This window comes from Vicia villosa, linkage group LG6 (assembly GCF_029867415.1).
Source record: "Vicia villosa cultivar HV-30 ecotype Madison, WI linkage group LG6, Vvil1.0, whole genome shotgun sequence".
Classification (NCBI taxonomy): domain Eukaryota; kingdom Viridiplantae; phylum Streptophyta; class Magnoliopsida; order Fabales; family Fabaceae; genus Vicia; species Vicia villosa.
Window position 1 is genome coordinate 91966915 of NC_081185.1, and position 72089 is coordinate 92039003.

General features: G+C 34.5%; 3 protein-coding genes, 1 long non-coding RNA gene and 1 pseudogene across 4 annotated transcripts; 2 read left to right on the forward strand and 3 right to left on the reverse strand.

The window, feature by feature from the left end:
- Positions 1-17361: 17361 nt before the first annotated feature.
- LOC131609321 (probable glutathione S-transferase) lies at positions 17362-18421 on the reverse strand. The gene is made up of 2 exons (XM_058881003.1): positions 17950-18421; positions 17362-17853 (listed from the first exon to the last, which is right to left on the reverse strand). Exons 1-2 carry the CDS (start codon positions 18268-18270, stop codon positions 17497-17499), a joined length of 678 nt encoding a protein of 225 aa, XP_058736986.1. The 5' UTR covers positions 18271-18421; the 3' UTR covers positions 17362-17496.
- A 7179-nt stretch (positions 18422-25600) lies between these two features.
- LOC131609325 (probable glutathione S-transferase) lies at positions 25601-28577 on the forward strand. Its single transcript, XM_058881005.1, has 2 exons — positions 25601-26104; positions 27946-28577. Exons 1-2 carry the CDS (start codon positions 25787-25789, stop codon positions 28291-28293), a joined length of 666 nt encoding a protein of 221 aa, XP_058736988.1. The 5' UTR covers positions 25601-25786; the 3' UTR covers positions 28294-28577.
- A 796-nt stretch (positions 28578-29373) lies between these two features.
- On the reverse strand, positions 29374-30397 carry LOC131609322 (probable glutathione S-transferase; annotated as a pseudogene).
- A 4364-nt stretch (positions 30398-34761) lies between these two features.
- On the reverse strand, positions 34762-35246 carry LOC131609327 (uncharacterized). The gene is made up of 3 exons (XR_009286087.1): positions 35136-35246; positions 34951-35032; positions 34762-34857 (listed from the first exon to the last, which is right to left on the reverse strand). It is a non-coding gene; the product is annotated as an uncharacterized LOC131609327 (long non-coding RNA).
- A 25854-nt stretch (positions 35247-61100) lies between these two features.
- Positions 61101-62043, forward strand: LOC131609324 (probable glutathione S-transferase). Its single transcript, XM_058881004.1, has 2 exons — positions 61101-61449; positions 61521-62043. The coding sequence occupies exons 1-2, from the start codon at positions 61138-61140 to the stop codon at positions 61875-61877; spliced, it is 669 nt and encodes a 222-aa protein (XP_058736987.1). The 5' UTR covers positions 61101-61137; the 3' UTR covers positions 61878-62043.
- The last annotated feature ends 10046 nt before the right edge of the window (positions 62044-72089 follow it).

Sequence of the window (72089 nt, forward strand, 5' to 3'; positions counted from 1 at the left end):
CCTACTGTTCGTATTCTTTATGAAAAAAAGGTAAAAATAAAATAAATAAAACAAAATAATTGTTAGAACAAAATTTAAAAAAAAAAAATCAAGTTCATTAAACTAATTCTAGAAATTAAAAGACACATGAACCACACAGCCACTCTCATCTCTCTTAACATCTTCAAATCTTTATAAATAAACCACTTAAAGAGGACATGCGGCAAACACAAAACAAAACCAATATAAAAATCAGTAGCAATAATACAACACAGGAACATAACATCTCTTTCTCTCTTAAACATTCTATCACACAACATTAATGAATCAAGAACAACACAAATAAATGTGAATCAAAGGGAAATGTTACTGAATAACACGCAGATCAGGCAGTAGTTACAACCGTCGACAGCGAGATTTCCGGCGGTTTGTGGTGCGTGCTGGCTTTGTTCCGTCGGAGTGATTCGCCCCTTGTGGCGGTGCTGGGTGCTGCGTGAATCGGAGAGAGCGGTGCTGATCGCGATTCTGATGTGATGTCTGTTGACGGAAGCGGTTGTGCGATGGATGGGCGAAGGCTGTCCGTCGATTCGTTTGCAGCAGGGGCTTCGTTTGGTTTCTCAGAACTTTGTGAAACTTCTCCTTTTTTTTATTTTCGATTTTCCACCGTGACTTGTAAAAAGTTTTGTGTGAGAGGAATAGGTTAGGATTCTTGTCCCCCGAGGTTAGAGAATAAGATGGGTATTTATAAGACAAAATTAGGTTAAACTTAAAATAAGATAAAAATCAATAATAAGTAAAATTTGAAATCAAATTTGATTTGATCTTCGAATTATAATTATTTTGATAAAAACTGTCCTAAAATAAAATCAATCAAATATTTTTGTATTTTGGATTTTTTTTGACTAAAAAGTGCATAAAATGGCAAAAAGTAAAAAATAAATATTTTTTAAATTGCTTAATTAATAAATACGAAAATTAAAATTAAATTATTAAAAAAACTTATTTTTTTGATTTTTGAATATAAATGAAAAAAAATTAAAATTAAAACTAGATTTAGCAACCAAATAAAAGAGAAAAAATGTTAGTAAATGGGATTCGAACTCGGGAGCTCGCACTCGCAAACCTTACACTCTTACCAAACGCCCCATCACTTTTATTCGTAATAAAGTGGCCATCGTAAATATATGTGGGCAAATTTTGGGGTATGACAGCTGCCCCTGTTCAATTATCTTAAACCTGAAGATGTAGAGTGGTTTGTGCACCAGTCGGAGTCTGAAGGTAGAAGAGGATTGAACACTAAAATACCCAGAAATTTGCCCTTGCTGAAGTAGGGACCTTTGTCGGAGATGGGCTTTAAGGATGTCATCCAGTATTTGTTGGAGTGTTGATTGTTGCGAGGTTTCTGTTTTTTAGTCTTTGAATGTTGAGGAACCGTCTGAGGTATCGACTCAAGTCTGAATTGGATTATTTAAGGAACCGTCAAAGGTATCGACTTAATATTCGAAGCATATCATTAAGGCACCGTCAAAGGTATCGACTTAGATATGAAGGTGGATTGTATAAGGAACCGTCAAAGGTGTCGACTTATATCTGAAGTAGGTCGTTAAGGAACCGTCAAAAGGTGTCGACTTAACTCTGAAGCATATCATTAAGGCACCGTCAAAGGTATCGACTTAGATATGAAGGTGGATCATTAAGGAACCGTCAAAGGTATCGACTTAACTCCGAAGGTAGATCATTAAGGAATCGTCAAATGTATCGACTTAAATCTGAAGCATATCATTAAGGCACCGTCAAAGGTATCGACTTAGATATGAAGGTGGATCATTAAGGAACCGTCAAAGGTATCGACTTAATTCTTGAAAAATAGAGACAATAATATCCTGAAAAGTAGAGGTTAGTTTTCTTATGTCATGATGCATGTGTTATGTAATGAGTCTCTCAAAATAAATGAGAAACTTTGCATGTCATGTATGAATTTATTGTGAGATTATGTAAGCAATGCATGAATGTGTTTGGGTCATATGGCATGTGATTATGATTCATGTTGTCTTAGTCGAGAAAATAAATCTCCATGTCTTCGTGATTTTGATGTCTGATTTCGTCTTGAAGATGCTCAGCTGGGGGTTTATTATTTCTGCTTGGGGATGATCAGTAACTTGATGTACCCTGATTGGGGATAAAGAGAAAATAGAGATGTGAACTATGTTGGGGAGCCATGTCTTCGTTGGGATAAGAGTGTTGGAAGACATCTTCTTAGTGATTACTCTGTGGGGATATGATCTCGTGAAGTCGACTTTGTGGAGAAGCATAGATGCCTTGAACATTGCCCCTAGTGATTATAGCAACTTACTACTTGATTCAGGACACGCCACTGAGTATTGATCAAGATGTTAAACTGGACTTGCATAGATTTGCCTCAGTTAGCAGGAACTTTGGAAAGATTCGCCTCGCGAAGACTTTGGGCGACATGCCTCTAGTAATCATAGGCCCGTCACGATGCCCCATGTTGAGTGGAACTAGTTTCAGATTTACTTGGGTGTATGCCCCTGATTGTTTTTGGCATCTTTGAGAGGTTCTCAGAATCTTGACTTGGTTGCCCCAGATTGATCGGGCAAAGCATGCCATGCCCCTTGTATACGTAGGAGACGTTGCTTCTCGGAGTAATCTTGTCTATCGGGATAACTTTCCGTCATTAGTTGTACCTTATGCAAGTTCTTTCTGTTGCTAACGTTTGAAATTATGTAGCAGAATTTGTTTAATAATGAATTCATGAGATGCAATGCATACGTTTGTCTTGAGTTTTTTTTTTTTGAAAAACATTACACAGGAGATGTAAAAGCGCGATATTTGTAAAAACATGATATTTGTAACAGCGTGACATTTGTAAAAAAAATGAAATATCAACTCAGCATTTTTGGTAAACCTTAAGGAGTCAGGATACCTTTTTGGTGACAGTATGCTTTCGAACTAACCATGCTTCAGTTAGGACTTTCAAGGGTTGTAACGTGGCTTGGTTCACGGTTTAAGAAACAAAGGATAATGGCTCAAAATTTTATTATACCCACCCCCTTCTTCGTGATGTTCTTCGGTCCTAAGCTCAGTTGATTCAACTTATGCATTCCAGTTCCAAGAGACCTTTTGGATTTGCACCTTTGATAATGATGATGGTTCACAAGCAGAGAGAACTTTTGAGATGGCAGTCACTTCTTCCTTTTGGTAGTCACAACATTGTGTTATTCAGGAATTTATTGACTTCTCTTTTTTCATCTTTTTCTGATATCCCTAACTTTTGCCTGAACTGTCTATATTTGAGCTTACAGTCAGTGGGATGCCTTGATTTTGCCTAAGTCTTCTTTTTGATTTTTTTTGACTTAGCAGGCTTTTCTTTGTATGTTTTTCATCATTTTTTTTTAAAGATATTGACTGCCTTACTTAATGATGAACCATCATTGGCTTTTGATTGGCATCTCCAACACTTCTTTGATGTGTGCGGATGAACGCTTGTGGTTGAAACCTTTGTTGAAAGGTGTACTGAATAATTCTCTTAAAATAGAATGCATAACCAAATTAACTGAGAACTACCCTTCCCCAGGTTATGATCAAGGGTTTTAATTATTACAAGAAAGAAACTTCTACTTCTTAGGCTCAAAGGGGTTGACGAGGGATTATCATCCTTATATCTCCACTGTTTAGGAATTGAAACAATGCCTGTACATCGTCAGCATAGTCTGTTCAAAAAGCATACTGTATGAGGTTGCGGTATCGTTTTCGTCATCCTCCCTCGAAAGGCATACAACTTTAACAGGAGTTGAATATACCCAAAACACATGCAAAGTAAAGACATAACTAAAAAATGAGTGATAGCGAAATAATTAATTCAAGACAAGCATATGCAATGCACTGATGATGATTATTAAAGCAAATAATGTCTATCATAATTTGAATGTTTAAACAAACAGGAAAGAAATTGCAAATGAAAGTAAATCTAATGATCCAAAAGTTCGTCCGTCGAGACGTCAATCAATCTTGTCATTACTAGGCATAGGAGCGGTGATCACCACAGGGGTTTCAGGATGGTTGGATTTGATTTCTCCGTCATTGATCAGATCTTGAATCTTATTCTTTAATGTCCAGCAATTGTTTGTGTAATGTCCAAGAATGTTGGAATGGTACGCGCACCTCGCATTGGGTTTATAGTCAGGGATGTAGGTGTTAGAATTCGTTGGCTCGATTGCCCTGAGCGCCTGGATCATATGAGTGAATTGATTGTTGTGACTCAGTTGTCGTGATTCCATTATCGTGACTCAGTTGTCATGATTCCATTATCTTGACTCAGTTGTCGTGATTCCATTATCGTGACTCAGTTGTCGTGACTTTGTTGTCGTGACTCAGTTGTCGTGACTTCATTATCGTGACTCAGTTGTCATGATTCCATTATCGTGACTCAGTTGTCATGATTCCATTATCGTGACTCAGTTGTCGTGACTTTGTTGTCATGATTCCATTATCGTGACTCAGTTATCGTGACTTTGTTGTCGTGGTCTTTTCTGATTTGAATGTCATGATTAAATATTTAATCGCACGCTTCAACGGTCTACCATCCTTTACACCATAACCAGGATTGTTTGAATAATAAGCGCATCTCGCATTGTAATTGTACCCCAAGAATAGGAGTTCCTTCAATTCTTCTTGCCCCTTGGGTGAGTTCAGAATCAAAGTCTGGGATCGGGTATTCTGAGTCTGGAGGTGTTTGACTAATTACTCGAAATCCACTTATGCTGAAGTAAACAACAAGAGAGGATGAGATACCTGTTGTGAGAAACCTGTTATGCGATGTTATGAATGCAAATGCGATATTTTCAAGGATCTTTAGGCATTTAGTTAGCAACATTTGGTCGCGTCTTTGTCTGAAGAAATCTGAACTTTGTCTTTGAACATCTTTCTTTGAGAATCAAGCTCACCATATCGAGTGGGTCATCGCCTCTGATTCGGGGTACTTGTACTTTTGAATATACATGGCTAGAGGAAAATAAATCCTCTTGCCCCTTGATAGGTACTGAGTCTCTGAGTTGGAAGGCATGTGGCTAGAGGAAAATAAATCCTCTTGCCCCTTGATAGGGATTCAGTCTTTGATAAGAGTACCTGAAATTGTGCGTCCTAAATCTCTAAGATCCTTGAAAGGGTTAGTTAAATCATGTTATGCTTATGATGTCATGATGTCATGATGTTATGATGTTATGCGAATGCAGTCCGTTAGACTTAGTGCGAGATGGCAAGGACAAACAAGTCCTTTCAACAAAACCTGCGAGGAAATGAAGGTTAGTAGCAAACACAAACAAGTCACACAAGTCACACAGTTTTTGGCTTAAGGCTTGCATGGAGTCTGATCAGGTGTCCTTCCCAAGGGTATTTCTATGGATAAGGAGATTTCAGCAACGGGTTCTACCAAGTGACCCAGAATTGTCAGCCCTCCTAAAGCACCCTCGAACATGATACATACATACCATGCAATGATACTTTGAGAAAGAACCTATCTGAGTTGTAGTATCGGGTAGCGACTATGCTCTCAACATACATCAAGAGTAGTCCCCCCACTACGTTCCTAAAGGTCAAGATGGGTTAAGGGTAACTAAAGGTCCTTAAGCTCCGACTCACCCACGGACATCCGCACGAACCTCCCTCATACAAGAGAAGCATGCGAACACCCATAGAGGCCTAACTTAAGCGTGAACTCTCATATTGACCAATCCTCCACATACATGAAGGAGGTCGCCATGACTATGCCACTTCCTATCTTAGATGTACTTGAATCCGGGTGTAGGATTCGTCCTTCAGTTAATTCCCAAAACAACCCTGAAAAATAAAGCAAGCAAAGCAAACAATAGAAAACAGTTAAGTGATTCCTAAACTTTTAAGGTAACCCCTCTTTTAATCGAAAATCCCCAGCAGAGTCGCCAGTTCTGTAATACGGTGAACTGACTTTTATAATTGAAAATGTACGGTTAAGCATGAGTCGCCACCGACTTTTATTTTATCCAAATTAATTAGAAAGGCTAAAAGAACAGAAAAAAAACCCTTAAAAGAAATTTTGAGTTCGGGGGGTAATTATGCAAAGGGAAGGTGTAAGGCACCCTTTGCATCCATGGTTTTCCATGGGCTCTTAATTGCTTTGCTCGTTTTGAAACCAAAAGTTTAGAAATGTATAGAAGATGAAGAAACAAGGACTTTAGCTCGTAAATGAGCGTAGCCTTGAAAGTGTTTAGAAAAGAAAAAGTTGGTAAAAGACATTTTAGCCAGAGCAAGGCAATTAGAGGCAATTACCTTATATTTTGAAAAAAAGAGTTCTTTTAGCCTTTCAGGGTGAAAGAGTCTATCCATGCCATAGAGGGCAGGAAGCCTTTCATTTGGAGGTAAACGGGTCATCGAAATATCGTTCGCCCAAAGACTAACCCATGCCATAGAGAGGCAGGTAGTCTAAGGGGAAGGATCAGAATAGCCTTTTTTCGTAGGCAACCAGAGGATACCTCAGCCTTTTTCGTAGGCAACTTCCGAGGGTCGAGGTCATGTTTGTGTATCGAAGGCAGCATCATTTAGGGTCGTATGACCTTTATTTATCGAGGCATCATGGTTGAGGTATCCTCGTATTCGAGGGACTGGCTATTCTGCAAAAAACACAAAGGCAACAGACAGCAGGCAACAGGCAACAAGGCAACAGAGAGGTTACCCCAAAAGGGTGCGTGTGTGCAACAATCACGTGGTTCAATTTAGTTATTTATCTTATAATTAATAACTCTAATCCAGTTTAAATTTGCACTCCCTAAATTACTAACCACGCAGTATATAAAGCAATAAAGGGGAAGGGAAATTGAAACCAGCGGATCCCCAAAAGGGTTTGGCACAAGTAATAATAAAAGAAAACAGGAAAGATTTAGGGTTTAGGGCTACCCATGGCGTAGCTTTGGCATTCGACAAACCCTGAAAAGGTGGGAAAAATGGCAAACAAAAAAGGGTGAGTGCATTATCAGGTTCGGAGGCAAACGGGATTAACCCTAAAGTAAAGAATAAATAGATTTTAAAATAATAAAAATAGACAAAGATACTTAGCTTGTTTTGATCTGATAGGGTTGGCAGTCGGAGGTTTTCCGAAGCATTGACTCTGACCCTCGGAGGATTGACAAAAAAAGTAATGGGAAGAAGTGAGTGTAGGAGGAATTCATTGATGGGAATGATCAAACCCTAATTAAATAAAAGGCAAGAAAGTATTTAAATAATTAAAGACTAAGACTTAGCTTTTGAATTTGACCTGGCGCGTCGTCGGAGTGAACCCTATTGATAACCCTGAAAAGGCAAGGCACAAAAGACAATATTCAGTGTATTGGAATGTTCATTGGCATTTAAAAATAAACCCTAATTTTACAAGAAAAACAAAATTAAATAGAATGATTATTTAAAATAAATATGAAATAGGACTTAGCTTCACATTTGATCTGACTAGCTTCACATTTGATCTGACATGGCGCGTAGTCGGACGAACCATGATGATAACTCTGAAAATTTGCGCAAAGGAGAGAAGAGAATCGCAATGAAGAAATTCAATGTTTGATTACAAAACCGCATTTCTGAATCCTTAGATTTGGAATTAGCGAGACTAGTAGAGGAGATTGAGGATGAATTTGCAAATATCCACGAGAATATATGAACAGCTCGAAGGTACCTCGCAAAAACAAGAAAGTGTTAGTAATGACACATAAAAAAAATACTAATAATTATTAATTAAGATCAACTAAAAAAATATAACACTAAACATCTAATGCATGTTTTTTATACTTTTATTTATAAATGATGATCCTAATAAACTATATTAAACATTTAAATTAGTTAAATAAAATAAGGTTGGTATACTTAAGTCTCACAGCTAATCCTAATGGCATTAAGTATGAATAAAACAATTGAATCTAAATTAAATTAGTGGTCTAAAAAAAAGTATATAAAATTATAAAGATAAAATAACAAAACCAAAAAAATTATAACGAATTTTATAAACTAAAAGGGAAATCGTCCCCTACTGTTCGTATTCTTTATGAAAAAAAGGTAAAAATAAAATAAATAAAACAAAATAATTGTTAGAACAAAATTTAAAAAAAAAAAATCAAGTTCATTAAACTAATTCTAGAAATTAAAAGACACATGAACCACACAGCCACTCTCATCTCTCTTAACATCTTCAAATCTTTATAAATAAACCACTTAAAGAGGACATGCGGCAAACACAAAACAAAACCAATATAAAAATCAGTAGCAATAATACAACACAGGAACATAACATCTCTTTCTCTCTTAAACATTCTATCACACAACATTAATGAATCAAGAACAACACAAATAAATGTGAATCAAAGGGAAATGTTACTGAATAACACGCAGATCAGGCAGTAGTTACAACCGTCGACAGCGAGATTTCCGGCGGTTTGTGGTGCGTGCTGGCTTTGTTCCGTCGGAGTGATTCGCCCCTTGTGGCGGTGCTGGGTGCTGCGTGAATCGGAGAGAGCGGTGCTGATCGCGATTCTGATGTGATGTCTGTTGACGGAAGCGGTTGTGCGATGGATGGGCGAAGGCTGTCCGTCGATTCGTTTGCAGCAGGGGCTTCGTTTGGTTTCTCAGAACTTTGTGAAACTTCTCCTTTTTTTTATTTTCGATTTTCCACCGTGACTTGTAAAAAGTTTTGTGTGAGAGGAATAGGTTAGGATTCTTGTCCCCCGAGGTTAGAGAATAAGATGGGTATTTATAAGACAAAATTAGGTTAAACTTAAAATAAGATAAAAATCAATAATAAGTAAAATTTGAAATCAAATTTGATTTGATCTTCGAATTATAATTATTTTGATAAAAACTGTCCTAAAATAAAATCAATCAAATATTTTTGTATTTTGGATTTTTTTTGACTAAAAAGTGCATAAAATGGCAAAAAGTAAAAAATAAATATTTTTTAAATTGCTTAATTAATAAATACGAAAATTAAAATTAAATTATTAAAAAAACTTATTTTTTTGATTTTTGAATATAAATGAAAAAAAATTAAAATTAAAACTAGATTTAGCAACCAAATAAAAGAGAAAAAATGTTAGTAAATGGGATTCGAACTCGGGAGCTCGCACTCGCAAACCTTACACTCTTACCAAACGCCCCATCACTTTTATTCGTAATAAAGTGGCCATCGTAAATATATGTGGGCAAATTTTGGGGTATGACAGCTGCCCCTGTTCAATTATCTTAAACCTGAAGATGTAGAGTGGTTTGTGCACCAGTCGGAGTCTGAAGGTAGAAGAGGATTGAACACTAAAATACCCAGAAATTTGCCCTTGCTGAAGTAGGGACCTTTGTCGGAGATGGGCTTTAAGGATGTCATCCAGTATTTGTTGGAGTGTTGATTGTTGCGAGGTTTCTGTTTTTTAGTCTTTGAATGTTGAGGAACCGTCTGAGGTATCGACTCAAGTCTGAATTGGATTATTTAAGGAACCGTCAAAGGTATCGACTTAATATTCGAAGCATATCATTAAGGCACCGTCAAAGGTATCGACTTAGATATGAAGGTGGATTGTATAAGGAACCGTCAAAGGTGTCGACTTATATCTGAAGTAGGTCGTTAAGGAACCGTCAAAAGGTGTCGACTTAACTCTGAAGCATATCATTAAGGCACCGTCAAAGGTATCGACTTAGATATGAAGGTGGATCATTAAGGAACCGTCAAAGGTATCGACTTAACTCCGAAGGTAGATCATTAAGGAATCGTCAAATGTATCGACTTAAATCTGAAGCATATCATTAAGGCACCGTCAAAGGTATCGACTTAGATATGAAGGTGGATCATTAAGGAACCGTCAAAGGTATCGACTTAATTCTTGAAAAATAGAGACAATAATATCCTGAAAAGTAGAGGTTAGTTTTCTTATGTCATGATGCATGTGTTATGTAATGAGTCTCTCAAAATAAATGAGAAACTTTGCATGTCATGTATGAATTTATTGTGAGATTATGTAAGCAATGCATGAATGTGTTTGGGTCATATGGCATGTGATTATGATTCATGTTGTCTTAGTCGAGAAAATAAATCTCCATGTCTTCGTGATTTTGATGTCTGATTTCGTCTTGAAGATGCTCAGCTGGGGGTTTATAATTTCTGCTTGGGGATGATCAGTAACTTGATGTACCCTGATTGGGGATAAAGAGAAAATAGAGATGTGAACTATGTTGGGGAGCCATGTCTTCGTTGGGATAAGAGTGTTGGAAGACATCTTCTTAGTGATTACTCTGTGGGGATATGATCTCGTGAAGTCGACTTTGTGGAGAAGCATAGATGCCTTGAACATTGCCCCTAGTGATTATAGCAACTTACTACTTGATTCAGGACACGCCACTGAGTATTGATCAAGATGTTAAACTGGACTTGCATAGATTTGCCTCAGTTAGCAGGAACTTTGGAAAGATTCGCCTCGCGAAGACTTTGGGCGACATGCCTCTAGTAATCATAGGCCCGTCACGATGCCCCATGTTGAGTGGAACTAGTTTCAGATTTACTTGGGTGTATGCCCCTGATTGTTTTTGGCATCTTTAAGAGGTTCTCAGAATCTTGACTTGGTTGCCCCAGATTGATCGGGCAAAGCATGCCATGCCCCTTGTATACGTAGGAGACGTTGCTTCTCGGAGACGTTGCTACAACGGGCATCAACAATATATTCATGTCTCATCACAATATAGCATTCACATTTAAACATAATGTAGCAATTAAGTGCAATGAGATTAATTCATTTTAATCATGCATAATTCACATATTAAAATTACCACATCCATGATCATATATGACATTAGCATGTTTAAATACCAATTAAACAAGTCTCACATGACTAAGGAGACATCCGGTTCCCTTTTACGGAACGAAACTGTTCTCGGGGGAAATAGCAACATTCAATTTCACTCGACAAGGCACACTAAGTGGGGTTAAAATATAATTAAATCAAGCATTCTGGTTTGGGGACCAATTTTATTAGAAAGTACACGTCGCTAGCTTTCCAACGATATAAAGTTTGCGCGAAACGAACTTACGACGCAAAAGTTACGAATTTCCGAAGTTTGCTGATTTTTCCCACTGCGCCCAGGGTATCCGATTACCCAAAGACAGTAACCGATTACTGGCCCTAAAAACAGTCCAGAATTGCATTTTTAACAGCGTAATCGGTTACCCACATACCCGTAACCGGTTACTCTGCATCAGATTGTGTTTTTCTGCATTTTTAAGGGTTCTAAACCAGTCCCAAACCTATCTAATTAATTCCAAGTATCACAATTGATCCCAAACGAATTTATAACATGCATATATATAGAATCATCAGCATGCAAAGGATTAAAGCAATACAAACATCCCATAACATTATCAACTAACAATTTATCATATAAGCATGTTAATCATCATGAATTTTCACTCAAACCCCAAACCCCAACATGCAATTTCCCATGATTCCCCCAAAATCTCTAACTAATTAGGACTCACCATGGATCAAATGGAGATTATGAGGATGCTCTTGCTGCCATTGAACTCCTTTCTTGACACAAACTTCACCTTCAAGCTCACCAAACCAGTAACCCATTCTTCTTCACATTCAGCATTCATGTCCCAACTTCAATCTTGATTTTCTCCTTCAAAACAGAAGCTATGAACGCAAAACATATATGCAAATCGAAGAGAATTTTGTTAGCTTTCCAATGAGACCAGAATCGTTACGATTGGAGTTACGAGCAGAGAGTTATAACTGATTTAGTGAGTGCTGCCCATGGTGTACGAAAATGGAAATATGAACTTCTTTCTCCTTTTGCTCATAAGCTCTTCCTCTCTCTTCCTTCATAAATTTTGGCTTGTATGACTCTACCACCAAACATGCCCTTATGTTCCCATACAACTAGAAACAAATGTCCATTATGCCCTCTAACTATGCTATAACTACCAAGATGCCACTTAATTGGATTCTAACTAATCCACTTACTTTCTTAATAGTCCCTCTTAGATTAATATAGAACAATTCTATTTATGCATTCCAATGACCAATCAGCCGATTTAGGATAATTACCGATGTCGGAGGGTCGGGGTATTACATTTGGGTAAGGGGGTTTGTTATACAAGGGGAAGGTTTTAAGCACCACTTTTATCCATGGTACTCCATGGGAACCTCTTTGAAAATGTTATTGTTTTTGTGTACATGTATTTTGAAAATCATATGTGAACTTGTTTAAAATAGAGGGTGGGGATGGGAAAAGAAGTTTTTGAAAGTGAGCTCGATAAGACATCGCATCTCAGGCCTACATACCCCTTTTAAAGAAAAGCGAAGTCAGAGCTTTTGTAGTTCCCCTAGGGGACCAAAGTGGCCAAAATCTTTTTGGCGTTAAGCTTTAACAATACTTAACAAAATATTTTGAAAAAGGATTAGGCTTTAAAATACCTAACAAGTTGTAAAAGGTTAAACTTTAAAATACTTAACAATTTTTAAAAACAAAAAAAAGGGACCAAGCTTTAAAATACAAGGTCAATGGATTAAGAATAGTTTCACTGGGAATAATTTTACTCTTAATACCAAGGTTTCAAAACAAGAGGACCAAGCTTTAAAATACAAGGTAAATGGACTAAGAATAGTTTCACCGGGAATAATTCTATTCTTAGTACCAAGGTTTCAAAAACAAAAGGATTTGGTTAAGCGTTAACAATACAAAACCATTTAAAAGACAAGGTAAAAAGCTTTAACAATACTTTAAACACAAGATAAAATAAATTGGAAAGGGAGTTTGAGTACCTTGACAATTTTAGTCAATACCATTCCCATCCTTTTGGACAAAAACAACAAACTTAAGCATTCAACAATGAATACCTCAAGTGTGTGTGTGATATCATGTGACACAAGAACAATCAAGTGAATATGATAATAAACAAAATAAAAGGGATGGCTATATCTAAACCCTTGGATTCAAACTCATCTATGAATGATGAATGATGGATATGATGAAATAACATGGGGTTAAATAAACAACATATATATATATATATATATATATATATATATATATATATATATATATATATATATATATATATATATATATATATATATATATATATATATATATATATATATATATATATATATATATATATATATATAACAAGTGATAAGAAATTAACAAGATAATGATTAAAATAAACAATTAAGTAAAAGACAAGGATTAAACTCACCAAGTATGTACAAGTTCAAGTAGACATGGATAAACAAAGATCAACATGTTTTTCTTTCTTTTTGGGTTAGGGTTTTAAACCTAGGGTTTTTGGATTAGGGTTTTCAAATTAGGGTTTAAAGATAAACACCTAAACCTAATTGATTTTAATTGTTAAATACCAATTTCTTTAAAAGAAATGGTCTAAGGATACATGAAGAAGTCAAAGACATCCTACTCTAACCCTAGACAAATATTCACAAGGCATACACAAAGTTCTGTTAAAGAAATAATCAAAACAAACTGACTTTTAATTGATTTTTCAATATAAAAGACATGTTTTTGATTTAATTTTTAAATGATAAAATATTAAATATTTTTGGGATTTTTTAACATAGCATGAAAATAGAGAAGATAAATAAATCACACAAAAAGGATGGAGTGAAAAAGATTAATCTTCCTATTTTTTATGATTTTTTGAAGTTTAATAAAAAAGGAGAAATAAACTAGTGATAAAAAAAACTATAAATGGTCCTATCAAGACTTGAACTCATGACCTTCTATTTACCAACTCAAAATAAGACCATTGGGCCAAGCGCTAGTTCTTGTCATTAAGCCCATCCCAGTTCAATACATGTTAAAACAAGTTGGGGAACATTGAAAAATAAAAGAAATAAAAAGGTCTGGGGCGAGGGGGATTTGAACCCCAGACCTGAGACACGCGCTAAGTACACACACCATGACCAATTGAGCTAAACGATGAATTCGTTTATAAGACAACTTGTAATAAATATAATATAAACAAAGTTTCAAAAAAAACAATTTCCCTCTTCTTCTTCTTCCTCACTCGGCAACGATAACAACATCAATGGCATCAATCATCACTTTCTCAAATTTCAACTAATTTTAATAAAACAAAATTCTAACATGCTCAGCTCATCACCACGAACCTAACCATGTAATTAACACATACTAATTCATCTTAAAACACATGAATTTTTGGGTTTTCCTCAAGAACCCTAAAATTTCAAATTTAAATTAAATGATCATTTCAAACAATCAGGCCCTAAGATTTTAGGGCTTTTGTTCCATACATCATTCTGAACACAATGGTATCAAGAAATGCAAGAAACAAAGCTCAAACAAGTATGCTCGAATTCCAGAAATATACCTCTGAAAGTGAGGATCAAAATCTGGCTTGGAGATGTTTTAGGGCTGCCAATTCAATCTGGAATCCTTTAGTGATGTCCAAGGAAGCTTTCTGGGCGCTTAGAACTCCTTGAGGACCCCTGCAACTTCAAACACGATTTCACCTACAAAGCGAAAAAGTTATGGCTGGAAGTGTGTGTTCCGGGTGTTACAGATCCAAAACAGGTATTTGGATAGCTTTTATGTGATATAAAAGGTATCCAACCCAAAAAATCCAAGAACGCATGAGCCAAATCAAAAATCAGAACTTTGGTTCAAAGAGGTTTTTTAATGGAAATTTGAGAAGTGATTTCTGGTTCAAGGCCTTTGGTAAGTGTTTAGAGGTTATGGATAGCTTATATATGACTAATAGAAGCTATTTGAAGTGTTGGTTTAGTTGGTTAGTGTTTGGTTTGGATTTTGGTAGGTTAACACCTTGAATGAACCTTTAATGGATGTTGAAAAGTGATTTTTGGTTAGGGGTGTTTATGAAGTGTTTGAGGTGATCAATAACTTCCAAATAATGTATGGAAGTTGTTGGAAGGGTTGGTTTACTTCCAGAAACTCTCTAACTGAAAATGGCTATAAAAATGAAAATGACACAAAAATGAGGATTTAGAATCAAGGGTGACTTTGAGATTTTTTGTGTGTTTGGTCAAGGGAGTGAGACCCTCTATTTATAGGCATAATTTAGGGTTTTTGGAGGAAAAAAAATCAGAAGTTTGAGTTCACATTTGATACTTGTACCACATTGCTTGTTTAAGAAGAAATGAGAAAGTTGTTGTTTCAATGGTGAAGTACAATGCTTGAAGCATGCTTGGAAGGCTTTGATATGATTTTAGAGACGTTGCTTGTTGGTTTTAACTTGCTTTTTCTGCAGAAGAGACATGGGGGAGGTTCAAGAAGAGTGGACTTTGCAAAAGCAATGCTTTTCTAAAATGGAAGTGGTGACTTTTGTACACAAATGGCATGAAATTTGGATAATGCTTAGAACACATGGATCATAGCTCAAAAGAGTGTGTAATCTTCTGAGTTTGGCCTCTTAAAAAAGTTAGAGGGGCTGTACTTTGAGGATTCTTGCAAATTTGAACAAAATTCAAACTTGTTCTTCATGTTCATCTTCATTCTTCAAGTGTTCATGGAGCCTTGTTTGCAAAATCATATCTCCTAGCTCAAGCCATGGATTTTCATGCTATTGATCTCTTTGGAAAACCCTTGCTACATACTTCAAGTCCCTTATTAAAAGTTTCCTCAAACTGCTTTCGGATCATGGAGAAAAATGGCCATAAAGTTAGGAAAAATCTAAGTGAAAACACTTAAAAAATTTCTAAGTTTTTTGAACATAATCTTCAAAATTCTATATCTCTCAAAATAATCATTTTTTTGAAGAAATGTTCATTGTGATGAGTTTTTTGTTTGATCAAGATCTACAACTTTCATGTTTGGAGATTTTTGAGTTTGTAGGCAAAATTAGTAGTTCCCAAAATTAGGTCAAATTCACTTAGAACCCTAATTTTGACTTTTGTTGACTTTTTGATTCTTGATGAATTTTCTTGATTTTCTTTGGTCAAATGTCTTCAATAATCATATGATGGTGATTTGAATCCTTAAAAGTTCATGGTTGACCAATTTTCTCAAAAGTCAATGGTTGACCCACATAGTTGACTTTTTTCAAATGAATTGCAGTTTTGTGATTTCCAAATGAATCAAGGTCTCCTCTTCAAATGAATGATATGAATGGACTATAATGTTGATTTGGATTCCCTTGAATCATGGTTTGAGTCTTGGAGCCATGTCCTGACTAAAAGTAAACTTTCTAGTGTAATTAGGTCAAAACCCTAATTTGGGGCCTCAAGTGATTTTGAGAGTTGTTGATCTTGAACTAGGCTATCCTTGGACTTAGATAATGATGAGAGAATCCTTTGAATCATAGGAGAATGTTGAACTTCCTCGTGGGCCTCAAAAACCTAATTTGCCCAGCCTCCTCTTGATCAGTCTCCTGTCTTAGGAAACAAGTAACAAACAACAATTTTTCTTATTTTGGATTAACAAATGATATATGCATGATGATAATGATAATAATGATGATCTACTATTTGGAATATGGTGGGATCTCAGTGATCAAAAATTGGGGTACAATATATATATATATATATATATATATATATATATATATATATATATATATATATATATATATATATATATATCAACTGTTAAAAGAATTGATCAAACGGTGATGTTAAATGAAATAAAATACTAAAAAATAATATATAGCTTATTTTTCTCCTAAAAATTAGGTTATTTATATGACTGTTTGATCTAGTACTATTAAGTGTTGAAATTTGGTGTCTATATATATATATATATATATATATATATATATATATATATATATATATATATAATTTAAAAAAAAAATTATAATGATTTAGTCATAAAAAAATGTATAATATACTAATACCAAGAAAAGTAGCGAAAATAAATAAATAAACAAATAAGTACTTCTCTAAAAAAGGAACAGGTACCATTTTTTTTTTTTTTGACAATACTTGTTAAACTAAAACAATAGGCAATAAAATAGTATGTAGTTGTTTTGTTTGCCATTTTAGTAATTTAGATAATCAGTAGCCAATTAATATAGATTTTGCTGTTAATAAAATTCGTAGCAAAAATTTGGCAGCCAACTTGATATATTCTCGTAGTGATAACCTGTTTAAGATTAGTCCGTTTGCTATAGAGTCAAATTATTCTAGCATAATATATGGAGGTTAATACCTGCAACCAAGGTAAAATAATTTGGGCATATACTGATTTAAAACTTGGTTCCATGACATGAGTTACAACAGCAATTTGCTCTCAGTATATGCTTCCTTGTAACAAGGTAAAATAAAATAAAATTCAATTATCGTAAGGTTATAGCTACTTCTTCAAAATAAGTATGAAAAAATCACAACAATATCCTTAGATTTCACAGCAAGAAATCTCACATTACAAAACACATTATTATGAAATGAAATCCTAACAATAAAAACTCAATAACAGATAATAGTAATTCATAAACTATAACATGATTTACTTTGAAGCATTAAAAAGGCTCTCATAACGACCTTTGAATAAGGCAAAAAGAGGTTCTCTAGGAGGCAGACTTTTCTTCACAACTGGATGGTTGAGAAATTCTTGACTCCATTTATAAAGCTTTGGAAACTTTTCAGCAGTGAACAATTGCAACCCTGATACATCTTGAACCAAAGGGATCCAAAAAGCTATGAACACAGCTGCAATATCCACAAAACCAATCTCTTCTCCTCCAAAGAACTTGTCCTTCAACTCATTCTCAAGAATCAGAAGAGCCTCAGATGCTTCTGCAATATTCTTCTCACGCTCTTTCTCATCAACTGTGAACGCAGATTTGAACGAAGCAGCCACAATCTGAAAATTTCACAATTTAAAGAATATAAAATATCAGTACTTTATGAATTGAACTATTAAAAAAACTAAAAAATATCAAAGAGGAAGTTAAGTTACCTTGTCATCTATGAACTTTGTCCAGAAACGAGCCAAGGCTCTTTTGTAAGGATCAGAAGGCAAGATTGGATTTTGTTTCCAAGTCTCATCAATGTACTCAAGAATAACAAGGGATTCTGATATGGGCTTATCATTATGAACAAAAACTGGAACCTGTTTATAAACTGGATTATATTTGAGAAGAAGCTCACTCTTGTTCTGCAAGTCTTCTTTAACAAATTCATATTCAATTCCCTTCAGTTTTAGAGCAAGAGTAACTCTGCCCACAAATGGGCTTGCAAGAGCTCCCAAAAGTTTCACCTCTTCCTGATTTGTAGCCATTGCAGTGAAGAACTTCAATTTTTCTCTATGAATATAGTAACTATCAAGTGTGTTTGTTTTTGTGATTTTGTCCTAAGGTTTTGAGGTCTTTTATAGAGTTTGGAAGACAAATTTTGTTATTTTTAATCTGTCACTTGTTGACTAGGTGTCTTGAAGGAAAAGAAAAAGTGGGAGTACTAAATAATGGGAAAAGAATTGATGCATTCATTATCAAGACAGTGGACAAGAAGTGTGATGTCATGGGTTACACCACCAATTTATTTATACACAAAATTATTGAATTATGTGTGATTAAATGTACTATGACCAACCTGACATTATTAATTGTATTCGCCTTCATTAGTGGGAACACTTTAGACTAATTGGTTCTGAGAGTCTCTTTTCTTATGGCATCTATCTTTAGCAAATCAAGGAATATTTGGTTTTGATTTTTGGCTTGTTGCATACTCAATTGGAGTTAGTGAAGATGGTGCTTGAGTTTTTGTTTTACTGTGATATCTATATAAAAAAACAAAAAAGCTCACCGTCCTTTGCATTTTTATTAATGTATGGGTGTTTTCTTGGGATTCGCCAAAGTAAATATATGATTAAACAATAGGTGGAAGATATATAAAATGTATCGTTAGGGCCTGTTTGGTGCGCAGGATAAAAGACATGATAGGATATCTGATCATATCCTATCTCAATCCAGTGTTTGCTGACACAACAGGATAGAATAAGTTAATCCTGAAACCTGCCTCACTACTTCAAATTGTTATCCTGAATATGAACTGGGTTAGAATCTGACAGAATAGGATAAGAAAATGATTTACTAATTTATCCCCTATAAAGTATAATTTAAAATAAAAAATAAAATATAAATAAAAATTAATTTGATATTTAATTAAAAATATTAATAATTAATTTAATAAAATAAAAAAATAAAAAATTTAAAAATAAAATAATTATAAAAATTTTAAAAATATAAATACTAATTTTATTTTCTATCAAATAAAATATATATTCTTGCAAGGGTAATTTTGTCATTTACATACTTTATATATATATATATATATATATATATATATATATATATATATATATATATATATATATATATATATATATATATATATATATATATATATATATATATATACACACACACGCTAGAATTCATGATCATTTTCAAGAAAAATTGAAATTATTTACTCAATAATGTCAATGAATTTTTTTAATTATAAATAAATATTTTTTTCCAATTTATAAATTTTAAAATATTTCACAAAATAATTTTAAAAATATATAATTGTTTTACAAAGGTATATATATATAATTTGAAATTATTTACTGAAAATAGTATCAATGAGATTTTCTTAATTATTGAAAAATATTTTTTTCCCAATTTATAAATTTTAAAATACTTTACAAAATAATTTAGAAAAAATATAATTATATATATATACTATCTAGTAACCTGTGTGAACCAAACACATGATAGGATAAGTCTTATCATGTCTGTATCATATCATATCCTTATCCTGTTTGATATCCTATCATGTCTCAATCATATCCTGCCCACCAAACGAGCCCTTAGTGTCTGAAATTTGGTTTGTTCAAATAACATATCTTTTAAATTTTTTAACTTATGAACAATTAAGTGGGCATCACTTACTTATAACTTATGAGCAATTAAGTTTGGATTTTGAGAGTGTGTTTCTTTTAAAATTTTGAGTTCAAATTTAACTAGGTGTTAACAACTCTTGTATTGAGTCATATAGAACTTTGTTCTGCCTTTAAAGAGGGCTAAAAGAAAATGGGCATCACTTATTTATATTTTTAATACAATGCATGATATTATAATTCAAACACTAACTTGTGTTGGTTTTTATTTTTATTAATATATAATATTGTGTTTTAGGATGGCCAAATGTCCAAAGTGTCATACAAGCGTTTTTAATTGGTTTATCAAAAATAATTTCTTTTACATAAGAATTATTTACACAAGAGAAAATACACTATTCGTAAATTTTAAATTACAAAGACTTAATTTAGAGCACCATTAAGTAGGACAAATGATTAAGTGGAACCTCGTTAGAAAGCATGTTGTTAGATTTGATCGAACGACTTCCTGCATCACACGTCAGCTAGGCGGAAGCGGTTTCAACCATCAATCATATAATAATCCTACCACACGCTAATTGTAACTATTATTTCACTCTCACTGTCAAACTACATCTCTCTAACTTTATGATTTGACATTGGAATGCTAACCTTGTAAGTCTTCCTCGATCTGATGTACTTGAAACTCTCGTTGCTTCATTACAAGAGCTTATTCCTAACACCTCATTTTTCTCTTTCCACCGTGAAACTGTGGTCTCATCTTTGGAAATCGACTTTTGATTTCATGCATTTCCTAATAGAACTCATCTACTTCTAAAAGTCACATCTCATGAACAATTATCTCGCACGATTAGCAGTGACAATGTTAGATCCAACTACCAGAGTAACCTCCCATGTTTTAACTTTAAGATCGTTGTAGCAACCGACCTAAAATTCGAGAGAGAGAGAGAGAGAGTCACCACCACTAATTTTTAGCCCAAGGGAAGGGAAGATAATGGATAACCCTAATCATTTAGAGATTCTAAGTTCGTAAGTCGATTAAATACATGGACGGTGTTAGGTACCCTTTATCCCTTGTACTCAAATGGATCCCCTTTAGGTTTAGGTTTTAATTTCAATAATTAATCGATAGACGTTAAGTTGACCAATCAATTATTCAAGGATATGGAGGATGTGAAATCCACCTATCTTAATATTTGGAAAAAAAGGTGTTAAGTTTTAAATGTTCTGAACTTTATTACGTTAATTCCTTCTATATGTAAATAGGTGTTAGTTTTCTGTTTATGGGACTCGCCTTGGTTTTGCAACCGTGTACCTACGTATCTCCTTATGAAGAATCATAGTCCATTTCGTAGTTCGTATTTGCTTGGTTAGTTTTTTATAGGATTGTGCAAGTACTTTCGAATGATTTGTGTTTGAAAAAACGCGTAGTCGTAGACGTAGTTTAAAATTTAATTTGAAAGTAGATCCACAATCCTCTTTTTGAAAATAATATTAGCTTTAGAATTATGTTAGTGAAAAATGAAGTTTGATTGGTTAGCTATTTTAAATTAAAATGAAATTGATATTAAAGATAAATTGAAATTAGTTTAAAATAAAAGTTGAAATTAGTAAAAAGAAGTTAGTATTTAGAATGTAAAATAAAAAAATTAGTAAACAAAGAGAATTATAAATTTTGAACTAAAAAAATAGGGATTAATATTTATAACAAATAAATATACAAAAATTAATATTTACAACTAATATATAATTTATATAAAAAATGTTGATTATAATTATATAAGAAAAATAATAATTAGATTTTTTATATGAATTTTATGAAAATAAATGAATGATTAAAAACATAAACGAAGTTATAAAATAAATAACCATTAAAATAAACAAGCGCACCGGGTGTAAATATTAATCAGGAGGGTGTGAATATAAAGGGCTTAAGCCAAAAACCAAATCCGAGTCTAATAAGGCGATGGGGGGTATTTTATGTTCAGGCTAGTAAAATGGGGTTGGTATTAGCGTTGGGCTTGGCTCAGAATCCTTTTGGGGTTCTTTTGGTTCGTATGTGGGACGAACTATGAAATTAACACGCACCAACGCAACTACCATCGTCTGATGGTGATCCTGTGTGCCCCTAAAGTCAATCCAGGGGCATCTGATCAAAGCTGGTAAATGGACGGTCGTGGATTGAGGGTCTACTAAGGAGGCATGGTATGGGACACAGGGGATCACTAGATAGCAATCCAATCACGTGGCCGGTGAATAGCCACATGTTGCAACAGATGAGAAGGACGAAGGGAGTATATTCATTAGCCCAATTTTTTCATTTCCTTATCTTCTTTCTCTCTCTAACCTCCCACACTCTCTCGCCTCTATCTAAAACGATCTCTCCTCTCTCTCTCTCTCTATAACTTCCGCCACCAGAAATCATCATCACCGGCCATTCCACCCCTCAACCGCCATCCTACCCAAATTTCTGGTTGAACATCAACCGGAATCTTCAAACCTTCAAAACCCAAAAGCCCAGAAACCTAACAACATTCATCCAATCTTCAAACCCTTAACCCAGATTTGCATGAAACCTAACCCTAGGATTCTTCTTATGAACCCTAACCCTATATCAAACCCAGAAACATAAATAATGAAGAACCTTCCTTTATCTTCATTAAACCTATATGAAAATCATCTGGAAACGCAACCCAACAAAGACCCTAACCCTAAATATATGAACCCTAACCCCAAATTTCTAGAAATTCAAGAACATTAATGAGCCATTTGATCACATGAAGCAATGGGCCTCTCTTCAAAAATAAAATACACTCCCCTTCCAAAATTGATTTTCTTTTTCTATAGATAAATGTTAGTGCTCATGATTTAAGTAAATACAATGATAAAAGAACATTAGTAGAAGAATGACTAAATAAATTAAAATGACTATTAACACCAATGCGAGCAAATTTGGGGTATGACAATCGTCAACAAACCTTATCTTTTTCCCCATTGACGAAGGATCAATCAGCAAGATGGAGTTGAACAAGAAACCTTTGACTATGAATTCCTCAAGATCATAGATAGTAGAAGGGAAACCAAAGAAAGAAAGACCCATCCTAGGGTTCCGAGACAATGAAAAGATTAAAGAAACGCATAACGCGACACTTCAATTAGTACTGACTGCCTCTATGGATAACCATGCAATCTATAGAATCCTTATGAACAATGTAAGTTTGTGCGACACCATGTATAACACGTATAACACATGTTCACAAAATCACATAATTAATTAATTACTATATCATATAATATTTAATAAAATAAATAACTAATAAAAAAACTAGTAAATAAAAATCAGGGTGTTACACTTGAAGCTGTCAACATAAATGTCAAGCAAAAAATCCCCATTCTTATATCGGTACCAATATTGGAATACCTTTATATATGCCCTGCTCACTAGGTGTGATTACGACGAAGGAATCTTGAGGTGATTTAAAACCCTAATTTTGAACTCGTTGAAGGGAATTCTAAACCTCATCTCGGAGAACAAACAATCATTAAGAGGCAGCCATCATTCGTCAAAATAGCTTCCTCCTACTAGATTTAATGTGAAAGACCAACTAGTGAAGATATGGGTTAACATCCCGATGAGCATTCAGACCTAAGTGCCTATTTTAGAATGAAGGTCGTCCCTATTATCTTCCATTCCACCTATGGATACTAATCAGCGTTAGAGGGAACTTGAGATGTTGTTGTCCTATCCAAAACATCTCATCCTTAGTATCAACAAAAATATAATGATCGTGAGTTCTTTAGTGTGCCTGATATTCAAGATATGTATGACCTTGTCATCTGCAGGTTATCATCCTTTTAGAGTCCTAAAATATTTAATATAGACACAATTCCTCAAATTTACCCTGTAATATTCAAACCTTTATAAGTTCACCATGAGTACCTCAGAGAAAGAAAAACAACAAGCTACCTCCATAATATTAATCCTAAATTAATTAACCCTCATTCTTACCACCATCGTAATAACTCCTCCTAAAATAAGATATATCATAAACTCTATAACATTCACATGGAGATATCGTCGCTAGAGGAACCACATCCTACACCTCTGAGTCAATTACTTAAGTGTGTGAGGAAACATAGACAAGTCCACATAATATATGTTTATGTTTCCTAAGTTGGCTATGGTAAGGAAAAGAATATGAACAACAATAATGGAATAAAGAAAAAAAACTCTACCTCAAAAAAGTGATTGATGAACTTGAGGGCGCCATTATAAATTTCAAAGAATTATATAATATAATATTTTTCTTTGAAAATATAAAATAAAATTAATAAATTAAGGTTTTTGTAAAGGTATAAAATCATAAAGTAAAAAATGTCCCAAGGAAGGGTCAAACTGGTAACATTAGGCTCAAACGTGCAAGCCTACACTGGGTTATAACATCTATTTACGAATTATTTAACAAACATTTTATATTAATAATTAACTATTATAATATTTTAACGACTTTGAGACTAGGGGTGGGAATAGGCCAGGCCGGCCTACAGGGGCCTACGGCCCAGCCTACATAGGCCTAGGCCAGGCCAGGCCTATTTAATAAAGAGACCAGGCTTAGGCTTTTTTAAAAGCCTATTTTATTAAATAGGCCAGGCTTAGGCTATTAAAAAAGCCTATGAAGCCTTACAGGCCGGCCTATATTTTCATATATATTAGAGATATGCTAAATAAATTGGTTCATGTATGCATATATATTAGAAAAAAACTGAATAGGCTATATATATATATATATATATATATATATATATATATATATATATATATATATATATATATATATATATATATATATATATATAATAAATGCTGAATAGGTTCACTTATATATGTATATATAGGTCGACCTACAAGACTTCTTAAGTTATATAGATTAATTGAAAACTTTAATGAGATACAGGCTTTTTAAATAGGCTTTCAGGCCAGGCCATGCTTTTAAAAAGGCCAGGCCAGGCCAAAATACTGAGCCTATGATAGGCCTTAGGCCTTTAAAGTTTATCGTAGGCCAGGCCCAGGCCTTCTAAAGCCTAGCTTATTTCCACCCTTATTTGAGACCCACGGTTTATTAAGCTATGTGTAACGGGGGAGGTTGCACGAACACACATAATATATAAATCAACATTTTTTATTTGATTTGTATACAATGTAACAATTTTTTGTTGTCCTTTCATGGCATAAAATAGAGTAATTGAGGTTTTGTATAAATTAAGCTATATTAGCAATCAAATTTAAAACTATTATTTTTCTGCACAATAAAATAATTATTAAGAAGAAGAATAATTGTTAACTTATTTTATTTTATTTGAATACCCTAACAATTATTTGTTATCCTTTTCTTCTATAAAATAGAGTAATTGAGGTTGTTTTAACAACTAAGCCATATTAGTATTTCTAAAATAAGGTTAATTATTTATAAAACTACTAATTTGGTGCATAATAAAGAATTACTAAGAAGAACAAAATTGTTACCTGTTTTGATTTAATTTGAATACAAACAATTATTTGTTATTCTTTTGTGGTAGAAAACAGAGTAGTTGAGGTTTTTCTAGAAATTAAGCTATATTAGTAATTCTATAAAAGGTTAATTAATTTAAAAAATATTATTTTTAGTGTACTATAAAACAATTACTAATGAATTCCTCAATAATGTGATCTCTTACATCACTTTGCAATTATTTTCCACTTTTATTTGACAGAATCTTTTCCTTTTTCTTAATAGTTGTATGTATCTGATACCTTTATTATCTATCTGTATCAGATAATTTTGAAATCAAATCAAATCAATTCATTAATCTTCCTATAAAAAGCAACACAAATTGCTTGAAAGAATCAACCATAGTTGAGAATTGAAGATTAGCAATGGCTGCAAATGAAGAAGTGGAGCTTTTGGGTTCTGTAGGAAGCCCATTTGTGATTAAGGTTCAAATTGCTCTGAAATTGAAGGGAGTTGAATACAAAAATGTGGAAGAAAAATTGGGTAATTTGAGTGAGAGACTGCTCAATTATAACCCAGTTTATAGGATGGTTCCTGTTTTGATACATAATGGAAAACCCATCTCAGAGTCTCGTGTGATTCTTGAATATATTGATGAGACTTGGAAACAAAATCCAATCTTGCCTTCTGATCCTTACAAAAGAGCATTGGATCGTTTCTGGGCAAAGTTCATAGATGACAAGGTAATCCATTTAATAGATTGTTTTCCTCCATGCACACATAAATTATAAATGTGTAGAATTGATTCTGAAATGTTTTCTAACATGTTTCTGATTTCTAACATGTTTCTGACATGTTTGGTTGTTCTTGACGTGTGTCAGACATGTTTGGTTGCACTTGAATATAATTGATTGTATTTTATAGAATTTAGCGGAATATGTAATTTTTGAGTCTAAATATGATTTTTACTTGAAATCACTTTTCAAAAATTTATCCAAATATAATTACTTTACCTTTGAATCACTATTAGTCATAATCAATTTTACATAATCAATTTCCTTAAAACCAATTTTTTTCTCCGCAGAACATACGTACTTTTAATAGTAGTGCTTTAAATTGCTGTTGCGACTACTTTCATTAATGAAGAAATTGAAAATATATTGTTATTGCTATGATGTGTACATTTTATGGAATCTTGGAAGGTTTTGTAGATTTGATCATGTTTGAATTGAACTTAATTTGCAAATTATGTTTGAATGAACTTCACTTTGCAAAATGAATTAGCAAAAACAACTCTTCAGGGTGAGTTTCAATGAAAAATTGAGATAAAATTCTGTTTAGAATCAAACTGAACAAGAGCCAAAAATTAAGGTATGGATTAATTAAAGAACTAGCTAAACATTCTGGAGTGGTCTATGGTTAATTCCATTGTATATTAGCACTGAAAATTTTGTTTTGCAGTTATGTGATAGTTGCAAAGTACTCATGTGATTGATTAGCTATGAATATGTTACTTACTAGCTGTGATATTTTAAGGTCTAAGTTAGTCTTTAGATTGCGGTCGTCAATGTGGTTGCAGATGTGGATGTTGCGATTCAGGTCATTGTAGTTGTTGTGATGCGTATTGCAGTTGTTACAGCGTGAACATACGTGAAGAAACATGGACAAAATTGTCTGATGCGGTTTGTAATGTAGTTGGGCGTATGATTTTAAATGACATGAAGTCTATCACAAATTGAAAATATATTGTTATTGTTATGTTGTGTACATTTTATGGAATCTTAGAAGGTTTTGTAGAGTTGATCATGTTTGGGTTGAACTTAATTTGCAAATTATGTTTGAATGAACTTGTGCAAATTGAATTTGCAAAAACAACTCTTCCGAATGAGTTTCAATGAAAATTTGAGGCAACGTTCTGTCTAGAATCAAATGGAAACAAAAGTGAAAAGTTAGGTATGGATTAGTCAAGAACTAACTTAACATTCTGTAGTGATCTATAGTTAAATTCCATTGTTTATTAGCACTGAAATTTTTGTTTGGAACTTATGTGATAGTTGCTAAGTACTCATGTGAGTAGTTATGAATTTGTTATGTATTTACTGTGATATTTTAAGGTCTAAGTTAGACTTTAAATTGCGGTCATGGATGCGGTTGCAGATGTGTATGTTGTGATTGTGGTCATTGCGATGTGTATTACGGTTGTTACAGCATGAATTTTGACTGAGAGATGTCTAAAAGACACCGTTGAAAAACTTAATCTTAAGAATTTTCATTACATCTGAAGTACATTCAGTTTTGGGTTCTGAAATTGAGTTTTGATAAATATATGTGAAAAAACATGGACACAATTGTCTGATGCTATTCTTATTATGTTTGGATGCGTGATTTTAAATCACACAAAAATTACAGTCTGATGTTGTTGCAAAAACTATTGCATGTGCAATATTGCGGCCGCAATTTAAAATCATGTGTCTGACATGAATCACCTAAGATCCATGCTAGAAATAATGTTCCATACAACTCCTTTTAAACTTTGTCCGGCTTAATTTATTTTCTAACACATAATTTTAATTTGTGAAATCAGTGTCTGGTTCCGGCAGCGAAAACTATTTTTATCCCTGATGAGAAAGAACGGGAGAAGGCTACTGAAGAGTTATTCGAGGCTTTGCAGTTTCTTGAGAATGAACTTAAGGACAAGTTCTTTGGAGGAAAAGATATTGGATATGTGGATATTGCTGCTCTCTTTATCCCTTTATTTCAAGAAGTAGCAGAGAAACAGTTGTTCACCAGTGACAAATTTCCCAAGCTACACAAGTGGAGTCAAGACTTTTACAACCATCCAGTAGTCAAGGAAATTATGCCATCAAAAGAGCAACAATTTGCGTATTTCAAAGCTCGCGCTGCAAGCCTTGCTGCTGCAGCATCAAAATAGATATTTATAGAGTGAGACTCTGAACTTGTAAGAAAATTTGTATCAGTACTTGTCTCTGTCCTTGTGGAGTTGTTTTGATGTTTGTATTTCAGTTCAAATGGAATGTACTCTGATTTCTCATGCATCATAAAGATCCTGCAATGTTGTTTTCAGGAATTATTCCTTGAAAGATCTTGCGTTGTAAGACAGTAATGCCGTATAACAAATGTTTGGATGTCTTTGCTATAGCTCAACTTTGCTTATGTTTAGCCAGCCTACCTTAGTGATTATCATAAGGTTTTAAATATTGGTTGCGCTGCAATTTCCGTTGGTACAGGTCTTGCGACACTGATGGCGGTTGTCGCGGTGTGATTTAACCACAATTTATTTTTTACCACGAAATGGTTAATAACACTATTGGTATCAGTATTGGTACCGTTTTGTCGCGACCGTTTTTATGGTAACAGACCGCTTTTTAAAATGTTGACTGAGTTCTCCTACTGAACTTCACTGTCAGTCTGCTCTCCGGGTATTGAAAACACTCACCTGGCCATTGATTACTCTGTCATTGGTCTTCTAGTATTCGGCTTTTGGGATTTAGAGATGCCCAAATGGGGTGGATGTGTTAATTTTCATCGCTCCATCTCAGGAAATTGCTTCTTTCTCGACTCTTTGGTTTCTTAGAAATCCAAGAAGGAACCTACTGTTTCCTTCTCCTCTTCCAAAGCCGAATACAGTCCACTTACGGCTGCTACTCGTAAAATTCAATGGTATCTCTATTTACTGCGGGACCTTCAGCAACTTCTGATTCAGGCCTCCAACCTGTATAGTGACTGTCAAAAAGTGAACTCCATATTGGTGCAGATCATGTGTTTCACGAGCACACTAAACATCTTGATATTGACTGTCACTTATTCTACTAGTTTTAACAAATAACACATGATCTGAACTAAGTTATTGATTAAAACATTACCACCGTTGATGTTAGTGTCATTGTCGTGTCCAGTGTTCATGTCAGTGTCCATGTTTGTGTATGTCAGTACTTTATAGCATTTACGTTTACTGTATGGTTATAGCTACCTCAGGTTTCTTAACCAGTAGTTAAAAGATAGCGAAATACCCTTTTCTGTATTAATTGAAATATGAAAAAAATGACAATATCAGATACAAACTATGATTTTGAATGACAGATAATAATAGTTCACAGACTCCAAATTCCGGATCTATTTCGAAACAAAGAGGCTATCATAGTGAGCTTTGAAATAGGCAAAAACAGGATCTCTAGGAGGCAAACATTGCTTAACAATTGGATGGTTGAGAAATTCTTGGCTCCATTTGTAAAGCTTTGGAAACTTTTGAGCAGTAAACAATTGCAACCCTGTTACATCTTGAATCAAAGGGATCCAAAAAGCTATGAACACAGCAGCAATATCCACAAAACCAATCTCTTCTCCCCCAAAGAACTTGTCCTTCAGCTCATTCTCAAGAAACCGAAGAGAATCAGATGTTTCTGCAACATCCTTCTCACGCTCTTTATCATCATCAACGACATGAACCGCTTTAATAGAAGCAGCCACAATCTGATCATTTCAAAAATTTAATTTTACAGTAAGAAAATAATCAGCACTACACAACCGCAATTTAAAACATAGCTTTTTTACCTTTTCGTCGATGAACTTGGACCAAAACCGAGCCAAGGCTCTTTGATATGGTTCAGAAGGCAAGATGGGATTTTGTTTCCAGGTATCATCAATGTATTCAAGAATCACCAGAGACTCTGATATAGGCTTCTCATTATGAACAAAAACCGGAATCTTTTTATAAACCGGGTTGTATTTGAGGAGTAGATCACTTTTGTTGGCGATGTTTTCTTGAACAAATTTGTATTCAATTCCTTTCAACTTGAGAGCAATCTGTACCCTACAAACAAATGCGCTTCCTCTAGCTCCCAAAAGCTTCACCTCTTCCTGATTTGAAGCCATTGATGCACTTTAATTTTCTCTGACTTTTACAACTATGTAGAATATTTGTGTAAGAGTTTGAGTCTTACGGTACTTTGGAAAATTCATAGAATAATTTTCACCCTACATGATATCACGCACACATTATGAGAATCCAGATGCTGCTTTCCTTATCAAGATGAAGTGATGTAAGGGATTACGCCAGCAATATATATAAAAATAATTGAAGTGAGGTCAACTTCACATTAGATTATTTTGATTTCTTTTTTCTTGCATTTTTGTCTCTTATTTTTAATTTTTTAAAGTTTTAATCCCTCCACTTTAAAGCCACCTTTTTAATCTATAAACTTTATCTTACATGGGATTTTCATGCCCCCCTCCATAGGGGATCAAAAGTGATAATTGGGATAAAAAATTAATAAAAAATTATTTATAGTGACTTGGCATTGGTGACTGTATTAATATATTAATTACTATTTTTTATTAACTAATTAATTAATTAATAATATTAATTGTGTTTCTATTTTAAATTAATTAATCAAAATTATCAAAATTATCAAAATTATTAAACAAAATATTGTGGGTATATTTCATTTAATAATTAGCCAAACAACAAGGATGTACTTATGTTAGGAAGCTAAATCTAAACCCTAACAAAACTAGAGAAAGACTAATAAAAGCTGTAAAATAAAAGAGACAATAAAACTAGACTAAGAAAATAAACTTCATTTCATTTCATTGATGTCCTTCAAAGTGTCAAAGACACTACATATATAATACTTACTAATGGATAATAAACTAAAAGCCCAACAACTATTAAAAGCCCAATTCAACTACATTTAAAATAAAATAACAATAAACATAAATTCTACTTCTAATATATAATATTTAAATTAACTATTATTCATACTCTACCCTTCCATCACTACTATCCGGTCCAATTAAAATCTTGTCCTCAAGATTTAGCTTAGTAATGACATAAGACATGGTTTGCATGAGAGTTTTAGTGGTCAAATTTTTATTGCTGTAATGGGTAGGGTAGATTTGGTTTAAAGGAGAAAGGTTTAATTTAATTTAAACAAAAGGAAAGGGTGTTTGTGATAACGTCAAGGAAAATCAAGATTGTTTTAGATTTGAATAGAGACAAATAGACATGTGGCTCGGTAAAGAAAAAGAAGGAATATTGAATGGGTAGAAAAGGATAAGTTGTGGTTATCCATTGGGGATAAGGGAGACAGCTTAGGGGGAGGTGGCACAACCTCGTTTACCGCATTTTGAATGGGAGATAGCTGGCAAGCAGTTTTTATTTTCTTTTTCTCTTTCCTCCTTTTCTTTTCTCTCACGTTTTTTTTCTTCTTTTCTTTCTTTTTTTTTTCATCTTCCTACTTTCACTCATTTTCAACTTTTTTTTTCTTCAAACAAAACAAAATTAAAATTAAAACGACATAAAAATGGCGGTGGTTCTGGAGGTGGTCGCTGCACAAATGACGACATCTCCGATGACGGTTGCAATTCAGATGATTGAGCAGATGACTGACAAAATGGGTTTGTAAACGTTGACTGAACTTGAAACAGTGAAGATGTTAGTTTCTGGATGTTTTGTATTGATGTCAGAGAAGACACCGGAAAAATCGCCGGAGAAGATGTTAGATCTTTCATCTGGAATAATTTCCTTTCTGAAGTGATGGTCTTAGTTTCTTCCTCAGCAACTCGTTTTTCTAGTTCAGTGTCAACAACAATTTTTTGATAATATTCTCTGCAATTTTTTTGTGCATAAGAAATTTCTTGAGAAATTTTCTGAGATCTTTGCTTGAAAGAAAGAATAGAGGCTTGATATTTCTCATCAATAGCTTTCTTTTCTTTTTTATATTTTTCTTCTGCTAGATGCAACTTTTGGAAAAGATCTTGAAAATCATTTGAATAAGTTTGAGTTTGTTGTTGAGTGAATGGATGATTTTGTTCTGGAATTGGAGTGGGTGAATGGTGGATGTCATACTGGTAAGGATTATTGACTGAAATTGGAGTGTGTGAATGGTGGTTGTGATACTGGTAAGGAGTATAGACAGGATTTAATATTTCTTGTTGGTAGGTAGGTGTGTGATGGTCATATGATTGGTGTTGAAAGGAATGAAAGTTGATGTTGGTGGGGTTATGGTGTGTGTGCGATGTGGTTGTGATGGAAAGGGGTGCTTGTTCGTAAAAATTATTGTAGTAGATTGAGGAAACATGTGAATGAGATGGATATGGGTTAGAAGGTGTATGTGGTGAATATCCGTGATTTAAATATAAATTTGGGGATGATGATCCAACATGAGTGTAACAAGGTGTAAAAATTTCCCATGGAAAAGATGGAAATGAGGGTGTGGTAGGAGTGGTGTCTATGGTGGAGTGAAATTGATATGCCATGAGAGGTGTAGATGTTCAAGAATGAAAGCACCAATTGTTAGGAAGCTAAATCTAAACCCTAACAAAACTAGAGAAAGACTAATAAAAGCTGTAAAATAAAAGAGACAATAAAACTAGACTAAGAAAATAAACTTCATTTCATTTCATTGATGTCCTTCAAAGTGTCAAAGACACTACATATATAATACTTACTAATGGATAATAAACTAAAAGCCCAACAACTATTAAAAGCCCAATTCAACTACATTTAAAATAAAATAACAATAAACATAAATTCTACTTCTAATATATAATATTTAAATTAACTATTATTCATACTCTACCCTTCCATCAACTTAAGTATAGTAGTATTGAAATATATAAATACTATTCATATTTGTTACATAATCGATGTGAGATTTTAATAAGAAACAAAACCAACACTTGCACCTGCAGCCCTTGTTTCTTTTTCATCAAAATGTATTATCTCAAGTTCTCTGCATAAAACAATTGGCTTCCTCTTTTCTATAAAATCTTCATGACTAACTTACCAATTCAACCAGCAACAAAAACACCACTAGCAATATAAATTATAAACAATGGGTCAAAGCAAGCATATCAAAAAGAAAAGTCAAAAGCGTCTTGCATGGTAGTCCACATAACAGCAACAAGTATAAATGAATGATTGCAGGTAGCAGTTGCCACTTGGTGCTTTTTGGGTACAACAAGCATAGAACATCTATCACTGAAGGAACCAATGATTCAGATCGAATATATGTACACTTCACTGCATTATACACATTCAAGTTCATTCTCCCTGGCAAGCTAAAACAATTATTAATCACAAGAAAAACAAAACCTTCACATTGTATTATGTTAGAAAATCCATTTCAATCGAATGAACCGAGGCTAGAATCGTGAACGAAATCACTTTCTTTATAAGTATTTCAAGCACTCTCAATATGTCTTAGAGTTGGAACGCAGAAATACCCAGGATAATTCAGCCTTTTGTCGAGTTTGCGTAAGACCGACGAAAAACTCGAATGCAAGGAAGAGTGTCTGAAAGAGGGTTTATAATATTTTTTTTAATTTCATTTTGGATTCATAAATGTGTATTTATAGGCCTTGCATGTGTTGTTTCATAAGTTTGCAACTCTTGATGAAACGACACCTTTTCACCATATATTGCAATGGTTCATCTATAATGACACAAGACACCCCTTCATGAAATGTTGTAAATTTGAATTCAAAAACAAATTTATGCAACAACCAAAAATCTATTCCCATTTTGCACTACGCCGTTCAAGGGCTTTAAAAGCGCTTTTATTGGCCTTTAACAGCGCTTTAAAGCGCTGCCAAAGCCAGCGCTGCTATAGGCTACGAAAGCGCTTTTAAAAGCGCTCTGGTAGGCCCCCTATAAGAGCGCTTTTCTGGAAAAAGCGCTCTCGTAGGTCCCCCTATAAGAGCGTTTTCCTGGAAAAAGCGCTCTCGTAGGCCCCCCTTTAAGAGCGCTTTTTCCAGAAAAGCGCTCTTATAGCCCCCCCTGTGAGAGTTAAAAAAAAAAAAAGAAACATACGAAAGCGCTTTTGGAAAAGCGCTCTTATAGGGTGGCCTTTAAGAGCGCTTTTAGAGAAGCGCTTTCGTATGTTGCGTTTTTTTTTTTTTTTAATTCTTTTTTATTAATCTTTGTCAGCGCTTTTACTTAGAAGCGCTTTAGTAGGTTTGTGAGGTTTTTTAATGTGCAGCCTGTAATTTAATCCTCCCAGTCGACCTGTAATATTTTCGACCTGTAATATTTTCGACCTGTAATTTATTTTCGACCTGTAATTTATTTTCGACGATATTATTTCAGCCATCAGTAAGACAATATATATACCAAAATAATATCCAAAATTATATATATACATCATATATTACAACATCAATAATGTTATATAAAATTGTAAGTAAATCGACACAAATCCTACATGAAAAAGTGCTTAATGTAAAAATGACTCAAATCCTCTTTTATTTCTTCCAACTTAAGTTTCGGGTATGAAGCGGCACGGAATTCGTCAAGGTACTACAAAAAAAAAAATATGAATGATACATTTAGTTAAATGTAATAAGTTATATGAAATTATCTTAAGTTATAAATTCATACCGTGAGCGGAATCTCTAATTGATTTGCCTGAAGGATTTCTTTTATATACCGCAATACAAAGTATCCGCAATCGTAACTGTTTCGCTGTTGCGGACACTACATAGAAAAACAAATAAGATTCTACAGTTGTGCATTGTTTTATCAAGTAGCATAAATATATTATAAGCAACATTGTGAAAAATAATGTACCTGCACTTGGATCCAAGTAATGTTGCTAGATTTAGTTCGGGATACCTGTGCGTCCCGTTGACTTCGGAACACTTGTATTGATCTAATTAACAAATATATAAAAGCATATGTTTAGATCAATCCCACAAATAAGTAAATATATATATAAATATACACGAATATATATTTAGAACGATCCCACTTACAAATCAACGATGTCCTTCATGGCCTGATAATTGGTCCATTCACCGTTTACCGAATTCAGATAATACACGACTTCCCTTATAGGGTTGATAGCAAGCAGCAACCAGTGTGCTCTATAAATAAAAACAATAGGTTATATGAAAATTTTGCTATACACAAAAGAAACAGAGATTAGATGAACAAAGAATGAGAAACTAACCCTACTGGTCGGGTATTATACGCCCAAAGATGCAGACTTTCTGTGTTGCCGGTGGACATGAATCTATCGACTAAGTGCTGTCTAACTGATTCCGGTTCCGAAGCAATTGCCATTCCGCTGCAGTGGGCGGAAGACACGAAACGGAATCTGTTAGACAACGGAGTCCCGCACAACACTCTGTCATACAACAACCTTAAATAAAAACATAACAAACATTAGATTATTTTCATTGAAATGTGTAAATAAATTATATTGTGAGACTAATTAAATAATATATCGGATGAGGGAATATTACCGGATGTATGAGTGCATGTTATTGACGCCTAGTTGATCATGCTTAAAAATCTCCTCCAAGTCATCAAGTTCAATAAGTGACTTGAATTCAATACCGAAGACACTCTCATCCATAACGATTTCACGTAAAGCACCGTCCTTCAAATCGGACATATCAACCATTGTTGCGAGCGTCGACCGGTACCGAGGCACAAAAGCACCGCCTTTTTTTCCCGCTGGCTTCGGAGGACCAGTGGGTGGTACGGTACAAACATGCTGCGTCACTTGTTGTGACTCCCGAGCGGATGCCTAAAAATCATATAAGTTAGGTAAAATATAAAATCATGCAGATTTAGATTCAGATTAATTATTAACACTTTAAATGTACCTCTTTTAGTGATGCAACAGACTCCTCCTCCTGTAAAATCCCTTTACCCTTATTTGCGGGTTTTATAGGAGCAATCTAAAATTAAAATGTAAAAAATAGTTAATAAACGGTTTAGAATTGACATTCGAAAACTAAATGATTTCTTAATCGTTTTCAATATACCTCATCACTAATGACAATGAGCTCCGAGGGCCATGCAACAAATGATCCTATTGCATCTCGCAGCAATGTCGTCTCTGAGACCAAGTCAGGTACCGGTAGCATCGCATCATGATCTACTACAACATCCACCGATACTTTCAGGTGTCCATCCGGGAGCGGTCTATGGTGAAGTAAATCTCCCACAGTGTTGTGCACTTTTCCCTTGCCAACTAGGCGATAACACGGTGCCGATAAGAATAGTTGGCAAGAAGAAATGCCCTAAACCAATAGTAAATATAAAGTCATTATCGTTAACAAAATAGAACAATTTGTAAGGAAATAGAACAATTTGTAAGAAATACCTCGGGAAATTTTCTTTGACCGTTGAAACTAGCTTTATCACTAGTTTCTCTCACCGATGCAGTATTGCACTTTTCTCTCATATACAAATCTTTATCTTTTTGCAATGCAGAGACTTGTGCTTGCAATTCCGCCAACTTTTGCAACACTTCTTCATTTGAAGGATTTCTTCTCCTAGGATTCTTGTAATAAGAGGTTGGAGTCACACCATGACCCTTACCCCTCACCCGACCGGGATACTCAGGAGCATGCAGGGCTCTACTAAGTACGCTCCTATCATCATGATCCTCACCGGTGGACACCGATTGCGACAAGGTCTCCTGTAATTCATTTATATTTCAATAATTATTAGTGGAGATAAAAAATCATTTATATATTAAAAAACATTTGATTTAAATAAAGACACAGTATTATACTTACACATTCAGTATACACTCTCTGAACTTCGGGATCGACGGCTTGATTCTTGCCCACCCGAGCTTCCCTCCACAACACATGTACAGGAAGTGAGGTTTCCTCACTTTTAGACTCCTCCAACTAAGCATTGACACAAATCGCAAAATCGTCAAATAAAACACATTTAGACAATTAATTAAAACGCATTTCTATTTACTTACGATTTTATCCTCCAAGCGTGCATATCCCATACGCCCTTTTTTGTATGGATATGCGGGTTTTGATGCTCTCGCGCTATTTGTGACACTCCTTTTCCGAAAAGCTTCATCTCTTTGATTTACAAACTTAACCCAATCTTCTTCATCAATGAAGATCTTATACTTTAGTGGTCTTCCCGGCGCCTCTTCAAGAAAGTTTCCATCTTTATCCTTAAGATAGTTATTTGTCAAAAAAGCTTTCCACCCTCTATATCTTTTTCCGGCCAAACTAAGTATGTACTTTTTACGCTCATCTGGTATGTCAAAGGTCCTCTGCAAAAAAACATACGCATAGTGTGTTAGTATAAGTAATGTAAACAATTTATCGTCAATATAATAACAACAACCATATATGGTATATACCTGAAGCTCTTCCCAAATCGCCTTTTTTTTATTATCCAAGTCGTCACTCTTCATATTCCATTTAGCTACGGAGATTGGAATATGCATACGAACAAGTGTACCAATGTAACTTGTCAACTTTGCAGAATTAGGACCAATTGGTTGGTTTTCAGAATTCCATTCCAAAGGGTATACTAATCCTTGGTCTCTATGTCGTATGATTCCCTTCATAATCGTGATGCCTCGTGCAACTTCTTTTGCTTCAGTATCAGGTGGAGCATTTGTATCCGGAGCATCTCTTTCTTGTGAGTTTTCTTGTGAGTTTGTAGGTGGAGCATCTTTATCTGAAGCCATTGAACCTGTATCAAACAAAGTAAAGCACATTAGTAAAGCACTATAGACCTGTATCTGAAGCCATTGAACCTGTATCAAACAAAGTAAAGCATTCAACGGAAAGTTGTCGGAATTGAACGAAATTTACATGGCTATGGTAAAACGTCCCCACGGACTCAAAAATAAAGTCGGTTTTCCGAAATTCAGACCCTAAGCCCGACTTTTGATTACGGGCAGAAGCAAAACCGATAAAAAAACAGTCCCGAAATGTAAAGATAAGTGCATGAGCAGATCCGGAATCGTCAAAATAGTATATTTACATGTAAAGAAGTCGACAAACGGATACATGGTTCAAAACAAATTAGTCGGTAAAAATTGAATAAAATAATCGGTACAAATTGAATAAAACAATCGGTACAAATTGAATAAAACAAATTGAATAAGTACTATACTACAAATTATACAAGAGATAAAATTATCTAAATTCTACAAGAGATAAAATTATCTAAATTCTAACAAAATCTAACAAATTATCTAACAAATTCCTCAAACAAACTTTCATTTTCAAATTGATATCAAACAACACAGCAGGAAGTAGTTTTCAACATACATAGTTACCTTGATCCATTCTATTTCAACAAACTTTCTTCATTACTATTTTATCTCTATCATAAATTTTTCTACTGCAAATTAAATGTGACAAATAACAATCATCCGTATCAGAAAGCAACAATGTGCAGTTCAAATTTCGCAACACTATAGCTCTGTACCATTGCTATTTGACAAACCCTAACGCCAATTGCAATGACTGATAAAACCTTTGCTGATTAAACAAACCCTAATGCCAATTGCAATGACTGTATTCAAAATCAAAGTCGAGCATATATAAAACCCAGCTATGCAGAATCAAAATCAAAGATACCTGTGAAAATCAGAGTCGATTCGAGGAGACGAAGATGCCTTCGCGTATGAACTTTGTTGCTGAGCTACGGTGGCGAAGAGAAGAAGATGATTGTAGGATGAATGTGGTTGCAGTGAAGAGAAGGAGATGAACGTATGGCTCTACGGCGGCGATTTCGCATGGAACAGTAGCAGAGCGAAGGGAGATATGGGTTTCGTTATTAGCTTAGAGAAGAACAGTACTGAAGGCAAATAGCGTGTTTTGTTAATTTTGTTTTAGAAATTTTAATTTTAAATTAGCTACTAGAGCGCTTTTCAAAAGCGCCTTTGTAACCCCATCTACACCAGCGCTTTTTGAATAAAAGCGCTTTCGTATCCCCCCTTTACCAGCGCTTTTGAAAGCGCTTTCGTACCCCCCCCCTTTACCAGCGCTTTTTGAAAGCGCTCTCGTACCCCCACCCTTTACCAGCGCTTTCTAGAAAGCGCTCTCGTACCCCCACCATTTACCAGCGCTTTTTTCCCTTGTTTTTTTTTTTGTTTTTAGCGAAATCTTTAAGAGCGCTTTTTCCTAAAAGCGCTCTCGTAGGGGTGCTGCTAAAGATTATATTTGTTGTAGTGTTGTCACTTTAGAACACACTATGGTAATTATTATTTTATAATTTCCAACAATCCCCCACTTGTTCTAATAATGACAAAAACTCATTCCAGAAATAAAGATATTAAGAGTGTTAATACAGTTAGGTATCTTTCGATTTAAAACTTAACCTTAGTGAGAATAACGCAAAGTTTAATCGAAATATTAGGTAGCAGTGCTTTTAAACCATTAATCCATGTGATTAGACCGGCGTTACCTTACACACACTCTTTAAAGGTTCTTCCTCTACATATCTCGCTTAACACTTATTTATGGCCATATGCTATCTTGTTTCATGAATTTTTCATGAGAGAAACTCCAACTCTCACTTTGAGACGGCACCATCTTGAAATTCACATAGGTGAAGTTCATATTGTGTCCTTTTCCATGAGACACGTACCCTCGGTATTGAACTTCATTAAGAGTTTTAAAATAAAGCTCAACCCTCGTTTTAAGGTCAACATTATCACGAAATGTTTGACAATTATCCAAATCAACGACTTGTTGTTACCCATTGAAAATCTCGAGGTTAATGTTCTGTTAACGTAAGATTGGGTTGTCGCTGCTGTCGGAACTCTTACTCAAGGAGTTTCAACCCTATACCACTCAGGGTTGTTTTTACTAAGTCTCTGGCCAGTGACTTTGTAAATGAATTTCCGAAATTATAGATCGATCGTATATATGCGAGTAAATGATTACATCTTTAATCAATTTTCTCACGAATGTCTAAGGCCTCATTGCCCAGACTTTCCATTTTACACTTATCTGAGTTTTCTTGCTAAATTGGCTTGACTAACACATTGTGTTAACACCTTTGAAACACTGTATTTAGCCAATGGAACTTCCGACAAAAGGTCCCTCAACCATTTAAATTCTTTTATTAGTGGAAGCGAGATCCACACACCATGGTTCCATGGTCAAGAGAGTGATTCATGTTTATTTCTTGCTCTTCCAAGAAATCTCACATTCAACTAGTGTAAATATCCACTCAGTTGTAATTTTATGATCTCCAAGACTCGATATCCAACTCATATTAGTATATCCTTCTAATATGATAGGAAACCTACCATGATGGAGGTCAAGATTTTGGTTTCTTTTAAAGATAATCGAAAATCCTTGTGGAGGCCTTCCAATGTTCACCATTTGGATTTCTAGTAAATCTACTCATTTACTAAGTGCAAATGCTATGTCAGGTCTAGTACATTACATTAGAGAACCAATTGCACTTGCGTATTCTAATATAGCCACAACTCTTCCATCATCATTTTGACAGTAAGATCAAATTGAATATTCAGTTTCTTGAAACGTGGCAATTTGAACTTATCAATAACTTTCTCAACAAAGTGTGTTTGACTAAGTTCATAACCCCCACTATTTCGTATTACTTTGATCCCCAAAAGAGTTTCAAATAATCCAAGATCTTTCATCTTGAATATGGAAGTTTTCTCAATATAGTTTGTTTGACTATGTTTTTAACCCCACTATTTTGCTTTACTTTGATCGAAAATGCTGTATATTATTTCAACATCTTTTCATCTTGAATATTGAATCTAGAAACCTTTTTGTTTCTAAAGTTCCATTCAACTCGTTGATAATGATAAACATATAATCAACATGGAGAAAATAAAATCATAATATTCTCACACAACTTTGTGTACAAACATTTGTCATAAGAATTAGATGAAGAAATATTTTTAGATAATCATGCACGATGATATAAGAAAGTTTTAGATGAAGTGAGAGATGAGATTATGAGCAATTTAAAATAGTATAATAAAAACTGCAATGAGTACCTTGGTTATGTTTATTTCTCTCAAATCTTCACTTGATTTTCTATGTTAAACCTTCTTGGTCAACTTCACCATTGACGTGCATGACACTTTTGATCCTTTTCTCCTTTGATAACCTTTGTCTTCATCAAAAACTAGATATAAGATACTCTTCACAATCTCCCCCTTTTTGATGATGACAAACTCTTTGAATTCTTGTTTTGATAAGATTGAAAATTCTCCCCCTAACTTGTGTGTCTCCTCCTTAATCAAAGAATCTTACATTGATAAAGTCAAACTTTTAATTTCATTGTTCCAGTGCTTGTTTTATTCCATACAAGGATTTAACAAGGTTGTACACCTTTTTGTTCATTAGTAGGAAGTACATAACCTTCTGATTTCTCCATATAAATCTCCTCATTGAGATTTCTATTTAGGAATGTCGTTTGACATTTACTTGATCAATAGGATCATGTAAAGAAACTAATGTAAGTGATACTTTTAATTATCGTCATCCTTGTTGGTGGTGCATATGTGTTGAAATAATCAACACATTCCTTTTATATAAAATCCCTTGGTTACTAATATATGCTTGTAGGTGTTTAGTGAACCATCACTATGATACATCCTTTTAAACACCCACTTGAATCCAACGATTCTTGATCCTTTAGGTAGATCAACAAGTTCCCAAGTATGACAGACATTATTAAATTTATTTTGTCTTGGATAACATCATTCTAAAAGAAGTCCCTTGAATTTACTTCTTCATTATAAATCTTAGGATCATCTTCCACTTGAAAATTAATAGGAATTTTACGAACAAATTAAACTCTCACTATTTTCTTCTACTAGGTAAAATAAATATGTCAACAATCGGTTTTGTTTGGTCTTATATCTTTAGCCTTTAAGACTTTATGCTTATTTGAAGTTCGGGTTGTTTTCAACAATCATTGATGAACTTTCAATTTTGTTTCAACAATCTACGAAGAACCTTCCTCACGAGGTTCTTCGAATTCCTTATCCTCCTTGATAAGGTTCTCATAACTCCACATCTCAGGATTCAATAGTTATATTAGACTCCAAATTTAAAAGTCTATAAAAATCATGATCCATTTTTAGATGATCTTTATATACCATATACCTTGTGCAAGTATCATATGAACAATACTTTTTCATTAAAAAATGAATATGAAAGTTGCATTGGTTCATTGACAATTTTTCTCAACAGGTGTCTGGTTCCACTCCGACCAAATACAACCTATCTGTGGTTTTAATTTTCCATACAATGTTTCAAGGAAACATATACCTTTTCGTAAAGAATTTAAACAAAAACAAGACATTGGTCCCATGGCACTGTTCCACCAATGCGTGCCCATTATTGTTGTTGTTGCTTTTCCACCAATGCACTGTTCTTAATGCGCGCCCATGTCACTATGTAGTGCAGTATATAAATAACATATGCACATGTAAATTGTATTGTAGATTATGGACATGATATAATTTATTAATTCAAATTTCATTCTAAACTAATAATAATACTAACACAGTCTTATGTAAGTTTCTAGATTTATGTTACATATCAATTTGTCTCTTATTATTTTATTATTCATTAAGCTAAACAATCAACATATATCATAGATTGAATGACCATAGTATATCGATAAAAGCTTTCATGAGCCACATATATGAACCACAAACTTAATATGATGCATGTCAAATAATATCGAGAAATATAATACCGATAATAAATTTATCTTAATATTGTGATTTTCACAAGTATATAAATTTCTACGGAAGAGTTACAAAACGTACCCGGATAGTTAATACCAATTTTTCCTCGTGCTCTTTCTTCCAGTGTTCTTGATTTGATTTATTCTCTCATTTCTTTGATGCTTGAAATTGAAACCTCGATAGCCGTTTATATAAATACTTATAAGATTGTTAGAAAATCAATTTCAATCGAATGAATCGAGGCTAGAATCGTGAACGAAATCACTTTCCTTATAAGTATTTCAAGCACTCTCAATATGTCTTAGAGTTGGAACGCAGAAATACCCAGGATAATTCAGCCTTTTGTCGAGTTTGCGTAAGAACGACGAAAAACTCGAATGCAAGGAAGAGTGTCTGAAAGAGGATTTATAATTTTTTTTTGGTTTCATTTTGGATTCATAAATGTGTATTTATAGGCCTTACATGTGTTGTTTCATAAGTTTGCAACTCTTGATGAAACAACACCTTTTCACCATATATTGCAATGGTTCATCTATAATGACACAAAACACCCCTTCATGAAATGTTGTAAATTTGAATTCAAAAACAAATTTATGCAACAACCAAAAATCTATTCCCATTTTTGTCACATTAGAACACACTATGGTAATTATTATTTTATAATTTCCAACATATTACCGTCTCCTTTTTTGTTTGTATGCACAGATACAAAAGCTCCCAGGAGATTAAGAGAGATAACAGAGACTATGGTGATTGCAACTGAGAGTGAGGGTCATCACGGACTCTCTCGGGCTTCCAGTCAGATTCTTACTTGGTTTGTCGTAGAGCCACAAAATGTAAAGCATCACTCTGTAATTGATAGATATGACTGGCCCATGGATATGAGTAAGGGCAGACCAAACTTTTTGATCTTCAAATTGTTTTTTTTTTTAATAAGCAATGATATTAATATAGGGAGCATAAGGGATACTCCACCCACTACAAACGGAAAGCTCCTAGCACTCGAAACAAAGGAGTGGAAGGATATTCCAAGTGTGATAACTACAAAGAACACCTAACTTATAGAAAGATAAAAGCCAATTCCAAGAGGAGAGAATAATCTCCGACATGCACTCGGAAAATCTAAACGACTCTTTTCTAAAAATACAAGCATTACGCTTCAACCATAAACACCAAGCCGTTGCCAACCATATCACCGCCGCAATAGTCCTCTTATTTAAACTCTTCACTTTACCACAAGAAGCAAAGAATCCAACAAAATCGCCAAAAGATAACTCCAATCCATGACCAATCCAATGGTACACCCTTCTCCATATCCGGGAAGTTATCTCACAACCTCCAAAGAGGTGCAATAAAGTCTCCTCCTTTTTCATGCACAAAACACACATCAAGTCATTAACATCCACCAACACACCTCTTTTGAAAAGATGATCTTTAGTTGCTATTATATTATGAATTAAACGCCAACCAAAAAACAAAATTTTTGCGGGAGCTTTGACATTCCACAAATAAGACGCTTCTTTAACCAAACCTACATTGAGAGGAGGACCCGAGAGATAAGTTTTGAAGCGGTCATAACAAGACTTTACCGTAAACACACCCGACGATACATCTCTCCATGTAAAAGTGTCCGAAGCATGGACACGCAGGCTGCACTGCTGCAGCAAGACCGTAAGGTCCTGCACTAATGCCAACGTACCGCTGCTGTCCGCATCCGGCAACGAAGACAGCTCCAACACGTCTGCCACGGACCACGACCACCCATCCAAACCAAAACACCCAGCTTCAGCCACCGAAATGAGGTGATTTTCCGCCAACATAAACAATTCCGGATATGCCTCCATTATCGTCTGCTCACTCAACCAACACCCATACCAAAAAGGGGTCTCCTTACCATTCCCCACCTTACAATCAACCGCTCTCGCAAAGTGCCTATCACCCATTCTCTCATAGTTATCCGAAATCAACACATCTCTCCACCAAATTGAATCTTTTTTCCCCACCACCGAAATGTCTCCAACCAACACTTTAAGTCTCACATTACCATATCTAGCCTTTAAGACATTACACCAAACCGCCTCCTCTTCGTTTAAAATCCTCCACTTCCATTTATTAATAAGAGCCGCATTCATGATTTCCACATTTCTCACTCCTAAACCCCCTTCCTCTTTAGGTTTACAAACGATATCCCACCTAATCCAATGTATCGATTTAACCAAATCTCCGCCACTCCACAAAAAATTACTTTGAATAGAACGAATTTCTTTAAGATCCTTCGACGACGCTTTAAAGAAGGAAAGAGTGTATATCGGAATAGAATTGAGGACCGCATTGATCAACACCACCCGGCCCACTATACTAAGGCTCTTTCCTCTCCAAACCGCTAACCTCTTCTTCAAGAAAGAAATCAAATCCTTCCACATTTAGATTTTTCTAGGATTTCCACCCACCTTTACACCCAAAAATTTAAACGGTAAACTTCCCACTTTGCACGCAAGGAAATTCGAGGCCGCATCTAGAAACCAATCCCCCACATTAATCCCATAAATATTACTCTTATGAAAATTGATTCTCAAACCCGACGTTAACTCAAATCCTCTAAGGATAGCTTTCATACTCCAAAGATTTGCCGTATCCGTTTCCTCAACCAGATATTTAAAATTGCATTTCAACTGTTTGCGATTTTGTGTGTACCTGGAATCATAAATAGTTGCAATTTTGAAGCAAACTAGGGTGGAATATTGAGAACATAGTAATCTTCATGGGGTGTGTATACCAAAAAGAATCATTTCTAAGAACTATTAATTGTATGATATAATCATACTTTGGAAAGCTTCTAGGATTATCAATATTTGGATTATGATACTGCTACTTCATATCATACTTCGTTAGAGTAGTCCATGCTTTGGGAAGAAAACTTTATTCTATCTTCATATTACCATTTATGTAAATGGTTAATGTTTACTGTTGCAGATTGTAGTAGAGAGCCATGAAGTCTGCATTAGAATAGTCCTACATTATTTTAGGTGAAGAAAATTTTGATGTTTATATAGAATAAACAAACTCAATAACATAAACACTTGGGCTGGACTAGAGAGACTTTGCAATCTATTGGGTTAAAGGCCGAAATAATTATTTTAAAATTTGTCTTAAATATGGGATTATCCTACTCAATCCTAACCCGCCATGGATGCCCTGCCAAATATTTATAGCAACAAAAAACAAATGGATAAGATGAAGATATGATTCCTCAAGCCCCAAGCAAAGAGGACACACAAAATTTTGTTGACCCCAGTACACCCCACGCTTCGCAAGTTCATCCATAGTTTGGAGCTTATTTAGAAGCAATCTCTAAGCAAAAACTTGAACATTGCTGGGGATATTAGCAGTCCATAACAACTTATAAGCACTAATTTTGTCCATTTCCAAACGAGAGCCAACTAGTTTAATGTCTATCATTCTAGTAAACACATATTTTACAGAGAATCCTAAAGCATTTCACCACCAAACAAATGAGTCTACTGAATTCAACTTAGGACTCACACTCATAAGAATGTTAACAAGCTCGTCCCAATTGTTTCCTTCAATGACAGAACTCAAACCTACAATGCATCCTAAATTACATTCCCACACAATATTAATCCAATAACCTATTGCCTCAACCATGAATGAACCTAGAGACTTGAGAAAATTTGAAAAGGTCTGGAAACAAAAGCTTAAAAAGGAACTACACCACACCACCTATTATGCTAGAAGATTATGTTTGAACTTTGAACCACTAGGATCTTCCCCATTACTTCAGTGGAAAGTCTAAGATCGCGCCACCAAATTGAGTGTTTTTTGTAGTTTACACTCCATGAATGATCAAGAATAAGAGCTTTAATGTATCCTTATTTAAATTCTAGCACTTAGTACCAAACAGAACTAAAATATGACAGAATTCTCCAAGCCCATTTACTTAGCAACGATGTATTGAATATTTCACAGCTTTTGATTCCTAGATCCCTTCTAGCCTCGGTTTACTTATAAAGGACCAATAGACCCAATTAATCCTTATTCTTGTTCTGTTCTCCATTCTAAAGAAAAGCATTTTGAATTATAATAATGTCTTGAATAAATCCTTTTGGGGCTTTATAGAAAGAGAAGAAGAAAAAGAAAGGGAATGAATTCAAAACTGTGTTTAGGAAAGCTTACCAATTACCACCTTCAATCTCCCGACCAACAAATTTGATATAATTTTGTAAACACTTCTAACAAAACAAATAAGAAGATAATCATTAAGGTCTTGAGGATTATGTTTCTTTGAGATTAAAGTAAAAAAGAAGGAAGCTATAGCTTTAGGTAGATGGCCATGTGTGAATAATTCGTTGACACATTCAAAAAAGTCTTCTTTGATAATGCCCCAACAAGTTTTACCAGCTTCTGTACTTCAAATTACTTCTTCTAAGTCCTGAATTTGACCAATATTTTCATCTCAATTCACTATTTATTTGCATGCTGATAAACAACAATGATTTCTGCAGCATCTCCATCTTTATTGTCTTTATTCATCTGTTGTTCACAACTCAAGGAAAATTAAATATATAATTCAGTACCATTTCCAATTTGAAATCGATAGATACTTAGAATACCCATGCATTTGTATAAAACATTAATCAAATGGATATGGAAGTAACAAAATTACAAAGATAAATGAAAAGAAACAAACAGTTGATGTGCATATCATACTTAGATGCTTGCTCATAGCTAAAGAACTTGACTGCTGAATTCGGAACAATCTGAGCTGGTAAATTTTAACAACGGGTTCCAAGGCAGACGTTGCACTATCAGACGCTGTTCCGAAATATTTGATGATACCATAGTGTTAGACTATGCTAGGTTAACTTTAGATCTAGAATGCATTAAAAGACAATAAGATAAAACAAACTTTTCATCTTAATTCATAAGGGGAATCATACAACATATATATAGTAGGGTTTATTACACTAATTTGGGCCATGGGCCAGCAACATAAAAGAACAATAATCCATTCAATACTAATAACTTATTTTAATCGCACCCCCATAATTAAATAAAGTCTTTCGGCTTAATGGGTCTTCTTTTAATTCTGTTGGGCCTTGCATTCTTCATAACATTACTATCGGGCCCAGAAAGAACCTTGTCCTCAAGGTTCAAAGGAATTGGGTCAGGGAAGGAGTGCTGGAGTGGGCCGGTGTTGAGTGTATTGTCATACAGCCCACACGGTTTTGACACAACCTTTGGAGAGGAAGAAACGACTGCATGGGGAAACAGATTCGAAGCAATAGTAAGGGAGTGGGATACAGCTGGCTGTGAACAATTAATGGGCACGTGAATTGGAGTTGAAGAGATAATGGGAATCTTTGGGAGATCACAAGAAATCTGAGGGGTGGCATCTGATTGGGTGGTGGGAGATAAGGCTTTGTCTCGAGCAGTGTGCACAGCTGGATCTTGGGAAAAGTTACTTGTGTCGTGTAAGTTATCGTTGGACAGAGTAGTAGGTGTACTTGCTTCACGTGACCATAGGAAAGGAGTGTTAAGTACATTAGAAAACTTATTCATTTTCACATCTTGATTTTTCTGTTTCTCCTCACTACTTTCTCCCTTCTCAAAAACGCAAATGTTCTTTTCTTTTTCCTTCAGAATGCTTGTACTAAGTTCTTCCTTGTGCAACGAAAACCCTAACTCAAACTGGTCACCTTCTCCTTTGTTGCTCCGAGACGCCACCGATTTACCAGGTGATAAATTGTTTGTGGAAGCAAGCTTCAGACTTGTTTTTGAGTCCGTATTTTTCGTGATTACTAACATGTGTGTCTTGTTTCAAGGCCATGGGATGTTCAGACATATACGGATCATTACTAGGGAACACAACTAAGTCCAGAAGAGGCAGTGGCGTGAGATCCGTCGGTGGGTGAGAGCCATGGTACGCCTTCAACATGGAGACGTGAAGCACCGGATGAATCCGTGAAGAAGAAGGTAGATCTAAGAGATAGTTGACGGTGTCGACACGTTTGATAATACAAAAAGGACCAAAAAATCGCTGAGATCATTTTTGAGAGGCACGGCGGAACATAGTGGATTGCCTATATGGTTGTAGTTTCAGTAATACAAAGTCTCCTTCCTAAAAGGTAACTTGTCTCCTTTTTGTATTTGCCTGTTTCTCCATAGTCACTCTGCTTCGTGTGGGGTTCTGTTTAAGTTCAGTAATGATTTTCTGTTGGTTTGACAAGGTCATATCCAAGGATGGTTCAGTGGTGGATTCCGTGACATAATCTAAGAGCTGTGGTGGGTCGCGGCCATACAGTGCCTTGAAGGGAGTCATCCGGATTGCTGAGTGAAACGAAGTGTTATACTAGTATTCCGCTAGATGTAAAAATTTGTGCCACTACAGGTGATGGTCGCCAGCTAAACAACGCAAGTAAGTTTCTAAAGAACGATTAACAACTTCTGTTTGTCCATCTTTCTCTAGATGATAAGATGTACTGTATTTCAGGTTTGTGCCTTGCAACTTGAAGAAATGTTTCCAGAAATTACTCAAGAAAAGAGGGTTGTGATCTGAAACTATTGACTTAGGTATCCCATGTAGACGAAAAATTTCCATAGTGAAACGAGTAGCCAGATCCTTTGCTCTGAAGTGTGTCGGCAGTGGGATAAAGTGAACAAACTTGGTTAATCGATCACATATGACCCATACCACAGTATGGCCAAAAGAATTGGGTAAGTTTGTTATGAAATCCATATTCAGCTCTTCCCAAACTTTGTTAGGAATAGGTAATGGTTGCAGTAAGCCTTTCTTTTTCTGTGTTTCATATTTGTTGTGTTGACAAGTTGGACAATGTTTAACCATGTTTTTTACATCAAGGTAAACTCCGGGCCAACAAAAAGAAGATCGCAGCCTTGCCAAAGTTGCTGCCACACCTGAATGAACTGCCTCCGGTGTATGATGATGAGCCTGCATGATACTAGAACGTAGTTGCTGAATATCAGGTACAAACACTCGATCTTTATAGTAGAGCAGATCGCGTGTAAAATGAAAGTCTTTGTTTGTCTTGTTTTGAGTTTTCTCTTTGACTAGGTTCTGACCTGATGTGTCTGTTTGGTAAAAATGTTGTAGGGTTCTGAATAAATCTGGGGTTGGTGAAGACAAAGCCAACAAAACTGCTTCTTGGGCTGTGAACTTTCTACTTAAGGCATCTGCGACAAGATTTGATTTACCAGGTTTGTAAAAAATTTCAAAATCAAAACCTTGTAATTTTGCTGTCCACTTCTGTTGTTCTGTAGTTTGAATTCTTTGAAGCAATAGGTCCCTTAGGCTCTTCTGATCTGTGTAAATATGAAATTTCTGACCAATCAGATATTGACGCCATTTCTTTACAGATTATGTGATGGCCAACATCTCCCGCACATAGACAGATGGTGCTTGCATTCTTAGGCACAACTTCTTACTAAAGAACGCAATTGGATGCCCTCCTTGTGACAAAACTGCTCCAATGGCTACTCCAGACGCATCTGTTTCAATGATAAAAATTTTTGTAAAATCTGGTAGTGCGAGAACCGGCATGTCGGTCATTTGGCGCATTAATTCTGTAAAGGCTCCATCGGCCTCTATACTCCATACAAAATTAGTGGAACGTAACAAATCGGTGAGGGGAGCAGCGAGAGTGGCGTAATTTTTCACAAAGCGACGATAGAAACCGGTGAGGCCTAAAAAACCGCGAAGTGTCAAGAGAGAACATGGTTGTGGCCAATCTAAGATAGCTCTGACTTTTTCTGAATCGGGTGCAACACCACTCGCTGAAATCACATGACCAAGGTAATCCATCTTTTTAGCTGCAAACACACACTTAGATAACTTCACAAAAAACAAATTAGCCTGTAATAATTCAAACACTAGCTGCAAGTGAGTTAAGTGATCATTTAAATTAACACTGTAAATTAAAATATCGTAAAAAAAACCAACACAAATTGCCTTAGGTAAGGCCTCAATAGATCGTTCATAGCTGATTGGAAAGTAGAGGGACCATTAGTCAAACTGAATGACATAACTAAGAATTCATAGTGACCGTCAAAAGTGCGAAAAGCTGTTTTATGCGTGTAACTTGATGCAACCCTGATCTGGTGGTAACCCGAGCATAAGTCTAACTTAGTGAAAATAGAGGCTGAGCCGAGCTCATCCGTCTTTTTTTTTAACAAAACGGGTGAAGAAAACGGGCTAGTGCTAGGGGTGATAATTCCACCTTGTAACATTTGTTGTATCAAAACTGTCATAGCATCTTTTTTGGAGTGGGGATAACGGTAGGGCTTTACATTTATGGGTGATGTGTTTGGTAATAAATTAATATGGTGGTCATGGGGACGGGGGGGGGGGGGGGGGGTGGAAGGCCTTTTGGTGGGTGAAAAATGGTTTGAAAATCTGTTAGTAATTTTGTAAGTTTGGTCGGTATGGCCGTGGGTGTGGTGTGAAAAGTATGAATTTGGTCTGGTGGGTCAATAGGTTCCATAATCATTAAGTGGAAAAAAGCAATGGCATCAGTATGGATAAGTTGGCGTAATTGGTGAAAAGTGGTTTGTGAGGGTGAAAAATTAGTGGTACCTGTGAGTGTTATGTTTTCGTTTTGATGCTGGAAAGTAAGTGAGAGGACTGAGAAATCAGCTTGAATGGGCCCCAAAGTTCTAAGCCAAGCCATTCCCAAAACCAGATATGTTCCCTCAATAGGTAACAAATAAAAGGGAAGCGTGAAAGGTTTGTTTTGCAATTGGATTTGAACATTATGACAAATTCCCTCACATTGTAAATGTGAGCCATTATCAACCATAACCGAAAATTGGGTGATCGGAGTAGTTTTAAGATTAAGATGATGTGCAATTCTTGGTTGCATAATGTTGTGGGTACTGCCCGTGTCTATCAAAAACATCACTTGGAGACCACCAATTAATCCTTGAAATTTGAGCGTTTGAGGGAAAAACTGTCCTGTTAGAGCTTGTGGGGAAAGTTGAAAGTAGGTATCAGCCAATCCTTGATCATTATTAAAATCAGCAGCCTTAACAACCTCAAGTGGGTTATCATTAGATTCCTCTTCAGCCAGTAAAATAAAAAATCTGCTAGTGGAACATTTATGTCCCGTGACAAACTTCTCATCACAGTTGAAACAGAGCCCTTGTGCTCTTCGCTTTTGTAATTGGGCTTGGGTTAGTTTGCAGATAAGAAAAGGGGTTTGGGCTGATTTTTGGTTCAGTATGCTGGTTTGGGTCTGTTGGGGAGAGGGTTTTGTGGTGTGAGGTTGAGAAATTGAGGGGTTTGGTTTTTGAAAGGTTGTAGAAAATGGTTTGGAAAATTTGGGCTTTGTATCTTTAATTTAAGACTCAATTAATTTAGCAAGCCCAATAGCTTGAGAAATTGAGGTAGGTCTATTGGCAGCTAGCTCATTCTGAATTTCTGGTTGTAGTCCAAAAATAAAACAATTTAAAATTGCATTTGGTGGTAACCCCACAACTTTGTTACCCAATTGTTCGAATTTGGTTTGATACTCCATAACAGATCCATTTTGCTTTAATTTGAACAAAGCAGCTTGATGGTTTTCATAAGTAGATGGACCAAAATGGAGCTCCAATGCTCTTGTAAATGAATACCAATCATTAAGCAAATGATTCTGATGCATCCATTTATACCAATTTAAAGCATCCCCTTTCATATAAAATGAAACAAGAGCCAAAAGGTTTTCTGGTGGTAAGTTATAAAAACTAAAATACTGTTTAGCTTGGAAAAGCCATTCTAAAGGACAAGTTCCATCAAATAAAGGTAGTTCCAATTTAGGAGATCTAAAAGTGGGTAATGGTGGTATTTGGGACAGCTGTTGGTAGGGGAAGGTGTGTGAAGGTGTGTTATTGAAATTTTGGTTAGGAATAAAAGTTGATGGGTTTTATGAAATAGGGGGAAAATGTGGGAAGGGTGGTGGTGGTTCGGGGCCTGTGTAGCGGTGTTGGGGGGTTAAAATGGTAGGTTGCGGAACTGACATGTGAGCGTGTGGAGTGGTTTGGATTGGTGTGTGGACAGGTGTATTAACTACTGTAGCAACAGAATAAACCATAGAAGATGAAAAAGGGGGCTGGGTAATACCTGTAGCGCTAGGAGTAGAATGAATAGTAGCAGAATGTTGTGGATCCCTTTGTGCAGAAATTTTTTGAAGTATTGACATGATAGAATCATATCTAGTATCAGCAGTATGCCTTTCCACATCAAATCTTGTATGAACTTGTCCCATTTGATTTGCTAACTCTTCAGTTTCCATGTGAAATCTTTCATCCATTTGATTTTGTGTGTCTTGTAAGGCATGGTCCAACCGGGCTTGAGTTAGTTGGACAACTTCCTCAACAATTTCTTTAGAAGAAGGGTTAGGTGCTTTGGAGGGAGCCACGGATTCAAGAGAATGAAAGCACCAATGTTAGACTATGCTAGGTTAACTTTAGATCTAGAATGCATTAAAAGACAATAAGATAAAACAAACTTTCCTTCTTAATTCATAAGGCGAATCATACAGCATATATATAGTAGGGTTTACTACACTAATCTGGGCCATGGGTCAGCAACATAAAAGAACAATAATACATTCAATACTAATAACTTATTTTAATCGCACCCCCATAATTAAATAAAGTCTTTCAGCTTAATGGGTCTTCTTTTAATTTTTTTTGGGCCTTGCATTCTTCATAACACAGAGATAGATGATCCGTCAAAATTAAGCCATTTTATCCAAACAGGGCACATATTCATCGAATAAAAGAGATGTCGATGATATCTCCTTGTGGCTCAAAAAAGTCTCGCTATTTCCCTTCATGATAACAGGTGCTGGGAGATTATATATGAAGTTAACGAAGTCTTATGTTTTTAAACCTAATCTTGTAGTGTTGGCTCTGTCATGTTACATAACATTCATCTATAATTTATGGACTGCCAAGTAAAATATATCGTCTGCACTTTCCTCTGACAACAGATCCAAATATGAGTTTCACCATGATGTCTTTCTTGTAATCCTCAGAGACATGGCGCTTAATTTTCTCATAGAAGTAGAATTTCAAACCGACATATGGGATTATTCCAAAGAGTGTCGGTATTGTGACTATGTTAAGATTAACATAAGAGTTCCACAATATTAACAAAACACTGAAATACAATACTAAATGGGTTAATGAACTTTTTAGTCCCTCTAAATATTGCAGATTTTGTTTTTTGTCCCTCCAAAATTTTCGTTTAAGAAATCGTCCCTTCAAAATTTTTTGTCTAAACTATTGGTCCCTAACGTCAAATTTGCTAGAGATTAGCTACGACTTTAGCCACTGATTAGCTACGAAATTTGACGTTAGGGACCAATAGTTCGGAAGAAAAATTTTGAAGGGACGATTTCTTGAAGGAAAATTTTGGAAGGACCAAAAATGAAATTTGAAATATTTAAAGGGACGAAAAAGTTCACTAACCCATACTAAATTACTAATATCAGATAGAAAAATATTTCCATACCTATAAATGGAAGAAAAAAGGTTAAAAAATCTATATTTCAGTTACGTCTGTTTATCAAGAGATAATGATTCACTATATAGTTTGACCGGTTATCCATCCAAAAAGTATCATGTCCAAATCACACCAGAAATTCCCCTTTAAACCATTTTCTCATATCAGGTTCGCATTAGAACATTCCCTGGTTCAGATTTCAATGAACTGAAGTTATGTAATATGGTCATTATGTGGTAAAATAACAACTTAAAAATTAATATAAATGCAAAGTTGAGAGAGGGAGTAAAAGTCAACGAATTCCAAGTACCGTATATAATGACATTGGTAAGATCCAGATTGAAAATCATGTGGAAAACTGAAAAGTAATTGCAAAGTTGAATGCTTTAGGTTTAACAAAAAGAACCCAATACAAAAAAAATCAAGGATTGAAACAAACACAGTGAGAAAAAGATTGTCGAAGAACTAACCTTGAGACACACCAATATTTATTCTTCCTTCCCGTTCCTGCAACACTAACATGAGATTGATAAAGAGAAGAAACCCTGTAAATCTTTAATTGCAAAATTGAAGGGTTTAGGTTAAATAAAAAAACCCAATACAAAAAAGTTTAAGGATTGAAACAAACATAGTGAGAAGAAGATTGTCAAAGAATTAACCTTGAGACACGTTGTAACGCTCGAATATTTTATTATTTTAATCGGTCTTTTGTGAATTATTTGATACTATTGTTGTTGATCGGTGCTTTACATGGTTATTGTCGAAGATAGGATTTTATGAAGAAATAGCATAATTTAATAGAGTGATGAGAAATAATTATTTAGAATTATAAGAATTATTTAAAATGGCTTGCGATGATATCAGTAAGGGCATTATGGGATTATCATAATAAGGGTCCAAGGGTTATTCTAGTTAAATAGAGGGAAAAGAGAACGAGGAAGAGAGGAAGAATCCATCGAGAGAGCTTTAAGAACCTTCAATCTAAAGTAAGGGTGGGGTTCTGACTCTATAATAGGTGATATAATTGTGGGTATGTAGGAGTTGTTGAATGCTAGGTTTTGATACAAATTGTCCATAGGTTAATCTCTATATATGAAAGTAATTGATAAAATTATTGTGGTGAATTGTTTGAGAATATGGTATGTAATTTGTGTTTAAAATATGGTGTTTAAACTGTTTTTTTTGTTGATCACAAATTGGTATTTTGGGGAACAATCCCGTAGCAGAAGAAAAAATACAGATTTTGACACTTTTTCAGTGATGTAACCTGTTACATGGCTGATGTAACCGGTTACATGTGTGAAAAATGGTGAAAAACATAGTTTTTGGGTCATGTAACCGATTACATGATTTATGTAACCGATTACATGATTTATGTAACCGGTTACATGATTCATGTAACCGGTTACTTCACCGTGTTGTTAGATTTTTCTAAACTTCAAAAATCCATAACTTTTGACTGGGGTGTCCATTTGACGCGGCGTTTGAACATGTGGAAAGCTAATACAATGTACTTCTTGTAAAAATGGACTCAAGTTTCTAGAATTAATTTTTAATGAGGTGTAATGAAGTTTTGTGTTGTTAGTATATGTTGTAGTACGATGCCGGTATTTGTATCTTCATAAAACTTTTAAAACTTATAACTTTTGACTCGGGTGTCCGTTTGATGTGCCGTTTGAACCTATGGGAAGATAAAGATATTCTTTGTAATGTGATAATAATTTTGATAACTAAAAATGATTTTTTTGGTCGGAGGCTTAAACTTTGTGTGTTAGTGTTGTATGAAGTGTGTTGCATGATATAATGCATAACAATGTCATTATTTGTTGGCCTGGAATGGAAGAATGTTGAGAGCTCATGCTCTGGAATTGCATAATCATGTTGTTGCATATCGATGTCGCATGTATTCATAGTTGAAGGTTAATGCCCTATTCTTGAGAGCTTATGCCCTGTTGCTGAGGGCTTATGCCCTATTATTGCCCATTATCTAACACTTTTATGAGGGCTTATGCCCTGTTGGTACCATATGCATGAGGTCGAGTCAGTCCCATAACATAAAGGTGCATGATTTGCACGATGATTGAGTTGTATGGTTGAGGCATGAATTATATGCTGATCTGAATGATGAATAGTGTGTGCTTGTGTATATTGTCATGTGTTAAATTGGTGACGATGATATAAATTAATGAAGCCTGAATTGTGATAACATGCATGAAATATTTGTTGCATAGTTACCATTAAATGACTTATTATATTGTTGTGATATCTCACCCCTTTTGTATGAATGTTGCCTCTACGTGGGTAACATGCAGATAATCAGGAGTAATCCGAGGTAGCGAGGTCCTGAAGAGATTTCTCTTCTTATTTTATGAGTCGGCGTCTATGCTCTGATATGTAACACCAGGGGGGTGAACGCTTGTCTGCTATTATGTTGACTTTTTAATTTGTGAATTTGTTGGAGTAATAAGAACTCCTTTTTGATTGAATAAATGTTGCTATTACTTTGTTGAGAATTTTTTAAGAGAATAATATGTTTATTCCGCCACGTATGCATGTTTGAATAGGATTTTATCGTTGGTGAAGTGTAGCATCCTGATTTTTTTATTTTATTTTGAAAAAATAATTTACTCTAATTTACTCTAGTTTTATCATCTGGTAGCATATCTTTCATAAGGGCTAATAACTCTGTGAAACTTTTATCCGACCATCCATTGTCCGCCTTTAAGTTGTACAACGTTAACACCGCAGACAATCTTGTGAATTTTGTACAACCATCATACAACGGTTTCTCTGCATCGCTTACCAACCTCTCGAACATTTTAGGATAATCCTCAAGATCTTCTTCAAGCGCTTCTGCAATCTCTTCGACTCGATCATAATCATATGTGTCTGTGCAATCGTCGTTTGAAGCATACTTCGTATTACACCTCGACTCAACATTCCCGTTACTTTTCTCACCATGCATTGTCCAACATGTATAACTTCTATCAATTCCAAACCGTAGTAAATGCGATGCCAACTTATTCCCGTCAACCTTACCCCCATAACAGCAACCCAAGCATGGACACGCCATTCGAATCGGGTCTTCGGCATGCGCAACCGCAAACTTAACGAATTCCCATACCCCTTTCTCATACTCTTTCGACAATTGGTTTGAATTCATCCATGTTTTATCCATGTCTTAATTAAGCTAAACAAAAATGATGAAACTTTCACTCTTCGCAAGTAACCCCTATAGAGAATTCAATTCATAAAGTTAGTAAGTTCATCACTTAACGATTAACGAAATTGACATCAAGAATATTCCACATGTCGGAATAATGAGTATTACTTAATATAATCTAAAAATCAACTATTAGTATTCAGTCCCCTTCTACTATGCATCACTATCCCCTACTTTTGGGATCAGACGCTATGCATAACTATTCGGGAATGATTACTATAATCCAAACTCTAGATACACGCCAATATGAAATATATCTAAACCGGTAAATTCTCACATGTGTGGAGACATACCTTTTGACGAGGTCCTACACGCTGAAAATGTATCCCTCTTGGACTATCTTGTTAGCAATAATCTGTCAAATGAAGAGGAACTAATTAAAGTGCGACTGATTAAAGTGGAGAAGTAAGCAACTAATTAAAGTGCAAACAATCCATCATAGCAGTTCTTTCAAATCACAACTAATTACTTTGACGAAAGAGATTCAGAAACTATAGCAAAAGAATAACTAATTTCCTTTAGAGAAACTATAGCAAACGAATAACTAATTACCTTTAGAGAAATTCAGAAACTTCTGGAACCACACACCGTAAGCTAATCTGATGTCTCTAGTGATGTTCTTTTAAAAAATCTTTAATATCCCCTGAAAAATAAAATTTAGAACAATTAGCCTTATATACATCCTGGGAATATGTATAATTGATTACGAGCCTCTTTTATACAATGAATCCAAATGGGAAAGCACTATAGGAACAAAATGAATGACATAACATGGCTAAGAAAATGATCTGAAACCAAACTAATCATCACCCAGATGTTATAGCAAATCTAGATACATAGTACCGCAAGGTAAATCAAAGTTTAACACCTACTTAGAAACCGGGGCAGCAACTACGCATGTCAAAACATCGTCGTGAAAACGACCACAAATCATAGTCGAGTCATACAAATGAAGAAATCAAGGTGGAGCAATTATATCTCATGAGAAAACAACAATTTAGCATGTATTTTCATAACGGGGCAGCATTAATGTCTAACGAGAAAGCACACAAAAAGTTGTCGCAAAAGCGAGCAAATACGATACCATCACACTAGCATTAAAGGCTTTAGGTGTTAAAACAATGTCAATGGTCAATATAAATATGATCAAGATAAAAGCTTCATGAACATATTAATATGACAGTAGAGAAGTCAAGTATGCATTAAGTTGAAATTAAGTCACATTGTACGAGCAAAACAAAATACGGGACAACATCGAATTTACACATGTAATGCTCGAAAGGTCGAGCCAAAATCGCACGAACATGCTACAGTACTCACTAATTATCAACACAACCACATATAAAATGGGCATCAACTAAATCGTGATTTACATTCCGAAAATGTGGAAATAACAGAAACATTCATACAATTACACAATTACGAGTAAGTTTTGAATAATTATTCCATGCTTGTATTCACCTTAACTTGTCAGTAGGCATTGTACTTTGAAATGAACATTCAAAATCAGATTTACAAATTTAGTGTGCACATTTGTTTTTTCTTTTACTAATATCATAAAACTTAGAAAAATTATAGAAACAATATGGTGGATAAAACTCAGTAGCAAGGTTTGTTTAACTCAGTGGGAGAAATATGAATGAAATGAAAACTAAAAAAGTGGGAAGACTTTACCTGAACAAGTAAACCCTAAAATCCCAATTCTGTGTAAGCAGAAGCACAGAACGACGTAGCAGCGGCGGCGGCTAGTTGGTTTGGGAGTGAGAGAGACGACGACGGAGGGTCTGAGACCACGACGGAGGGAGTGAGGGCGAAGAAGCGTAGAGAGTACGTGAGGGAGAGGAAGAAGAAGATGTACGGAGGGAGTTTTGTGTTTCTGCAAAAATAGCGTGCACGTGTTCACTTTTATGAAATATAAATTTTAAAAAGGGCTACCAGAGCGCTTTTCAAAAGCGCTTTCACACACCCCCCTTATACCAGCGCTTTAATACCAAAAGCGCTTTCGTAACACCCCCCTATAAGAGCGCTTTCAAAAACGCTTTTGTAACACTACCTATAAGAGCGCTTCACATAAACGCTTTCATAACACACCCTTTAAGAGCGCTTTTAAAAAGCGCTTTCTTTCCCCCCTATAAGAGCACTTTTCTAACGTGACTTTTAATTTTGTTTTTAGCCAAACCTACGAAAGCGCTTTTGGGTAAAAGCGCTTTTGTAGGTGTGCTGCTAAAAGCCAAATTTGGCGTAGTGTAGGGTGTTACACACCCCAATATTTATTATTTCTTCCCATTCCTGCACCACCAACATGAAATTGATGAAGAGCAAAAATCCTGTAAGAGAGAGAAGAAAAGGAAGAAATTCATAGATTTCATAGATTTATGGAAATCCTCCCAGAACTCGATTGTCTTTGTTGAAGAAAAGGAAGAGAGAAGAAATAAGAAGAGGAAGAGAGAGGAAGAAGAAGAGAAACGAAAGAAGCATATAAATAGAGAGGCAGCGGAACAGAGAACAAAAGAAGAGGAAGAGAGAGAACATGATTTTTGTACCTTTTTGGGGAAGCAGTTTTTTTTGAATTGCATGTGACATTGAAAAATGGAAAAAGGTGTAGAATTTGAAAACACGTAGTTTGTTTTGAACCAATCAATGTAAACAGTGCACAACATAGACAAAAGTGGAAGGCAAAAGTAAACTATTCGGTTAAAAATGATAATTCGGTTGTAAAAAGTAAATTTTGGACACAAATTGCTCTCAAATCGATGACGTGGCAAAAAAAGAGATAAGAGCATAAATGCCTTTTTGAGAGCAACTATTTTTCTTATATTATACTCATTTTCTTATATTATAGATTTGATTAATCGTAACATTTGAAAAGCTTACTAAATTTTTTTACTAAATATATTTCATAATAATTATAGGAAAAATACTCATTTTGATCCCTTAATTATACCCTTGAGTTAAGATTGGTTCCTTAATTTTTTTTCATGTCACTTTGGTCTCTTAACTTTCAAAATGTTTAATTTTAGTCTTTTTTTTGTCTAATTAGCGACGGAAAAACATCGAAATCGGTGCTAAATCCGCTGCTAATTAGACAAAGAAACTAAAATAAAACATTTTAAAAATTAAGGGACCAAAGTAACACGAAAAAAAAATTAAAACACCAATCTAAAACGAAGGATATAATTAATGGACAAAAATTGAGTATTTTACCATAATTATATTACTAAACTATTTCATCATATTAAAAAATAAAAAATAAATAAAAAAGAGATAATAGTCCTTGTACTACATACATCGCCCTTATCAAAAAGTGAAAATATTCCCCTTGCAAATAAAACTAATACCAATATCTATTTACATCATTTATCAACTACATTAATGCCACTTTCTTTTTAATTTGTTACACAGATTTTGTTAACCACTCATTTAGATCAAGAATTACCATCTTCCAAATTCTATAAATAGCCACAACACCTTAGGACTCGCACACCAAAACAAACTACTTAATATATAGTCAGAAAAATTGAAGTGTTCCAATCAATGGCTGATGAGGTGAAACTTTTGGGAGTTGTGGGAAGCCCATTTGTATGTAGAGTACAGATTGCTTTAAAATTTAAAGGAATTGAACACAAATTTGTTCAAGAAAACTTGGCCAACAAAAGTGATGAACTCCTTAAATATAATCCAGTTTATAAAAAGGTTCCGGTTTTTGTTCACAATGAGAAGCCAATATCAGAATCTCTTGTGATTCTTGAGTACATTGATGAAGTTTGGAAGAACAATCCTATTTTTCCTTCTGATCCATACCAAAGAGCCTTAGCTCGATTTTGGTCCAAGTTCATGGACGACAAGGTAAATATGTTCCTATTGATTACATTCTAAGAAATATTACAATTAAATGTTTTAATATGTGAATCGAACAGATTGTGACTCCGTCATTCAAATCCGTTTTTAACGTCGACGAGAAAGAACGTGAGAAGAATATTGCAGAATCAAGTGAGGCTCTTCAGATTCTTGAGAATGAGCTGAAAGACAAGTTTTTTGGTGGAAAAGAGTTTGGCAATGTTGATATCGCTGCTGTGTTCATAGCATTTTGGATTCCATTGTTTCAAGATATTATAGGGCTGAAATTATTCACTGCTGAAAAATTTCCAAAGCTTTATAAGTGGAGCCAAGAGTTTCTTAACCATCCAACTGTGAAGGAAATTATGCCTCCTAGGGACCCGCTTTTTGCCTTTTTCAAAGGTGTCTATGAGAAACTTCATTCTTCTTCAAAATAGATCAATCATCAATATACTTATTGATATCTGTATTGATACTCAGAATATCAACTTTCTGTCTTCATGTTATTTTTTTTATAAGAAGTATCTTTATGTTTTTGGTGCTGTGATTTTATTACAAAATCACACTTCCTCTATTTCATGTCTAGAAAAAATATTTATCTCATAATATTTGTGACTTTTAAGTTTTAATACAACTTTAATTTTAATTTCCGACTATCATCTGATTAATACTTTTAATTTATTATTTTAAGATTTGTATTAATAATCTTAAAATATACCAATATCTAGTAGGAAACCCGTGTTGTCGCACGGGTCTGGTCGGGATTTCACATTACATGTATCTAATTGTGACTTGTAAAATTACTTTATATATATATATATATATATATATATATATATATATATATATATATATATTTATTTATTTATATATATAAATAAATAAATAAATATATATATATATATATATATATATATATATATATATATATATATATATATATATATATATATATATATATATATATCAAACATTTATGCAATAGTTTGTATCTAATAGATATGTTCACATCTACCCTTGAATGCAAATGAGTTAATAAATATATAAAACATTTATGCAATAGTTTGTATCTCATAGATAAGTTCACATCTACCCGTGAATGCAAATGAGTTAATAAACCCAAATTATAGTAGGTATCTCATAGATATATTCACATTTACCCGTGAATCCAGATGCGTTAATAAACTCCAATTAAATCCAAATGAGTTAATTTTAAAAATTTATTAAACTTATTGTAGATATTATTCTATTTTTTCAAACCTAAAATATATGACAACTCCCGTCAAATTTCAAATTTACAAATTTTACAAATCTAAAATGTATGACAGTATCCCGTCAAAAGTATTAAGAGCAAAAGATAAAATATTTAAAAAATAAACAAATAATTAAAATATGAATATGTTATTAGAGTAATTAGATCCGAATATATATGGTTATAAAAAATAAAAATTTAAAACATATGATAAATAATATATATTTATTCTCATATATTTAAAAAAATCACATTAAGTAATTTCCATTGGATAGTTTAATAAATATAAGGATCTTAAATTTAAAATGCTTTGTTAAATTAATTCTAAAATAAAAAAATTATGAAAATTTCATAATCTGATTTTTATTCTCATTTATACAAAGAATTGTATAAATAGTTAAATTTATTATCATAAAATTATTTTCTAACTTATTCCCGTTTATAAAAATAATTGTAGCTTATTCAGTTTATAAAATTGACTATATTAATAAATTTTTATCTTTTATCATTATTTTTTATGATTACCATTTATCATTAAATTTTCATGATTACTATTTAACATATTTGTATCATGATTACAATTATGAAGTTAATTTAAAAACATTCTCATAGGTTTTAGTTATTTCATAAGTTTACAAAAATTATAAAATCTCAATTGATTTTGTTTTGTTTTATAAACCTTTCTATAAAACTCTAAATAATTTCAAAATATATTTTATCTCAAATTGGGTTCTCCTTTTCATCTCCTCTCATTAATTGCATTGAGCAATCTCCCTTTCAGATTAATTGCATTGAGCAAACAAAAAATTGAATTTTAATAGTTATAATAGATTCGCATTTTTATTGTTTCAAAAATGTTTTATAATTAATAAAGAAGAAAAAAAGATTTAAGATTTAAAAATAAGAATAAAATAAGTATTGTATACGTGTGCTAATATCCACATCAATCAAAGATCTAATTATAAACAATTGATATAACAAAATTAAATAATTTGGTTATATAAATTATGATGAGTACTAATATATCAAAATTAAATAATTTGGTTATATAAATTATGATGAGTACTAATTTCAATAAACATTTTATTAAAGTTGAGCAGATACATTAGTATCAGAAGAAAAAACACCTCAAAAGTAGCTCCCAATCTGCTAAAATTCAATATAAAAATAAATATGATAACACACATCAGACTTTAAAGATGTCACGTCAGACTTTAAAAAAGTCACATCAGACTTTAAATCCTTTTATTATGTGAAAAATATAAAAATAAATAAGATAATGCACATCAGTCTTTTTTTGTCTGTAAAAGAAGTGATATAGATTAGGTTTTGGAGTACAGATTTATATATAATCTGTTTCTCTGATGGAGGTACTGCATCTTGGAAAATATATATTTTCAATTAAGGATCCTCTCCGGCCTTTTTCATGCTTTTTCATCCAACTGCCATTCTGCCATAAATACAATGGTTGAAAAAAATAAATGAATAAAATTCAAATGGTTGAAAAATAAATGAATAAAAATCAAATGATTAGGATTATACAGAGAATTCCAACTTACTTCAGTAAAAAAAATATTTGTTTGGAGAAAGTCATTCTATGACTGACATGAAAAACACATTGGAAGAAATCTAAAATTTTAGACTCTCCCTTCCGGCTAAAAACACAACAAATTAATCAACATCACAAAAATTTAATCATCAATGAAATCCTACAAAATACCAATTAAGGCTAAAAAAATACGACAATGTTGATACGAACCTTTTCTTTTCCCATATGTCTTAACTGCAATAAGGTCATAACTAATAGGCAAACAGAATATTAATTTTGTATGAATCAAAATTGATTGAATAAATAGCTTGTGTTATCAAATGCCTCCAAGCCATGTGACCTTAATAATAGACTTAAGTGTCAAATCTGTTGCGTTTAATCTGTGGAGCAGTCTCGTTTAATCCGTGGAGCAGAGCAAATCAACTGTGATTAACAGATGAAATAAAAGATGAGAAAATAGATCTATTGATAGATCTAAAAGCGTGAGTCATGCAAAGGCTTTAAAACTGCAAAAACAAAACATATTTTACACGAACTGCAAGATCGAAACTTACAACAACGAAAAGATGGAATGACAAAAAAACTCTCATCTTGAAGAATTGAAAATGACATGATTTAGTGTATATATATATATATATATATATATATATATATATATATATATATATAATGACAAAGGTTTAGTATATATATAATGGAATAAAGGTTTAGAAAATTGAAAGGCCAAGGATTTATTGCATGGTTTTGTAGTGGAGATTTTGCTTTTCCAAAAACCCTAATGGTAGACTATCGAATTTCAATGAAAGTGGAGATTTTGCTTTTCCAAAAACCCTAGTAGACCATCGTTTATAGTTTCAAATTAATAACTGAATAAAAAAAATATAAAATGCAACAAATTATTGGGGGCTGCCACATCACCCGTAGTAAATATCAAATCAATAATATTTAGTTATTTTGATAAAAGTCTTTTCTACCCATTGAATAAGAAAAGTTTTAGTAGTTTTATCAGAGGACTTAAAGTGTAATTTCATGTTACTTTTGTTTTTATATATTAATAATAGATTGACAAGAATGATGTCAAAAATTAGAAATTAATTTTTTCATTTATCACAATTTTGTAATCATTGTAAAGATGTTAAGTATGACACATAAAATGTATGTTGTAATTAATATGTGATTTCCTCATAAAATAAACTCCAAACATCCCAGTTTTAAGAATGTGGTGTTGTATATGTGTTGAAACAATAAAAAATCTTGTTTACATTTTGCAAAATTCAAGAGAGAAAACAAAACTTAACACTTAAAGGGATTACACACGACAACTATATTTGATTTGCTAAAAATTGACGGATTGACGACTATTTTTGTGCCATGATGTAAAAATTAATCATGAGACTAGATAAAACATATGGCAAGAGTGGATTAAAACATGAATTCTTCTCCCTCATTAAAATATGGACAATTTTTTGTCACAAACACAAATTATAAAAAAAAATTAAAAAAATCTCTCTCTCTCTCTCTCTCTCTCTCTCTCTCTCTCTCTCTCTCTCTCTCTCTCTCTCTCTCTCTCTCTCTCTCTCTCTCTCTCTCTCCTCTCTCTCTCTCCTCTCTCTCTCTCTCTCTCTCTCTCTCTCTCTCTCTCTCTCTCTCTCTCTCTCTCTCTCTCTCTCTCTCTCTCTCTCTCTCTCTCTCTCTGTTTGTGTGTGTTTAAGAAACAAGTGTGAGATGCGTTAGTTTCACATTGTTTAAAAAAGTGGAGATTTAACACTTTATAAGTAAGAAAACCCACACACCTACCACTTTAAGATTTTGGGTAAATACATGATATCTCAATCACTTGTTTGCGTTAGTCTTTGACCTTTAGGTGATTCTTCGACTCAAGGTGGCTGTTTTCCGTTCATGCTGATCAATTAGTGATATCGGAGCTTATGTTTTAAGTAAGGGATCAACACTTTGTATCAAAAGTCTTCTTGACATGGTGATAGTCAATCGTCGTTTTCAATTGTAGTGTCAATAGATTGGTAAGTTGTGCCAAATCAATTGAATAAAAAACTCTCCAAACCTTTTCCAAACTATATATAAACTAACCAATGGATTGGTAAGTTGTTCCAATCAATGGGTAAAACTTTTCTGAGAACCAATCGATTGGTAAGTTGTGCCAATCAATTGGTAAAACTTTTTTAAGTTATCCAATCGATTAGAATATTAAACCAATTAATTGGAGAAGAGTTAATCGAATAACCAAGCAATTGGTACATCACATTAAGTACTTGAACTACTCTATATCCAATATTTTCTATTTGGGCATGCCAATCGATTAAGAATGAACTGGCCAATCAATCAGAGTTTTATGCCAATTGATTGGCTCATTAATTTAGCCCATGGATAAATTTTTTCAACTCCTATATAAACGAGGCTCACCTCCACTTTATTACACACCAATTTCCAATTATTTACATTTTCTTTGGAATTTATGTTTCTAATTTTCTTCTTTCTCTCTCTCTAGAAAATATTTCTTTCACTTTAAATTGCCTTAGTGCTAGTAAGTTAAACCTGAAGGATAGAAAAACACTTAGAAAGGGGGGGGGGGGGGGGGGGGGTTGAATAAGTGTAGTTTAAAAAACTTGAAAGATAAAAACAAATTGCACAGATATTTTTATCCTGGTTCGTTGTTAGCTAAACTACTCCAGTCCACCCCCACGGAGTGATTTACCTCACCTGAGGATTTAATCCACTAATCGCAACAGATTACAATGGTTTTCCACTTAGCCCACAACTAAGTCTTCTAGAGTTTCCTGATCACAACCTGATCACTCTAGGAAAAAATGCTTAGACACAAGCTAAGACTTTCTTAGAGTATCCTGACCACCACGTGATCACTCTAATTACAACTGCTTAGACACAAGCTAAGACTTCCTAGAGTATCCTGATCAACACTTGATCACTCTAGTTACTTACAAATTAATGTAATCAATTCTAAGAGTATTACAATGCTTCTGAAAAGCTATAATCACAACAGTGATATTTCTCTTAACGTTTAAGCTTAATCTCACTAATATATTACAGCAGCAATGTAGTGAGCTTTGATGAAGATGAAGTTTCTGAGCTTTTAGTTTGAACAGCGTTTCAGCAAGTTAATTGTTAGCGAAATCGTCAACCTTGCTTCTCATCAGAACTTCATATTTATAGGTACTTGAGAAGATGACCGTTGGGAGCATTTAATGCTTTGCGTGTTCCGTACAACATTGCATTTAATGTTTCACGCTTTTGTCAACTACCTCGAGCCTTGTTCACGCTGTGTCTACTGATGTTGCCTTTAATAGCTTCCAACGTTCCTTTTGTCAGTCAGCGTAGCCTGCCACCTGTACTTTCTTCTGATCTGATGTTTGTGAATAAGATGTTTGAATATCATCAGAGTCAAACAGCTTGGTGCATAGCATCTTCTTGTCTTCTGACCTTGAAGTGCTTCTGAGCGTGATACCATGAGAGCTTCAGTGCTTCTGCTTCTGATGCTTCCATAGACCCATGTTCTGATTCTGCCTTGACCATCTTCAGATGTCTTGCCAGACCATGTTCTGATGTTGCATGCTGAACCTTCTGAGACAAAGCTTCTGAGCGCTGATTTGTGCATACTCTTTTATATATTTCCTGAAAGGGAAATTGCAATGTATTAGAGTACCACATTATCTCACACAAAATTCATATCCTTGTTATCATCAAAACTAAGAATATTGATCAGAACAAATCTTGTTCTAACAATCTCCCCCTTTTTGATGATGACAAAAACATATATAAATGATATGAATTTGCGATCAGAAAGAGCAGACGGCTAAAGACAATTACACAGCTATAGCATAAGCATGTGAATATGTCTCCCCCTGAGATTAACAATCTCCCCCCGAGATGAATAATCTCCCCCTGAAATTAATACTAGAAGAATTTTAATAATAAAAGACTTCCCTGATTATTTCGGTAGAGACGTTCACAGTGCTTGATCTTTAGAACATTCATTACTTCTGATTTCTGCTTCCATAGGACAGCTCCAGAACATTGAATTTCTTTAGATCCTCAGAACATTCACAGCTTCTGACTTTTGCTTCCATCGGACAGCTTCAGAACTTGAATTTCTTTGATCTTCAGAACATTCACAGCTTCTGATTCTTGCTTCCATCGGGACAACTTCAGAGCTTGAATTTCTTCTTACATCACTTCATGCTAGATTGTATCAGAACATTGTTGAATGTACCAGAGCTTCATCAGAGCATCTCTACATCCTGAAATGTTACAGAACAAAACTATACGACAAAAGTCAGCATGAATGAATCAGAACATAAAAAATGTTTCAGAGTATATAATATGTATCAGAGCCGTATAAGCCATATAGAATGTATCAGAACAAATAGACATAATGTTTCAGATCATATTCTATCATCAGAATATCTGAACATTCTTCCTTCTTGCTTCTGATTCTGAAGCTTCATATCACTCAGCATGCTTCAAGAATCCAAGAGCTTAATTCATCTTGTTGCTTCTTATGTTGCTCTTTAAAAGAGAATCTTCAATTCCTGCAACAACACAACTTAAAAACATAGAACTTTGCAAGTTCTGTTAGTAAAGCAACTGATTAAATCAAATCGTTTATCACATATTTCTCCCCCTTTTTGTCATATCATCAAAAAACATAAAAGATTCAGATAAAAACAAAAAGAAACACACGGAAGAGAAAGATGATTTTCATTTAAGTTCAAACAGACAAGTACAGAAGTACACGAAGAGAAGGAAAACAAGATGCACAAAATAGATGCAGCAAAAACAGAACAACTAAGACTCAATCTAAGATGACCCTAGTCTTGACAAGATCTTGGCCAGCATCTCTTGAACCCCAATGTTGTGCTCATTCTGCTTCTCTATGAAAGCTCTAAACTCAGCATTAACTGAGCTTTGCTCATCCTGGTTCTTCTGAAGAACTTCCAGAGTCCTTGCAAGACGGGAAGGTTCATCAGAAGAAGCTTCACAGCTTCTATCCAGTGGGATGGCATTGTGATCTGTAGCTTCCATTGATAGATCATTTGCAGGGATTTCCTCAACAGGAACTGATTCAGCAACATGATCTTCTACATCTGCTTCTTGCATAGAAGCATCTCCATAATCTGCAGCTGGAATCTCAGAATCTCCATTCTCAAGAGCCTGAAGAATGGCAGCTAGATTCCTGGGAGTAGAAGGACCTTTAACTTCTGGTGGGTCAACAAATTCTGGAATGACCAAGCTTGGGTCTTTCTTAGAAGGGTTTTCCCTCAGAAAGTCAAAGAGTGTCTTGAAATCCCCGAGCAGAACTGGATATTGAGGTATCCAGACCACAATCTCCCTGCAAGGGTTAGCTTCCATTGCAGCAGCAAGTCTTGCTTCTTCCAATTCATCCACAAAGGACTTTTCTTCCAAGGTATATCTTCCTCTGAGACGAGCAAACCAGAAGTCTTCATAGCTTCTCAGAATTCCACGAGGCCGTGGAGCAGCTTCTACACAAGCTTCCTGAAGTTCCATAAAGAGAGCATCTGATTTTCTGCGTAAAATTCTCCAGAATTTCCGCATAGCGACGTCATTCAAGCCAGAGCTTTCAACAATTCTGAAGGTGTCAAAGATGCTTCTGAGATTCCTCTTTACTTTTTCAAAAATTACACCAATAGGGTAGACAAGGCGGGATTTTATTTTGGTTTTTGAAAAGGCAGGATTGGGGATGAAATAAGGTTGAGGTTCTCTATCCAATCTAAAAGAAGATTCTGCTTCAGTATCAGAATCTAACACTACCACTTCAGCTTCAGGACGAGGCTTGGGAGTGTAGTTGCAATCACGGAGCAGCTGTTCATGTGATGCAGAGGTTGGAAGACCAGAACCACTATGGCTGTTTTGAGAGGTAGACGGAATGGGTTCAAAGATTGCATGGGGAGGAGATTGAGAGATGGAGATATTTGAGTGAGGTGGAAAGAGAGTTTGAAGGGGTGGTATATCCAGAACAGGATTGATGGTGGGTGGAGACGAAGGAATGGTTACAGGAGAAGATGGAGGTGTAAGAACATGGACAGTTATAGGTGATTCTGATGTGGCTTTTTCTGGTTCAGGGATAGGGGCAACCGCTATTGGTGCAACTTCTGAATTACCAGCAGGAGTAGAATCAGGTTCAGAAATACATATACCTTTGGATGCTTTCTGAAGAGCTTTGACCACAGCCTCAGTTTTCTTCTGCTTCTTACTCTTCGGCTCTTCAATAATTTTTGTTTTGCCACTAGAGATTTCTTTCCTTCTGACGCTCGCCAGAACTTCCTGTTGATTCACAGCCTCTTGAACAACATTTTCTTCATCGGATTCTTGAAGAATCATTTTCCTTTTTCTGGTTTTCTTTTTCTCAACAACTTCAACAATCTCAGCATTGTTATTTGACTTCTTCTTCTTCTTCTCAGCTTCCTTCTTTTTCTTCTCAAAATTAACAGAAACAGCCTTAACAACCTTTGCAATGACTTCTTCTGGGACCACTTCTTTCTCAGTGGTAGCAGCAACTTTCTGAACAGTTTTCACTTGATTACCAGAAGGATGATCAAACTTTCTTTTGGTCCTTTCTTCCTTCTTGCGATTTATTTTAATTGTAGCACCTTTCTCTTGATCTTTAAGACTTTTATCCTCTTTTTGTGACTTCAGATACCTGGTTCTGACTTCTGGTACCTCATCATTGAAGAAGGTTTCAAATTCAGCTAGAACTGGTTCTCTTCTGACTTTTGTTCCAGCAAGAGGTTAGGGAGTCTTAATGATAGCCTTAATCACTTTCATCTTCTTTAAAGTGAAGGCATTCAGACAAGCCCCAGTTGTGACAGCAAGGTCTTTGATAATACCTTCAGATTCCAGGTTCTCAACAATCTTGGAATGAACCAGAAGATTTGAGATAATTCTACCAAACGGAATGATGGTACAACTTTTTTCTCTGAAGGCATTTCTCGACTCCTTCACAGCCTTCCACATATGGTTGAAGATAATGTAGATAGCATCAACCTTCTTCTTAGTGGCAATGCAGTACAAAATGTATTTTTGCTCATTGTTGATGAAGTCAGAAGCATGTGTCCCTTTCCTGTGATAGAAACACCCAAGAAGAATCTTGGTCCAGATTTTGTAGAGATCTCTCAAATCCTTCACATTCTTTGTTTCATTTATGTCTGGGTAGAGAGTAGATAAAACATCTTCCCAATTTACCCTTTTATCGATTTCATAAGCTCCTTCAGCGTTTCTCAAATCAAACATCATCCTTAGGATGTTCTCAGTCACTACCACAAACTTTCCATGGACGAAGGACAAGATTGATTTAGGGGCGACAACTGCATGTACCCAGAATTCCTTGACAAGATCTGGGTAGACTAGTCCACAGAACTCAGCAAACAACGAAGTCCATCCTTGAAAAATTATATCTTCTTTGAGATGAAATTCGTTTTCTTCAATGTTATCAAAATCAACCATGAGTTCACATAGAACTTCTAATTTATCCTTAGGAATGGAGCACGCAACAACTGGAGTGAGTTCCTGATTAACTTCATCTTGAATATGGAGAAGAGTAGATGAACCAACATTTTGAGATGAAGAAGCAGCCATTGAAACAGAATGAACAGCTAGGAAGAACAAATTCTGGGTTTTCGGTTAGGGTTTTAGAAGCGACTTAAGAAGAATTCAAAAGAAAGTATGCAAGAAGAAAGAGACACGGAGCGAAAAAGATATATGAGATGATTTGAAAAGAATAAATAGAGACGGATTTAAAAAATGCAATAAGAGTAGAAAAAAATAACAGTTACAGAATCAAGAGAAATCAATTTT

Coding starts and splice junctions, on each gene's coding strand:
- LOC131609324 (XM_058881004.1), top strand. CDS start 61,138: ATGGCTGATGAGGTGAAACTTTTGGGAGTTGTGGGAAGCCCATTTGTA. Junction 61,450..61,520: donor CCAAGTTCATGGACGACAAG/GTAAATATGTTC, acceptor TGAATCGAACAG/ATTGTGACTCCGTCATTCAA.
- LOC131609321 (XM_058881003.1), bottom strand. CDS start 18,270: ATGGCTACAAATCAGGAAGAGGTGAAACTTTTGGGAGCTCTTGCAAGC. Junction 17,854..17,949: donor CAAAGTTCATAGATGACAAG/GTAACTTAACTT, acceptor TGAAATTTTCAG/ATTGTGGCTGCTTCGTTCAA.
- LOC131609325 (XM_058881005.1), top strand. CDS start 25,787: ATGGCTGCAAATGAAGAAGTGGAGCTTTTGGGTTCTGTAGGAAGCCCA. Junction 26,105..27,945: donor CAAAGTTCATAGATGACAAG/GTAATCCATTTA, acceptor TTGTGAAATCAG/TGTCTGGTTCCGGCAGCGAA.